The 72,089-nt window shown below is 44.6% G+C and overlaps 2 protein-coding genes across 2 annotated transcripts; both read right to left on the reverse strand.

Moving 5' to 3' along the window:
• Window positions 1-40,249: 40,249 nt before the first annotated feature.
• rnmt (RNA (guanine-7-) methyltransferase) lies at window positions 40,250-47,376 on the reverse strand. The gene is made up of 9 exons (XM_034196594.1): window positions 47,229-47,376; window positions 46,127-46,252; window positions 45,925-46,040; window positions 41,513-41,694; window positions 41,258-41,422; window positions 41,059-41,176; window positions 40,883-40,978; window positions 40,527-40,560; window positions 40,250-40,404 (listed from the first exon to the last, which is right to left on the reverse strand). Exons 1-9 carry the CDS (start codon window positions 47,266-47,268, stop codon window positions 40,367-40,369), a joined length of 915 nt encoding a protein of 304 aa, XP_034052485.1. The 5' UTR covers window positions 47,269-47,376; the 3' UTR covers window positions 40,250-40,366.
• Window positions 47,377-50,929: 3,553 nt separating this feature from the next.
• LOC117532973 (zinc finger MYM-type protein 5-like) lies at window positions 50,930-52,883 on the reverse strand. The gene is made up of 3 exons (XM_034196595.1): window positions 52,669-52,883; window positions 51,900-52,565; window positions 50,930-50,949 (listed from the first exon to the last, which is right to left on the reverse strand). Exons 1-3 carry the CDS (start codon window positions 52,862-52,864, stop codon window positions 50,930-50,932), a joined length of 882 nt encoding a protein of 293 aa, XP_034052486.1. The 5' UTR covers window positions 52,865-52,883.
• Window positions 52,884-72,089: the final 19,206 nt, after the last annotated feature.

A 72,089-nucleotide genomic window follows, 5' to 3' on the forward strand; every position in this document is an offset into this window, starting at 1 on the left:
ACTCACTTCCAAAGCTACCATCGTCTGTTTTCTACCAGCTTTCTGCAGCGTCAGCCACATCTGTAAAACCCAGGAAGCGTGGCCGAGGTGGGGCTCCCACTCCTCAGCCAGGAAAAGCATCAGATAAATGTGTAAAACCCAGGAAGCGTGGCCGAGGTTCTTTCTCTTCCAGAACGACAGAAGAAGAACTCGGGTGGAACAACAGAGAGGAGAATGACCAAACACCAGAGCCACTGCATTTCACGCCAGCCAGGGTCCCAGGCCCAACGCTCGACCCCACTGTAGCATGGTCTCCCCTCTCCATTTTCAGACTTTTTTTTAGCGCTTCCGTGGTTCATACAATCATTACCAACACGAACGCCAACGCCCTGAAAAGACTGCAGGCTGGAAAGAAGCATGTTTGGAAAATGCTGACTGTGAGGGATTTCTATATTTTCCTGTCCATCATCATTTTCTCAGGCCTCATCGTCGTTCACAACCGATCGGACTACTGGAGGAAGAAATGGCCATATAACTTCCAATTCCCAGGTGATAGGGTTTGGACCGTTTTGAAGCCATCATGTGGTCACTGCACCTGAGCGACCCTGATGAAGACAAGGAAAACGATCGCAAAAGGAACACCGCTGAGTATGACAGACTTTTCAAGATAAAGCCCCTGTACACGGACATCGTTGATGCCTGCAAAGCCCCTTTCCAGCCCTATCAGAACATTTCAATAGATGAGAGGATGGTCGCCTCAAATGCCCGCATCAGCATGAAACAATACATGAAAGATAAACCAACGAAGTGGGGATACAAACTGTTTGTGCTGGCGGATTCCTCCACGGCATACACCTGGAACTTCTTTGTGTACACAGGGAAGAGTGCGTTCCTCTCAGGCCAGGGACTCAGCTACACCTCCGTGACCGACCTCCTGCCCCTCCCTCTGCTTGGTGCGGGCTACACACTCTTTGTGGACAACTTCTACACAAGCCCTGCTCTATTTGGGGATTTGTCCACAAAAAACATTGGCTGTTGTGGGACCATTAGAAAAAATGGAATTGGTTTCCCACAGACGGAGTTGAATGGCCTACCAAAAAGGCTGAAAGGGGAGATCTGCGGTGGATAAGGGAAGGCAAACTCCTGTTCATAAAGTGGATGGACAGCCGTGAAGTGACCATGTGTTCCACAGTGCATGCAGCCTTCAGTGGAAAGACTGTCCAGCGGAAAGTGAAACAGGCTGGTGTGTGGCAGACTAAGACTGTTCCCGTTCCTGACGCTGTGTTAGACTACAACCGAAGCATGGGTGGCGTGGATGTGTCTGACGCTTTGATCGGCTACTACAGCGTTCTCCACAAAACAATGAAGTGGTACAAGACTTTTTTTTTTTCATTTTATGGACATTGCCGTGGTGAACAGCTTCCTTCTCCACAAGGAGAGGAGGAGGGTTGACCCCGGCAGGACAAAGCCACCCACACAGAAAACTTTCAGGGAGTAGCTGGCTGCAGAGATGTTGGAATATGCTGAAAGCTCTGCACCTCCACCCCCCCCCCCCCCCCCACCACTCACATGCGGGCCCATGTTTTATGGGAAAGATTTCCGTATCAGGAAGAACTGCAGGAACTGCCATGATGCTGGCAAAAAGAGAGTGAAGACACCTTCGCACTGCGTGAAGTGCCAGGTCCCTCTGTGCTTGACTCCCAAAAAGAATTGTTACCAGGAGTGGCATGCCAAAATGTTGTAACATTGTAAATGTTAAATAAATCTGCTCCAGTTGGAGTCAAACTTCATTTTGTATGTTTTTATTTTTTATTTTTTTTTTTTTTACATACAACAGTTGTATTTGGATGGAATGAATACCTATAGTGAAAATTCTAAGTAATAAAATGATTTTTACAGTGAAAAAGGTCAAATGGAACTGTTGGTTCCCAAATTACCCAGAGGTGAGTCCGCCCGGACTTTATTTTTCTAAATCTCTTTAAAAAGGTCAAATTTCACTTGTTTTGCATCAATCTTGATACAGGGTACTTATTATATGTTATAGTTTGGATTCCTAAAGCTTTTAGTCTACTAACCCATCATGCAAGGGTGGTTTTCACTATAAGTAAAGGTTTTATTTTAGGTGGACATTAGAATTTACATGTTTTTACTATGTTCCATCTGAATTTACTTTAAAATAAAAATATCTATATTGATTCTGACACTTCTACATCCAACTCACAGATGTAACCTTGCTTTGAGAAAAATAATTATGAATTTACCCCTTTTTAGAAGTGAAGATATATCATTTGTTGTGTTAGTGGCATTTTCGAGCCTGAAACCTGAAAAACAGGCTCAGGGCTTAACTGGTTAAAGAGCAAATTTGATCAGTAGAACAGCTAAACTTTAGGCCGTGTGCACGGCCCGCGGTTACATATATTTTATATAGAAATATTACCTAAGGGGATTGCTTTTTAAATTAACTATTTATTCATCAATGTATCATTTATCTATAATGTGTTATTTATCTGTGTATTATGTATTCTTTATACATATTTCCTATTTAAACATTGTTTATTTTTTACCATCTTATATTTAAACTAGGGCTGTCAGTCGATTAAAATAGTTAATCGCGATTAATCGCAAATTAATCGCACATTTTTTATCTGTTCTAAATGTACCTTAGAGGAATATTTTTCAAGTTTTTAATACTCTTATCAACATATGAGTGGACAAATATGCTTTATGCAAATGTTTATTATCATTTGAACAATGACAAATATTCTCATGAATATTAAACACAACAACCTGGAACCTCTCTCATTCAATAATACAATACAAATGGCGTGTGTGTGTGTGTGTGTGTGTGTGTGTGTGTGTGTGTGTGTGTACTCTGTAGTGTATTGATTTTCTAACCAGCTGTTCTTTGGGGGAAAGATTTGGCGCCCTCTGGAGGGAAACAGAGAGTATTTATTCCACTTCCACATTTAAAGGTCCCTTTAACTGAAAAATGCTCCAATTTGCCTCAAACTCGGTGGGCACCTGCAAGGGGGGCGGGTGCAACGCACACACAAAGTGGGCTACAGTTGCCCACCCGCTGGAACGACTTATGGCCGTTTGAAGTTTTAAAACTCCAATTGCAGTGACAGGGAAGACGGCCGCCAGGCCCAATGTCCACACATTATAGCCGTGGGCCTAAGCTATCACCCAGAGCAGGTCCCGTACAGTTGCCCACCTCGTAGCCCCAGATATGCACATTGTAAACGATACGGATGGTGGTAAATAGGCCCTTATCCTAGTGAATATTTAAAATAAAAAATTCACCAATTTGCTTCAAACTCGCTGTGCACCTTGGAGGGGGCGGAGGCAACGCACACACCAAATGGGGTAAGCATGCCCACCTGTTGGAACGACTTATGGCCATTTCAAGTCTTCAAAGTCGAATTATGAGTTTCTCTCCCCATTCCCCGCATGCTAGGGCCGTCGAGACTATGCTTGTTAGCTTCGGCTCGATTTGTAGATGTGATTTGATATGTAGTATGTCCCCTAAAGTCACTCCAAAGTGGATACATTTGCGATGCTGCATCCCTTTGTGTGTGGGGGTGTGTGTGTGTGTGTGTGTGCTGCAATGCAATTCTCTGACACACATAGAAAACTCTCTCTCCTGTCTGTCTCTCCCCTGTCTGTTCTCACCTGTCTGTGTCTCACCTGTGTGTCTCTCACTTGTCTGTGTCCCACCTGTCTCTCAGGTCATCTGTGTGTGTGTGTGTGTGTGTGTGTGTGTGTGTGTGTGTGTGTGTGTGTGTGTGTGTGTGTGTCAACCTTAACCCAGTGGTTGTTCAGAATGTGCTATTGTACGCAACCATAGCGGAATCTGACACCCTTGTGGTGAGGGAAGGGGAGGAAATTGAAAAAAATTGAAAAAATGTGGTTGGCGCGTCGAAACTTTGAGAGTGTGTTGCTTAACGTCTGTGTAACCCGCTTGCCAAATGTGGGGACCCCGCGACCTTCAACAAGGTCAAAACTGAGGTCAGAGGTCACGTTTTCATACTGTACGGTGCCCTTTACGGCACAAAGGAAGGTCTGACCGCTTTAAGCTTGCTCTCATTAGAACCGGCTCGAAAAGTACATGCAGATTGATGCCTCTGCTGCTCCTAATGTCAAAGGTTACGGATTTAAACGGAACAAAGCCTTCCTTTAAGCTGTTTTCATTCTCACTCTTATGGTGATATGGCACACCACTTTCCCCGCAGGCTAGGCAGTCAAGAGTATTCTAATTAGCTTCGGCTTGATGTGTAGATGTGATTTGATGTGTTGTGTGTCCCCCAACTCCTCTCCAAAGTTGAGATATTCAATAAAATACTCAGGGGTGTTTCCTGAATTGTCGTGCCCAAAGCCAAGCACTAGGCCCTGTGTAAATTAAGACGCTGATTTCGGGCACTTTTGTACACTTTGCCTGGTGCTATAAACTCAAGTCAGGCATCCCTGGAATCGTCTCAAAGAGTAGATGATCCGTGGGGCCTTGTTTTTACTGAAACATGATGTTTCGATGTATATTTCCATTGAAAATGCTAACCGCTAGCAGCTCTTTACCCCAAGGTCTCACCCTAACCATAACCCCAGATACGACATGCGAATCTCCCGGCGCATAGGAAGGTCCGACGGCTTTGAGCGTCGTCTCGTTTGAACCGACTCAGAGAGTACATGTCGTTTGACCCCACTATTTTACCTAATGTCAAAGGTCACGTCTTAAAACAGGACAAAACCTTCCTTTAAGGTGTGTGGTGTGTGTGGTGTGTGTGTGTGTGTGTGTGTGTGTGTGGTGTGTGTGTGTGTGTGTGTGTGTGGTGTGTGTGTGTGTGTGTGTGTGTGTGTGTGTGTGTGTGTGTGTGTGTGTGTGTGTGTATGTGTGTGTGTGTGTGTGTGTGTGTGTGTGTGTGTGTGTGTGTGTGTGTGTGTGTGTGTGTGTGTGTGATGTGTGTGTGTGTGTGTGTGTGTGTGTGTGTGTGTGTGTGTGTGTGTGTGTGTGTGTGTGTGTGTGTGTGTGTGTGTGTGTGTGTGTGTGTGTGTGTGTGTGTGTGTGTGTGTGTGTGTGTGTGTGTGGGTGGGTGGTGTGTGTGTCTAACCCTAAACCCACTAACCCTAACCCTAAACCCCCTAACCTTAACCCTATCCTTAACCCCTAACCCTACCCCTAACCTTAACCCTAAACCCTAACCCTAAACCCCCTAACCTAACCTTAACCCTATCCTTAACCCTAACCCTAAACCCAAGATTTGGCGCCCCTCCCCTGGGCAACAGATAGTATTTTTTCCACGTGTATTACATACATTTAAAGGTCCCTTTAACTGAAAAATGCTCCGAATTGCCTCAAACTCGGTGGGCACCTGCAAGGGGGCTAGTGCAAACGCACACACAAAGTGGGCTACAGTTGCCCACCCGCTGGAACGACTTATGGCCGTTTGAAGTTTTAAAAACTCCAATTGCAGTGACAGGGAAGACGGCCGCCAGGCCCAAATCTCTCACACATTATAGCCGTGGGCCTAAACTATCACCCAGAGCAGGTCCCGTACAGATGCCCACCTCGTAGCCCCAGATATACACATTGTAAACGACACGGCTGGTGGTAATTAGCCCCTTAACCCTAACCCTAACCAGAAGTTAGAGAAGTGTTGATGAAATGGGTGAGAAACGGTAGAATATCAGGAGCGATAGTCTGAAGGAGGTTTGAAGGGATAGGGTCCAGAGGACAGGTGGTAGGGCGGGCAGAGGTAATGAGGGTAACTTTGACTTTTGTCAAATAATGGCTCACAGGAAAGAGATGCTTACTACTTTACAGGCATTGGAAATTGTGACTAATGTTGACAGCGATGCAGATATGTTACCTGTTGATTCTGAGTCAGACGATGAGGATCTCCTGCAGCCAGAACGGGACCCGGACCGTTGTGACTCTGATGACGAAATTCCACCACGGCATAGGCATGTAATCCCTCTGTTTTTATCTATTACTTATTTATTTGGTGTACGATTATTCATATAGTAAATAAAAGCGTCTGCTAAATGAAATGCAACGTAATGTAAATTCACACGCAAAATGGCATGTTTGTTAGGAATTAGAGGGGTTATTTACAAAAATACCAAATAGTGTTTATTGTCCGTTACATTTACTAAAAGTATAGGCCAGTGTTCGTCTATAGTCACTAAATGTATTGCATTCACACACTTAAAATGCCATGTTTACTGCCAAGGAAACAGGAATTACAGGAATTAATCTAATCTCTTTGTTATTCCACATTTGTTTTCATAGTGATGGAGATGAGGATGAAATGACTTCTGGACCCCCACCATTGTCTACTTTCACCCAGCCCACACCTGCCTCACCCTCACATTCCTCAACTTCTGCCTCACCTTTCACTAGAAAGAGATCTGCACCAGTATTGGCCACTCAGCCTGCATCCAAAAAGCACTCACTTCCAAAGCTACCATCGTCTGTTTTCTACCAGCTTTCTGCAGCGTCAGCCACATCTGTAAAACCCAGGAAGCGTGGCCGAGGTGGGGCTCCCACTCCTCAGCCAGGAAAAGCATCAGATAAATGTGTAAAACCCAGGAAGCGTGGCCGAGGTTCTTTCTCTTCCAGAACGACAGAAGAAGAACTCGGGTGGAACAACAGAGAGGAGAATGACCAAACACCAGAGCCACTGCATTTCACGCCAGCCAGGGTCCCAGGCCCAACGCTCGACCCCACTGTAGCATGGTCTCCCCTCTCCATTTTCAGACTTTTTTTTAGCGCTTCCGTGGTTCATACAATCATTACCAACACGAACGCCAACGCCCTGAAAAGACTGCAGGCTGGAAAGAAGCATGTTTGGAAAATGCTGACTGTGAGGGATTTCTATATTTTCCTGTCCATCATCATTTTCTCAGGCCTCATCGTCGTTCACAACCGATCGGACTACTGGAGGAAGAAATGGCCATATAACTTCCAATTCCCAGGTGATAGGGTTTGGACCGTTTTGAAGCCATCATGTGGTCACTGCACCTGAGCGACCCTGATGAAGACAAGGAAAACGATCGCAAAAGGAAACACCGCTGAGTATGACAGACTTTTCAAGATAAAGCCCCTGTACACGGACATCGTTGATGCCTGCAAAGCCCCTTTCCAGCCCTATCAGAACATTTCAATAGATGAGAGGATGGTCGCCTCAAATGCCCGCATCAGCATGAAACAATACATGAAAGATAAACCAACGAAGTGGGGATACAAACTGTTTGTGCTGGCGGATTCCTCCACGGCATACACCTGGAACTTCTTTGTGTACACAGGGAAGAGTGCGTTCCTCTCAGGCCAGGGACTCAGCTACACCTCCGTGACCGACCTCCTGCCCCTCCCTCTGCTTGGTGCGGGCTACACACTCTTTGTGGACAACTTCTACACAAGCCCTGCTCTATTTGGGGATTTGTCCACAAAAAACATTGGCTGTTGTGGGACCATTAGAAAAAATGGAATTGGTTTCCCACAGACGGAGTTGAATGGCCTACCAAAAAAGGCTGAAAGGGGAGATCTGCGGTGGATAAGGGAAGGCAAACTCCTGTTCATAAAGTGGATGGACAGCCGTGAAGTGACCATGTGTTCCACAGTGCATGCAGCCTTCAGTGGAAAGACTGTCCAGCGGAAAGTGAAACAGGCTGGTGTGTGGCAGACTAAGACTGTTCCCGTTCCTGACGCTGTGTTAGACTACAACCGAAGCATGGGTGGCGTGGATGTGTCTGACGCTTTGATCGGCTACTACAGCGTTCTCCACAAAACAATGAAGTGGTACAAGACTTTTTTTTTCCATTTTATGGACATTGCCGTGGTGAACAGCTTCCTTCTCCACAAGGAGAGGAGGAGGGTTGACCCCGGCAGGACAAAGCCACCCACACAGAAAACTTTCAGGGAGTAGCTGGCTGCAGAGATGTTGGAATATGCTGAAAGCTCTGCACCTCCACCCCCCCCCCCCCCCCCCCACCACTCACATGCGGGCCCATGTTTTATGGGAAAGATTTCCGTATCAGGAAGAACTGCAGGAACTGCCATGATGCTGGCAAAAAGAGAGTGAAGACACCTTCGCACTGCGTGAAGTGCCAGGTCCCTCTGTGCTTGACTCCCAAAAAGAATTGTTACCAGGAGTGGCATGCCAAAATGTTGTAACATTGTAAATGTTAAATAAATCTGCTCCAGTTGGAGTCAAACTTCATTTTGTATGTTTTTATTTTTTATTTTTTATTTTTTTTACATACAACAGTTGTATTTGGATGGAATGAATACCTATAGTGAAAATTCTAAGTAATAAAATGATTTTTACAGTGAAAAAGGTCAAATGGAACTGTTGGTTCCCAAATTACCCAGAGGTGAGTCCGCCCGGACTTTATTTTTCTAAATCTCTCTAAAAAGGTCAAATTTCACTTGTTTTGCATCAATCTTGATACAGGGTACTTATTATATGTTATAGTTTGGATTCCTAAAGCTTTTAGTCTACTAACCCATCATGCAAGGGTGGTTTTCACTATAAGTAAAGGTTTTATTTTAGGTGGACATTAGAATGTACATGTTTTTACTATGTTCCATCTGAATTTACTTTAAAATAAAAATATCTATATTGATTCTGACACTTCTACATCCAACTCACAGATGTAACCTTGCTTTGAGAAAAATAATTATGAATTTACCCCTTTTTAGAAGTGAAGATATATCATTTGTTGTGTTAGTGGCATTTTCGAGCCTGAAACCTGAAAAACAGGCTCAGGGCTTAACTGGTTAAAGAGCAAATTTGATCAGTAGAACAGCTAAACTTTAGGCCGTGTGCACGGCCGCGGTTACATATATTTTATATAGAAATATTACCTAAGGGGATTGCTTTTTAAATTAACTATTTATTCATCAATGTATCATTTATCTATAATGTGTTATTTATCTGTGTATTATGTATTCTTTATACATATTTCCTATTTAAACATTGTTTATTTTTTACCATCTTATATTTAAACTAGGGCTGTCAGTCGATTAAAATAGTTAATCGCGATTAATCGCAAATTAATCGCACATTTTTTATCTGTTCTAAATGTACCTTAGAGGAATATTTTTCAAGTTTTTAATACTCTTATCAACATATGAGTGGACAAATATGCTTTTATGCTAATGTTTATTATCATTTGAACAATGACAAATATTCTCATGAATATTAAACACAACAACCTGGAACCTCTCTCATTCAATAATACAATACAAATGGCGTTGTGTGTGTGTGTGTGTGTGTGTGTGTGTGTGTGTGTGTGTGTGTGTGTGTGTGTGTGTGTGTGTGTGTGTGTGTGTGTGTGTGTGTGTGTGTGTGTGTGTGTGTGTGTGTGTTGTGTGTGTGTGTGTGTGTGTGTGTGTGTGTGTGTGTGTGTGTGTACTCTGTAGTGTATTGATTTTCTAACCAGCTGTTCTTTGGGGGAAAGATTTGGCGCCCTCTGGAGGGAAACAGAGAGTATTTATTCCACTTCCACATTTAAAGGTCCCTTTAACTGAAAAATGCTCCAATTTGCCTCAAACTCGGTGGGCACCTGCAAGGGGGCGGGTGCAACGCACACACAAAGTGGGCTACAGTTGCCCACCCGCTGGAACGACTTATGGCCGTTTGAAGTTTTAAAACTCCAATTGCAGTGACAGGGAAGACGGCCGCCAGGCCCAAATGTCTCACACATTATAGCCGTGGGCCTAAGCTATCACCCAGAGCAGGTCCCGTACAGTTGCCCACCTCGTAGCCCCAGATATGCACATTGTAAACGATACGGATGGTGGTAAATAGGCCCTTATCCTAGTGAATATTTAAAATAAAAAATTCACCAATTTGCTTCAAACTCGCTGTGCACCTTGGAGGGGGCGGAGGCAACGCACACACCAAATGGGGTAAGCATGCCCACCTGTTGGAACGACTTATGGCCATTTCAAGTCTTCAAAGTCGAATTATGAGTTTCTTTCCCCATTCCCCGCATGCTAGGCCGTCGAGACTATGCTTGTTAGCTTCGGCTCGATTTGTAGATGTGATTTGATATGTAGTATGTCCCCTAAAGTCACTCCAAAGTGGATACATTTGCGATGCTGCATCCCTTTGTGTGTGGGGGTGTGTGTGTGTGTGTGTGTGTGCTGCAATGCAATTCTCTGACACACATAGAAAACTCTCTCTCCTGTCTGTCTCTCCCCTGTCTGTTCTCACCTGTCTGTGTCTCACCTGTGTGTCTCTCACTTGTCTGTGTCCCACCTGTCTCTCAGGTCATCGCTGTGTGTGTGTGTGTGTGTGTGTGTGTGTGTGGTGTGTGTGTGTGTGTGTGTGTGTGTGTGTGTGTGTGTGTGTGTGTGTGTGTGTGTGTGTGTGTGTGTGTGTGTGTGTGTGTGTGTGTGTGTGGTGTGTGTGTGTGTGTGTGTGTGTGTGGTGTGTGTGTGTGTGTGTGTGTGTGTGTGTGTGTGTGTGTGTGTGTGTGTGGTGTGTGTGTGTGTGTGTGTGTGTGTGTGTGTGTGTCTGTCTCAACCTTAACCCAGTGGTTGTTCAGAATGTGCTATTGTACGCAACCATAGCGGAATCTGACACCCTTGTGGTGAGGGAAGGGGAGGAAATTGAAAAAAATTGAAAAAATGTGGTTGGCGCGTCGAAACTTTGAGAGTGTGTTGCTTAACGTCTGTGTAACCCGCTTGCCAAATGTGGGGACCCCGCGACCTTCAACAAGGTCAAAACTGAGGTCAGAGGTCACGTTTTCATACTGTACGGTGCCCTTTACGGCACAAAGGAAGGTCTGACCGCTTTAAGCTTGCTCTCATTAGAACCGGCTCGAAAAGTACATGCAGATTGATGCCTCTGCTGCTCCTAATGTCAAAGGTTACGGATTTAAACGGAACAAAGCCTTCCTTTAAGCTGTTTTCATTCTCACTCTTATGGTGATATGGCACACCACTTTCCCCGCAGGCTAGGCAGTCAAGAGTATTCTAATTAGCTTCGGCTTGATGTGTAGATGTGATTTGATGTGTTGTGTGTCCCCCAACTCCTCTCCAAAGTTGAGATATTCAATAAAATACTCAGGGGTGTTTCCTGAATTGTCGTGCCCAAAGCCAAGCACTAGGCCCTGTGTAAATTAAGACGCTGATTTCGGGCACTTTTGTACACTTTGCCTGGTGCTATAAACTCAAGTCAGGCATCCCTGGAATCGTCTCAAAGAGTAGATGATCCGTGGGGCCTTGTTTTTACTGAAACATGATGTTTCGATGTATATTTCCATTGAAAATGCTAACCGCTAGCAGCTCTTTACCCCAAGGTCTCACCCTAACCATAACCCCAGATACGACATGCGAATCTCCCGGCGCATAGGAAGGTCCGACGGCTTTGAGCGTGGTCTCGTTTGAACCGACTCAGAGAGTACATGTCGTTTGACCCCACTATTTTACCTAATGTCAAAGGTCACGTCTTAAAACAGGACAAAACCTTCCTTTAAGGTGTGTGTGTGTATGTGTGTGTGTGTGTGGGGGGGGGGTGGTGTGTGTGTGTGTGTGTGTGTGTGGTGTGTGTGTGTGTGTGTGTGTGTGTGTGTGTGTGTGTGTGTGTGTGTGTGTGTGTGTGTGTGTGTGTGTGTGTGTGTGTGTGTGTGTGTGTGTGTGTGTGTGTGTGTGTGTGTGTGTGGGATGGGGGGTGTGTGTGGGGTGTGTGTGTGTGGGGGTGGGGGGTGGTGTGTGTGTGTGTGTGTGTGTGTGTGTGTGTGTGTGTGTGTGTGTGTGTGTGTGTGTGTGTGTGTGTGTGTGTGTGTGTGTGTGTGTGTGTGTGTGTGTGTGTGTGTGTGTGTGTGTGTGTGTGTGTGTGTGTGGTGTGTGTGTGTGTGTGTGTGTGTGTGTGTGTGTGTGTCTAACCCTAAACCCACTAACCCCTAACCCACTAACCCTAACCTTAACCCCTAACCCTATCCTTAACCCTAACCCTAAACCCAAGATTTGGCGCCCTCTCCTGGGCAACAGATAGTATTTTTTCCACGTGTATTACATACATTTAAAGGTCCCTTTAACTGAAAAATGCTCCGAATTGCCTCAAACTCGGTGGGCACCTGCAAGGGGGCTAGTGCAACGCACACACAAAGTGGGCTACAGTTGCCCACCCGCTGGAACGACTTATGGCCGTTTGAAGTTTTAAAACTCCAATTGCAGTGACAGGGAAGACGGCCGCCAGGCCCAAATCTCTCACACATTATAGCCGTGGGCCTAAACTATCACCCAGAGCAGGTCCCGTACAGATGCCCACCTCGTAGCCCCAGATATACACATTGTAAACGACACGGCTGGTGGTAATTAGCCCCTTAACCCTAACCCTAACCAGAAGTTAGAGAAGTGTTGATGAAATGGGTGAGAAACGGTTAGAATATCAGGAGCGATAGTCTGAAGGAGGTTTGAAGGGATAGGGTCCAGAGGACAGGTGGTAGGGCGGGCAGAGGTAATGAGGGTAACTTTGACTTTTGTCAAATAATGGCTCACAGGAAAGAGATGCTTACTACTTTACAGGCATTGGAAATTGTGACTAATGTTGACAGCGATGCAGATATGTTACCTGTTGATTCTGAGTCAGACGATGAGGATCTCCTGCAGCCAGAACGGGACCCGGACCGTTGTGACTCTGATGACGAAATTCCACCACGGCATAGGCATGTAATCCCTCTGTTTTTATCTATTACTTATTTATTTGGTGTACGATTATTCATATAGTAAATAAAAGCGTCTGCTAAATGAAATGCAACGTAATGTAAATTCACACGCAAAATGGCATGTTTGTTAGGAATTAGAGGGGTTATTTACAAAAATACCAAATAGTGTTTATTGTCCGTTACATTTACTAAAAGTATAGGCCAGTGTTCGTCTATAGTCACTAAATGTATTGCATTCACACACTTAAAATGCCATGTTTACTGCCAAGGAAACAGGAATTACAGGAATTAATCTAATCTCTTTGTTATTCCACATTTGTTTTCATAGTGATGGAGATGAGGATGAAATGACTTCTGGACCCCCACCATTGTCTACTTTCACCCAGCCCACACCTGCCTCACCCTCACATTCCTCAACTTCTGCCTCACCTTTCACTAGAAAGAGATCTGCACCAGTATTGGCCACTCAGCCTGCATCCAAAAAGCACTCACTTCCAAAGCTACCATCGTCTGTTTTCTACCAGCTTTCTGCAGCGTCAGCCACATCTGTAAAACCCAGGAAGCGTGGCCGAGGTGGGGCTCCCACTCCTCAGCCAGGAAAAGCATCAGATAAATGTGTAAAACCCAGGAAGCGTGGCCGAGGTTCTTTCTCTTCCAGAACGACAGAAGAAGAACTCGGGTGGAACAACAGAGAGGAGAATGACCAAACACCAGAGCCACTGCATTTCACGCCAGCCAGGGTCCCAGGCCCAACGCTCGACCCCACTGTAGCATGGTCTCCCCTCTCCATTTTCAGACTTTTTTTTAGCGCTTCCGTGGTTCATACAATCATTACCAACACGAACGCCAACGCCCTGAAAAGACTGCAGGCTGGAAAGAAGCATGTTTGGAAAATGCTGACTGTGAGGGATTTCTATATTTTCCTGTCCATCATCATTTTCTCAGGCCTCATCGTCGTTCACAACCGATCGGACTACTGGAGGAAGAAATGGCCATATAACTTCCAATTCCCAGGTGATAGGGTTTGGACCGTTTTGAAGCCATCATGTGGTCACTGCACCTGAGCGACCCTGATGAAGACAAGGAAAACGATCGCAAAAGGAACACCGCTGAGTATGACAGACTTTTCAAGATAAAGCCCCTGTACACGGACATCGTTGATGCCTGCAAAGCCCCTTTCCAGCCCTATCAGAACATTTCAATAGATGAGAGGATGGTCGCCTCAAATGCCCGCATCAGCATGAAACAATACATGAAAGATAAACCAACGAAGTGGGGATACAAACTGTTTGTGCTGGCGGATTCCTCCACGGCATACACCTGGAACTTCTTTGTGTACACAGGGAAGAGTGCGTTCCTCTCAGGCCAGGGACTCAGCTACACCTCCGTGACCGACCTCCTGCCCCTCCCTCTGCTTGGTGCGGGCTACACACTCTTTGTGGACAACTTCTACACAAGCCCTGCTCTATTTGGGGATTTGTCCACAAAAAACATTGGCTGTTGTGGGACCATTAGAAAAAATGGAATTGGTTTCCCACAGACGGAGTTGAATGGCCTACCAAAAAAGGCTGAAAGGGGAGATCTGCGGTGGATAAGGGAAGGCAAACTCCTGTTCATAAAGTGGATGGACAGCCGTGAAGTGACCATGTGTTCCACAGTGCATGCAGCCTTCAGTGGAAAGACTGTCCAGCGGAAAGTGAAACAGGCTGGTGTGTGGCAGACTAAGACTGTTCCCGTTCCTGACGCTGTGTTAGACTACAACCGAAGCATGGGTGGCGTGGATGTGTCTGACGCTTTGATCGGCTACTACAGCGTTCTCCACAAAACAATGAAGTGGTACAAGACTTTTTTTTTCCATTTTATGGACATTGCCGTGGTGAACAGCTTCCTTCTCCACAAGGAGAGGAGGAGGGTTGACCCCGGCAGGACAAAGCCACCCACACAGAAAACTTTCAGGGAGTAGCTGGCTGCAGAGATGTTGGAATATGCTGAAAGCTCTGCACCTCCACCCCCCCCCCCCCCCCCCCCCCACCACTCACATGCGGGCCCATGTTTTATGGGAAAGATTTCCGTATCAGGAAGAACTGCAGGAACTGCCATGATGCTGGCAAAAAGAGAGTGAAGACACCTTCGCACTGCGTGAAGTGCCAGGTCCCTCTGTGCTTGACTCCCAAAAAGAATTGTTACCAGGAGTGGCATGCCAAAATGTTGTAACATTGTAAATGTTAAATAAATCTGCTCCAGTTGGAGTCAAACTTCATTTTGTATGTTTTTATTTTTTTATTTTTTTTATTTTTTACAACAGTTGTATTTGGATGGAATGAATACCTATAGTGAAAATTCTAAGTAATAAAATGATTTTTACAGTGAAAAAGGTCAAATGGAACTGTTGGTTCCCAAATTACCCAGAGGTGAGTCCGCCCGGACTTTATTTTTCTAAATCTCTCTAAAAAGGTCAAATTTCACTTGTTTTGCATCAATCTTGATACAGGGTACTTATTATATGTTATAGTTTGGATTCCTAAAGCTTTTAGTCTACTAACCCATCATGCAAGGGTGGTTTTCACTATAAGTAAAGGTTTTATTTTAGGTGGACATTAGAATTTACATGTTTTTACTATGTTCCATCTGAATTTACTTTAAAATAAAAATATCTATATTGATTCTGACACTTCTACATCCAACTCACAGATGTAACCTTGCTTTGAGAAAAATAATTATGAATTTACCCCTTTTTAGAAGTGAAGATATATCATTTGTTGTGTTAGTGGCATTTTCGAGCCTGAAACCTGAAAAACAGGCTCAGGGCTTAACTGGTTAAAGAGCAAATTTGATCAGTAGAACAGCTAAACTTTAGGCCGTGTGCACGGCCGCGGTTACATATATTTTATATAGAAATATTACCTAAGGGGATTGCTTTTTAAATTAACTATTTATTCATCAATGTATCATTTATCTATAATGTGTTATTTATCTGTGTATTATGTATTCTTTATACATATTTCCTATTTAAACATTGTTTATTTTTTACCATCTTATATTTAAACTAGGGCTGTCAGTCGATTAAAATAGTTAATCGCGATTAATCGCAAATTAATCGCACATTTTTTATCTGTTCTAAATGTACCTTAGAGGAATATTTTTCAAGTTTGTAATACTCTTATCAACATATGAGTGGACAAATATGCTTTATGCTAATGTTTATTATCATTTGAACAATGACAAATATTCTCATGAATATTAAACACAACAACCTGGAACCTCTCTCATTCAATAATACAATACAAATGGCGTGTGTGTGTGTGTGTGTGTGTGTGTGTGTGTGTGTGTGTGTGTGTGTGTGTGTGTGTGTGTGTGTGTGTGTGTGTGTGTGTGTGTGTGTGTGTGTGTGTGTGTGTGTGTGTGTGTGTGTGTGTGTGTGTGTGTGTGTGTGTGTGTGTGTGTGTGTGTGTGTGTGTGTGTGTGTGTGTGTGTGTGTGTGTGTGTGTGTGTGTGTGTGTGTGTGTGTGTGTGTGTGTGTGTGTGTGTGTGTGTGTGTGTGTGTGTGTGTGTGATGGATCGTTGAAGCTATGTGCAACTCAAGGCATATGCTCGAACGGGAGCTGCCTGGATGCTGCACTCATGTTGCGCACTATCCGTGCTGAGTGTGCTGACTTTTCGTACAATGTCCCGCTGTCTGGCTTCCTGCATAAAGTCAAGTGCTCGGCGCAGTTGTGGCGAAATGTCGCTCCTCTGTTTTCATTGAAACAGCTCCTTATATCCGTTAGCGCAGCTAGCTAGCACCAGATGCTAACAACAACAATGCACGTAAGGTCTCTCTCTCGCTCGCTCGGGCCACACATACACACACCCTCCTGGTCCTCCAGATGGCCAGTCGGTGCCTGCCGGTGAGCGTGGAAGTGTGGTCTGCCACAAGCGGGCGGCAGGAGCGGGGCTGTCAGCATCAGCTTGTAGATGGTATTTTAAACTCGATGCGCTCTGAAACTACGGGGCGGCCGAGGAAGAAAAATACACATGCGTTAATCGCGTTAAAATAATTAGTGGCGTTAATTTGTTTTTTGCGTTAACGCGTTATTAACGCGTTAACTTGACAGCTCTAATTTAAACATTATTTATTTTGTATGTATTACTTTCCATTTTATTACACCCTGAAATAACCCTTTAATAAAGTATTTCTAAACATCATTCGAGGCGTGTCCCATGTATCGCCTGCACCCCCTCTCTAGACCTCGATCTGGGTTTTAAACACTTTTAGGGACACTTGGTGGACTTTACTTAAAGATGTTTTCCCTCCCTGTGTGCCTACTTTATATTTTACATTTTACATATTTGTTTTATATTTTACATATTTTAACATTTGGATTGATGTGATTTTTATTACCAGCACTTATTCTACTAAGCACTTTTATTTATTTATTTATCTTTTTTTTCCACACTAATTTTACCTTCATGCCGATTTTAAACAAAGTCAACCTCTGTACTTTTAGCCAGATGTTTTTTACCCACTTACCGGGTCTTTTACCAGATGTTGTGATACGCCAACACACTCTCACTCCATAATCGTCCAGGAGCGACGTTTGGTGAGGGTCCCGAGGCGTGCAGTTGTGACGCTCCTAGGCTCCTTCAGCTTCATAAAGGGACGCAAATAGCTTTCAACTGATTGCAATGTATTCCCATCTGCGGCGGGATTTGACGCTCATGGAAGCACGGCATTAGTTTGTGTCGGCAGCTCTTAAAGGCATTCCCATTGGATAACGGAGAATTGTACACCCGGAAGTAAGTATTCCCCTTACTGTCGATTGATTTTACAGTGATATCTGCACTACTCATCGACTAAAAAACACCAGATTATCCTTGTTAATTACACAACATTGATTGGTTTAAATTGTGTGCAATGTTTTTGTATTTTTCCCCTTCGATTCGGAGAAACAAATATTTTTTCGGAGTAAAGGATGGCAGAAGACACTACACTACCCAGAATCCCCAGCTATCGTTTAGGACTACACCATGTGCTCTGTTTGACAAACCCCGTGGTCAGTCCTCAAGCTCTGTGATTGGTTGACCTCCAACTGCATTCCATATGAAAAAAAACGTTTCGTAAAAGATAAATCATTCTTTATTCAGCAGTGCTTGCTTTACTCTTTGAAAGTCATCACATGAATGCATTGTAATAAATGGTTTGGCTGCATTAAATATTACACATCTGTCGTAGTTCTTTATTTATCTACAGAGATCGGGCTCAGAATAGACCGGAAACTATTCTTTTACCGTTCAGTTTGAATTTCACAATAAAGTTAGTGGTAATATTTTGTTTTGATATTATTGTTTTTTATTAACTACTAGACCGCTGGGTCATGTTAAGACCATCTTTTCTGTGTTGCTGTGCGTTTTTTCCATCGCTTTTGTGTTACAAATATCAAAACAATAACTAAATATATCCGTCGTAAACTAAACCGGAAACAGCAGTATATTTTATTTTGTTAACACTGTAAACTTGACAGCTTTTTAACCCGCACCTCCTACTGGTTAAAGCACGTTATTACACGTTTAGAGTAATGCAATGCAGGTAGATTGTGTTGCTTTTTAATGACTGTTTAAAATGCCTTTTTCTTAATGTCTATTATTATTATTAACTACTTGTTACTTGTTGCTAGGGACGCTGCTATCGATATTATTTCTGTTATGTTGTGTAACTGTTTAATGGTGTTATCTTTATTGCTACCCCCTTCCCCGTCAATGTGTAATGTTGGTCCACAGCGCAAACGTATTAGTTTAACAAAATCTGCATCTAAAATTGTGACATAGATACGTTATTTTCCCCTGTGCAATTCTCCATTTACTCAATAACACATAATTATCCTTGTGTTTATTTATTTGTTTGATTAATAAACACAAGTTGGAGTCCGTCAGGACCGAGGGTCGGAGCAGCTCATTTGCTTTACAGAATATTACACCGGGAAGTAAGTATTCTCTCCGCTTCACTTGACAAACCCCGTGATAGTCCTCAAGCTCTGTGATTGGAGAGTGTGCTCCGAGGGTTACGCCGAGCGTCAAACAGCACTTGAAATGGGATGGAACCACGGCAGACTGTCCAAAACTGGATTTGAACGGGTCCACCGTGTCCCCCCTCCCCCACCCCGTCCCCAGAACTACACATGCTGGCTATTCTGTTTCGCAACATGTTCTCTATCTATGGCACGTCTCTACTGGGAGTTGTAGTTTTAAAAGACGTTTTCGTATTTCCCATAATAAGAAGTTGCCAGTATTAAACTGTGTACATCCCTGGAGGTTTAGGGGATAGAAAACACTCACATTTAAAACATATAATTAATAAATGGGTGAAAATTGCTTGTGCCCATAATGGGCAGCATTAATATATACCCACACGACAGCTAAGGTCAGAAGAGCTTTATTTAACAGCTGGTCTTATGTCTGTGACCCCTCCTGTTGTTCATTGATGAGCCTGAAACATGCACTTGTCAAGGTTCGGAGGCACATTTAGCAAATATGGCAGTAGCCATCGATCAGCTTAAGATAAGATATACTTTATTGATCCCAAGTTGGAACATTTGCATTACATCAGCATGTGTAACAGTTGTAAATATGCAGTGGTGTTTATTTACATCATTTAGTATAATCACACAAATTCTGTTGTTTTATATTTAACAACTCTGTGTTTATTTATTGATTGTTCAATACCTGACAAGGCCGGAGATGAAATATCTACATACATCTTATAAGAGTATAATACATATGTATAATATCAGTTCAAATAAGTGCTTCAACATAGTTAACATTGCTGGAGGTATGCACACATATTGATAGATGTCTTGTAATGCGCTATTGAGGAACCTGCGACCCAAGTTTTTCATTCAATGCATAACTACACCGTTTGTGAATATGATATGTCAATAAACCTTAGAAAATCTTGAAATCTTGAAAGGGATGTGCAAAATAGTCATTATATACGGTCTTTATTTAACTATTAGTAGAGAATAACGAGTAATGAATATACTTTATAGGTGTGACAGTCGCAGATTGATCTCAGTGTTTCTTATAAACTGTAGGGGCAGGGGAAAACGTTAAGGCATGTAGTTTAGATTCAAATGAAATGAAAATCTATGATGCATGTGTATTATCCTCGCAACTACAGTCGTTAAATGTCCACTTGTATGTAAGGTTTGAGGGTGTGGTTCTGCAAGCCTATTTTGCATATTCACTTGTCGCGGCGCGCCCAGAGGCTTTTTAGTGGGCACGTCAACAGGATGCCAGGGGTGGTTCTCACGGGAGGAGGAAGCCTGTGTGTGGTGAATGCGGGTATTCAGCGGGATAGTTACGTTTTCTCAGCATGTATATATGTTAAAATGCAATGGGGAAGTAACTGAAAGTAACCGTATGTGGATATTGCATCGACCGACCTGGAAGCACATCTCCTTGGAGAGGACGACCTCGTGTTTCCTTTTTTTGTGGAATATAGCCTGAAAAGGCCTACAAACATTTCTGTTTTTGCCGCCGACGGGCGCAGGATCAACAGCCTTTTTTTTTGTCAATGAACAATAGCCTGGATTAGGCAGTAAAGACACTTGTTGTGTATCGCAGAGCGGACTGTTTAATTTTGTTTGTGTTGTTTGGCTGGAAAACTGTCAATATAATGGATCCATGCATGAAATCTGTCTCTGTTTATTTTGTTTAAGGAGCAGATTATCCGTTTATTATTTCTGTTTACCTTTATAATATTATTTCATTCAAGAACCCCTTGTACGTTTAATTAACACAACTATTTTAGATAGTTGATCGTTACAGATGGTGGCCAGTATGGGGAATGAAATGTGATTTAAAAATCTGATATTATTTAAAGAGAACATTTTTGGAGATTTTGAAACTGCCAATTGGGATATTTTTGTTTACTGAGACACTAAGCCTATGTGTTGAATTGTATTGATTGGATGAGAAAAGAAAAACGTGTTCTGTACTTGTGTAAAATAACCATAGTCAGGCAATGGCTTCTGAAGAAAATGTACAACAGAATATGGAAGCACAATTAGAAGAGAATGAGTCTGAAGAAGGTAGTATAGTACAGGGGACCAGTGGGCAACACCATGAAAACAGAGGTGATGCATGGATTACAAGAAGAAAATCTATTACTGATATTACCTCTTTGATCGGTTCTCTTTATATATCTGATGCAGAGCAGGAGGAAAGTATAGGAGATTGGGATAGTACATCTTACCATGCATATCCTGCTATTGCATCTTTCTCCACAGACTTGGGAACAGTTATAGAGAGAGTCCCTTGAGGCTGATTTTAGAGATTCAGTTAATAGTGCGCTAAACCGAGAAGATAGCATCAGAGGCCTCGTGAATAAGAATGTTGAAGCACTGGAGCATCATGTGATGTCAACTTTGAAAAACTTTGAAGAGAAACTGGTGGACTGTTTACAAAGGCGTGATGAAAAATGGAAGGCAGAAATCCAAAGGCTGAAGCACGCCAGCCTCCCTGCTGTCCATAGGCCCTTTGTCAGTGCTGGTGCTAGTTTTCAGACGTCTTATGGTCGCACCACTCCAGCTCAAACACCTCTCATTAGTGCCTCTCACACCCATGCTCCTTCTCTTGGTACTGACACTCAGGTGTCGGGTCCTCATATTAGTTATCCGACTCCTACTCATTCAGTTCCCTCTGCTGGGGTTTCTGTCGGCCGAGCAGAGATTGCCAGAAGAGAACTTGATACTATTGATGCTGCGCCACACGGCAGGACATCATTCACTGAACTACTTCCGCTGGGACAACCACCAGGAGTCATTGACAATATAAACCCCATCACACCTGTAGGAGCAGTATACCGCCATCCAAGCAGTACGCCGGTGGTGTATTCAAAGCCTGTCGTTCATATGGAGTTCCCCTCTTCTGGTGGTTCCTGGGAGGTTGGAGAGGTTTTGAACTTTGTGGATCGCGGTGAAACATTCTTTGAAGTTAGGCCATTAACAGATGCCGAGCTAATAGGGGCTTTATCTGGGGTTCTTAAGGGGCCAGCGCATAGTTGGTGGTGTGTAGCAAAAAGCACAGTACACAACTGGCCAGAATTCAAAGAAGCTTTTCATGCAGCTTTCCTACCTCCCGATTACCTCATGGAAGTGGAGGAGAAGTTGAGGGATATGGTGCAGTTACCCGAACAGTGTTTGAGGGATTTTGCCTATGATTACCGAGCCCTTTGTCTACGATGTATTTAAAATAAACGTAAATACAGTAGGATTGTTATTCACGTCGGTGGTAATGATGTTCGTATACGCCGATCAGAATGCACCAAAGTTAATGTGGAGTCGGTGTGTAGTTATGCTAAAACAATGTCGGACACCGTAATCTTCTCTGGTCCCCTCCCCAATCTGATCAATGATGACATGTATAGCCGCATGTCATCATTTCAGCGCTGGTTGTCTTGGTGGTGCCCAGCAAACAATGTGGGCTTCGTAAATAATTGGACAGCCTTCTGGGGAAAACCTGGTCTGATTAAGAGAAACGGCATTCATCCTACTTTGGAAGGTGCAAATCTCATTTCGGCAAACATTTCAGGGCTTTGTGGACTTAATCCATGACAAACTGGAGTTGAGACCAGGAGGCGGAGTCGCAGTCTTACACGCTTCTCTGCGCTCTCTCCTAGGCAGTCATCCATAGGAATCCCGAACCCAATAAAATACCCAATATTAGCGGTGTGTGTGTCTGCCCAAGGACAAGTTAAGGTAAAACCTAATAGAGGTGTCATACATAATAACCTAATAAAAGTAAATATAACAACTACTACAGTGCAACAAAACAGGAAGATTAAATGTGGTTTCTTAAACATAAGATCTCTAGCATCTAAAGCAGTATTGGTAAATGATTTAATATCAGATTATAATATTGATATATGCTGTCTCACTGAAACTTGGTTGAGACATGAAGAATATGTCAGCATAAATGAGGCCACTCCACCCAGCCATATCAATACTCATATTGCCCGAGGCACGGGCCGAGGAGGTGGAGTTGCAGCAATCTTTGACTCAAGTTTACTTGTCAATACTAAACCAAAATTAAATTATACCTCCTTTGAAAGTCTCGTTTTTAGTCTTACGCATCCGACCTGGAAAACTTTGCAGCCAATCTTATTTGTTACAGTGTACCGTGCACCAGGTCCTTATTCAGACTTCTTATCTGAATTCTCTGAGTTTTTATCAACTTTGGTTCTTAAAACAGATAAAGTCATTATCGTAGGTGACTTTAATATTCATGTTGACGATGATAAAAATAGCCTTACTGTTGCATTTAACTCTATATTAGATTCTGTTGGTTTTTGTCAGAGTGTAAATAAACCAACCCACTGCTATAATCACACTCTCGACCTTGTTCTGACTTATGGTATTGAAATTGAGCAACTATTAGTCGAACCGCATAATCCTGCTTTATCCGACCATTTCTTAGTAACTTTTAAAGTACTGTTACGAGACTACAAAGCATTAGTCAAAAGCTCCTGCAGCAGAAACCTATCTGTTAGTGCTATAGCCACATTTAAGGAAGATATTCCACCAATACTTAACTCGATAGCATGTCTGCATGTAAGGGAGGAAACTTATACAAAATGTACACCACCCCAAATTGATCATGTTGTTGATAGTGCTACAGATGCGCTGCGAATAAAATTAGACTCTGTTGCTCCTTTGAAAAAGAAGAAAATAAAACAACATAGATTAGCTCCATGGCATAATGCCGAAACCCGCAAAATAAAGCAAAAGTCGAGACAACTTGAAAGGATATGGCGTTCCACTAAACTTGAAGAATCTCGTTTAATTTGGCATATTACTCTCAATGAATATAAGAAAGCACTGCGTAAAGCGAGAGCAGCCTACTACTCTTCATTAATAGATGAGAATAAGAATAATGCAAGATTTCTTTTCAGCACTGTAGCCAGGCTGACAGAGAGCCACAGCTCGATTGAGCCTTCTATTCCCATAGCACTCAGTAGTAATGATTTTATGTGCTTTTTTAACGATAACATTGTTACTCTTAGAAACAAAATTAATGACCTCTTGCCTTTGACCAGTATAGTGTTATCAACAGCTCCCGGAAACCTAAGTTCTAATATTACACTAGATAGTAGACTAGAATGCTTTTCAGCCATAAACCTTGAACAATTCAATTCAATGATTCTCTCTTCTAAACCATCAACGTGTATGTTAGACCCAATTCCAACTAAGCTGTTGAAGGAAGTTTTTCCATTAATTAGCACTTATTTATTAAATATTATGAATATGTCTTTATTATCAGGCTATGTTCCACAATCATTCAAAGTAGCAGTGATAAAACCGCTTCTTAAAAAGCACAACCTCGATCCAGAGGTTTTAGCCAACTATAGACCTATTTCCAATCTTCCGTTCCTCTCAAAGATTCTTGAGAAAGCGGTCGCAAAACTGTTGTGTGATTACTTAAAAAACAATGATTTATTTGAAGATTTTCAGTCTGGCTTTAGAACACATCATAGCACAGAGACAGCTCTGGTTAAAGTCACAAATGACATTCTAATAGCCTCTGACAAGGGACTTGTCTCTATTCTTGTTTTGCTCGATCTCAGTGCTGCATTTGATACTATCGACCATGATATCTTATTGCAAAGACTAGAGCACTTAGTTGGCATACAGGGAACTGCTTTAGACTGGTTTAGGTCCTATCTATCTGAACGCTCTCAGTTTGTACGTGTCAATGATGAATCTTCCATGCAAACCAAAGTTAGCCATGGAGTGCCACAGGGCTCATTGCTCGGACCTATTTTGTTCACATTATATATGCTTCCGTTAGGCAATATTATAAGGAATCATTCTGTACATTTTCATTGTTATGCGGATGATACTCAACTATATTTATCAATCAAGCCTGATGAAATTAATCATCTAAATAAAATTCAAGACTGCCTTAAGGACTTAAAAACGTGGATGACCTTAAACTTTTTGATGTTAAACACGACCAAAACTGAAGTTATTGTACTTGGCCCGAAGAATCTACGAAACAAATTATCTAAAGATATACTAACTATGGATGGCATTAATTTGGCCTCCAGTGAGACTGTAAGGAATCTTGGTGTTATATTTGATCAGGATTTATCCTTTAACGCCCACATAAAATCAATTTCAAGGACCGCCTACTTCCATCTACGTAACATTGCAAAAATCAGGCATATCTTGCCTCAAAACGATGCAGAGAAACTAGTCCATGCATTTGTTACTTCAAGGCTGGATTATTGTAACTCTTTATTATCAGGGAGTACCAAGAAGTCAGTCAAGTCGCTTCAGCTGATTCAAAATGCTGCAGCTCGTGTACTAACCAGAGTTAGGAAAAGGGACCACATTACTCCTGTTCTGGCTGCCTTACACTGGCTCCCTATAGAACACAGGATAACATTTAAAATTATTCTTCTCGCCTACAAAGCCCTTAATGGGCAGGCGCCATCTTACCTTAAATAACTCATTACACCCTACTGTCCTACTAGGGCATTGCGTTCCAAGAATGCAGGGTTGTTGGTTGTTCCTAGAGTCTCTAAAAGTACAATGGGAGCCAGAGCCTTTTCTTATCAAGCTCCACATTTGTGGAATCAGCTTCCAGTTTGTGTTCGGGCGGCAGACACCCTATCCGTTTTTAAGAGTGCGCTTAAGACCTTCCTTTTTGATAAAGCTTATAGTTAGGGCTGATTAGATTCAGCCCCTAGTTTTGCTGATATAGGCTTAGTTTTGTCGGGGGACATCTTACTTCTTCCTTCTCTCTGTCTATACCTGTGTACTCTCATGTTCCGATTAACCCAGCTTCCCCAAATGTCTTTCTTTTTGGTGTCTATATACGCCGGGATCCGGAGTCATGGATGATCCTGCGCTCCTCGGTCCTGGATCGCGAGCCCTGGATCTTGAGTCGTGGCTGTGGTCCTGGATCATAGGTCCTGGATGGATATCCTCGTGGATTCATCTTCCTATTATACACACATGCATTTCCAAACATTTGGACTACCTATGTTGCAAATGTATTATCTTTTCAATTTACACACGGCATCTATTGCACGTCTGTCCGTCCTGGGAGAGGGATCCCTCCTCTGTTGCTCTCCCTGAGGTTTCTCCCATTTTTCCCTTTAAACTGGGTTTTCTTCGGAAGTTTTTCCTTGTACGATGTGAGGGTCTAAGGACAGAGGGTGTCGTATTGTCATACTGATATTTTGTACAAACTGTAAAGTCCACTGAGACAAATGTAACATTTGTGATATTGGGCTATATAAATAAACATTGATTGATTGATTGATTGATGGAAACCCGATATCACCGAGGCGGAGTTGGTGAGGAAAATACTCAACAACTGTAATCCCAGAATAGCTGGTTGCCTTCGGGGCACTGTCAGAACCGTGGACTAACTGGTGTCAATAGGCACATTAGTGGAAAAAGATTGCACAGCTGCAAAAGAATATTGGGGAAAAGTGGATCAACAAAAAGCAAAAGAGAAATTGAACAAAAGGCCCCAGGAAAAGTGGAGCGCTAAGAAACCTGCTGATGTAGTGACCATAGTGCAGCGAGGAAAGAGAAATCCAGTAAGTCTCCTACATGTCCCCGTAGAGGTGAGAGGAATGCAGTGTAAAGCTGTTTTTGACACTGCATGTACATACTCCCTCATGCGGCACAGCCAATGGCTGGATGTAGTCCGGAAAGGGGAGCAACTGAAGCCCAGTGAGAACCAAAGCTTTGCTTTGGCTTACGGGAAGACATGCCATGGAGCCTTAGGAAAGGTACAGCTACTCTACGGCTGGCATGACATGATGTGGTCGCTAGAAACATACATCATCGATGACAACAACCTGGCATTCCCCATCATTCTAGGCTTGGACTTCCTTACCAAGACCTCAACCATTATCAACCTGGGAGACCGAACATATGGAGTAAAGGGGCCAAGGTATTACGTGTTCTATTCATTCCTTTCTCAACCTGCTGAGATCCCGGCAGCTCACCCCAGTGTTAGTCTCATAATAGCACTTCAATCATGAGAGACGTGATGTATGAAATACATGTTTAATACCGGACACGTGGTATAGAAAATTATGATTGACAGATTACAACAATGAATCAACTGATGTTTGGAGATTAGGCCCCGGTTTGTAGGATATCATTCAGGAGGGGAAAACCGCTCCGATGAACCCCCCGGGGTCTAGACACTGGTGGTGGTGATAATGGTTCGGTCTGGTTTGGAGGAAGAAGGATTAGCTTGGCCCTGAATTAGGAGACAGGAGGCGAAGGGGTGGAGGCGGGTTGTGCGTTGACACCTGAAATGACAACTGACAGAGAGGGAAGAGCAGATTTAAAGGGTTTAGCAGGTGCAATGATTGCTAGCTGGGGAGTACCGCCCCTGATTACTTAATGGGAGAAGAGCTTGCAGTGACGTGTAACACCAGGGGGTATGGTCTTCCTTCTTGAACTTGCGCTAAGCTTCATTTCTGCTATCCAAGTCATTTCCTATTCAAGAAGAGACTGCCCCAGATTTTTCAGCTCATCCACCAGAGGTTAGAGAAATCTTGAAGGCTTTGCCAAAGGTGTGTTCAGGCAGTTTAGGGAAAACTAAGGTAGAAGAGCACAAGATATTTACTACAGACAAGGTTCCAGTGCGCTGCAAAGCATACAGGGTATCACCCCACAAGCGTCAGATCATAATAGACCAGGTAGAGCAGATGCTTAGGGATGGCATTATTGAACCATCACAGTCAGCCTGGGCATCCCCAGTGGTCTTGGTGCCAAAACCTGACATGTCCCCAAGATTTTGTGTTGACTTTCGACCTCTAAATGCTAAGACTCTGCAAGATGCCTATCCTATGCCACTTATTCATGAGTTGTTGGAGTCATTGCATGGAGCCTCATTCTTCAGTACCCTTGACCTAAAATCAGGCTACTGGCAAGTGGCAATGTCAGAGGAAAGCAAGGCCAAGACAGCAGTAATCACACCGATAGGCCTCTACCAGTTCAAGTGCATGCCATTTGGGCTGAAGAACGCCGGTGCATCTTTCCAGCGATTGATGGAAAAGGTCCTGGGGGAACTGAGGGAAAAAATCTGCTTTGTGTATATCGATGATGTAATCATCTTTTCACCCTCACAAGAACAGCACCTCAACGATTTAAACGCTGTGATGAAGAGACTTCATGAGGCCAATTTGACACTCAATCTGAAGAAATGCCATTTCTTCCAGCAAGAGTTAAAGTTCCTTGGCCATATAGTGTCTAAGAAAGGGGTGCAGGTGGATCCAGAGAAAACACTGGCAGTGAAAGAATATCCTACTCCCACAAATATCAAGTCACTGCAACGATTTCTGGGACTTGTGGGTTGGTACCACAAATTCATTTCCCACTTTGCAGGTATGGCAGCTCCCTTGCATCGCCTGACAAGGAAAGCGGTGGAGTGGATATGGAGCAAAGAATGCCAGCAAAGCTTTGAACACTTGAAACAGGCTATGGTCAGCGCTCCCATCCTAACACAACCTAACCACTCAATTCCTTTTGAGGTGCACACAGACACTAGTGATGCCGGTTTGGGTGCAGTCTTAGTCCAAGCTACTGAGGAAGGGGAGCAGGTGATAGCTTATGCTTCACGGGGATTGAGAGGAGCCGAGTGTAACTACTCCACATCAGAAAAGGAATGTCTAGCTGTTGTATGGGCTGTTGAAAAGTGGCAACATTTTCTTGAGGGAAAATAATTCACGGTATACACAGACCATGCTGCTCTGACTTGGGCCTTCAACTGTCCGAAGACCTCTTCCCGGCTGACTAGGTGGATCTTACGACTCCAGCAATTTCAATTTAGGGTCCAATACAGAAAAGGCCTGCACAACATAGTGCCTGATGCTCTGTCCAGAGCAATTGCACATCCATCCGCAACTGCGTATGTTGTCTCAAACACCTCTCACTGTGCTTCTGACTTACCAACCACCCTATCAGACATACGAGAGGCCCAGGAAAGGGACCCTGAAATCAGTGACATGGCAAAACAGTCTGCTGCCATTTGTAAGCCAGATAGGATAGGGTACACTGTGTTACAGGGTATTCTGTATCAGCGGTCGCCTGTGAGAGTAGGGGGAGACAAATATCAGCTAGTGGTTCCCAAGAGTCTAGTAATATCTTTTCTGGAGTACTTCCACAACCATCCCCTGAGTGGACATCTGGGCAGACTTAAGACTCTTCTTAAGATCCTTGAGGTGGCTTGGTGGCAGTCTGTTAGGAAGGATGTGTGGGCCCATGTAAAGTGTTGCAACACCTGCCAGGCCTACAAAGCAGATAATCAAAAACCAGCGGGGTTCATGCAGCCTACCCCGGTGGAGGAGCCCTGGGAAAAGCTGGGGATTGATCTTATGGGACCTTTTCCCCGCAGTAAAAAAGGCAATTGCTTTCTCCTCGTGGTTGTGGATTATTTCACAAAGTGGGTTGAGATGTTTCCCCTAAAAGACAGCAAAACTCACAAAATTGTCGCCGTCTTGAAAGATGAGATCTTCACCCATTTCGGTGTCCCACGTGAGTTGGTTTCTGATCGGGGAGCGCAGTTCACTGGCCATGAAATGGCCAACCTAGGCAAATCCTGGGGAGTCACACAAAAGTTCACCACCAGCTATCATCCTCAAGCCAATCTCACGGAACGGTACAACCGGACCATCAAAACGATGATTGCTTCTTATGTGGGGACACAACATAAGAACTGGGATCAGTGGATCAGGGAATTTCGTTTTGCCGTCAATGCTGCCTATCATGAGACAACGGGGCAAACACCTGCAGTCCTGGCACTCGGAAGATCCCTGAAAGGCCCACTGGAGAGGTTGATCAGCCCTCCACCTCCACCTCATCAACCTACATATACACTACTGGAAAGACAACAAAAGATGGTGGAACAAGTAAAAAAGAGAGTTGGAGTATGCCAAGCCAGACAAGCCAAGTATTATAATACCCACAGGAGAGGTGCACAACTCCTGCTGGGAGACCTGGTCTGGGTCCGCACTCACCCACTCTCTAAAGCAGGGGTGGGGAACCTTTTTCCTCTCAAGGGCCATTTCAATTTTTCAACATCCTCTGAGGGCCGTATAAATTATTGACCTCTGCTTAAAAATACTAAAATCACAGCCCATTCATTTGGCCTTTCTTTCATGCTGTGTAAAGAAAAAGCAAGCTCTTAATCCCAATATTTTACCATGACTCGCGAGTGCACGATTGTGGCATGACCACCAAAACAGAAAGATATGGACACAAGATGTGTGCAATTTAGTTTCCTATCCATGTGAATATGATTTAAGTGATTTTTTTTTTTAAATGTTGAAGTTAAAAGCATCAATCTGGTGCACTTTGAGATCAACATTAAGAGATCTATGAATACATCTCTCAACACACATATGAAACAGAACTGTAAGCAGATTTTCTTTTTCTTTATGGATATTTTACAAATCACTCTCCTTTCAAACTGTATTCTTGTTTATTAATAACGACTTTTTTTTACTGTCATATAGTATTTTATACCTGTTTACTTTATTCTCTTGTTTTTTTTATAACTATAATGATCATATAAAGATGTGCCTACCTCACTGGTTGGAGAAAAAGCTTCTTATATTCGTTAGCATAGCTAGCTAACCAGATGCTAATAACAAAGAAGTTATTGACTGTATGATCAGTGTGACAGATGAACAGATCGCCACTGGGCTTTTAACTAAAGACACAGCCACGCAAAAACTGCGGCATGTGTACGGCTCCTTATGGGTACTGACATTTGTGACGTCCCGGCCCGGAGCGACGTCCTGGTGCTCTCCGGCAGCTCTAAACCCCTGTCGGACGAGACATATACCACGTGATGACAGGTTAGTCTCGTGTTGTGTTCAAGGACCCTGACCTTGGCCAGGAAAAACAGGCACTCGCTTGTTTAATTATTTTGCGGTCTAGATTTCTTAATTTTTTTCTTTTTTGCGTGAGTTACCTCGAAGGGCCGTATTGAATTGTCTCGCGGGCCGTATACGGCCCGGGGGCCGGAGATTCCCTTCCCCTGCTCTAAAGCATCAGAGAACTTCTCAGCAAAGCTTGCGCCTAAATGGTCGGGTCCAGCTACAGTGGTGAGAAAATTAGGCCCTATCAATTACCAGATAAAGTGGAACGGCCAAAACAAGAAAATGGACACTATCAATGTGGTCAACCTAAAGCCCTACTTCGGGGTGCAGCCCCTCATAATCTCCAGTCGCAGATTGATCTCAGTGTTTCTTATAAACCGTAGGGGCAGGGGAAAGGGTTAGGCTATTCTGTTTCGCAATATGTTCTCTATCTATGGCACGTCTCTACTGGAAGTTGTAGTTTTAAAAGACGTTTTCGTATTTCCCATAATAAGAAGTTGCCAGTATTAAACTGTGTACATCCCTGGAGGTTTAGGGGATAGGAAACACTCAAATTTAAAACATATAATTAATAAATGGGTGAAAATTGCTTGTGCCCATAATGGGCAGCATTAATATATACCCACATGACAGCTAAGGTCAGAAGAGCTTTATTTAACAGCTGGTCTTATGTCTGTGACCCCTCCTGTTGTTCATTGATAAGCCTGAAACATGCACTTGTCAAGGTTCAGAGGCACATTTTGCAAATATGGCAGTAGCCATCGATCAGCTTAAGATAAGATATACTTTATCCAAGTTGGAACATTTGCATTACATCAGCATGTGTAACAGTTGTAAATATGCAGTGGTGTTTATTTACATCATTTAGTATAATCACACAAATTCTGTTGTTTTATATTTAACAACTCTGTGTTTATTTATTGATTGTTCAATACCTGACAAGGCCGGAGATGAAATATCTACATACATCTTATAAGAGTATAATACATATGTATATTATCAGTTAAAATAAGTGCTTCAACATAGTTAACATTGCTGGAGGTATGCACAAATATTGATAGATGTCTTGTAATGCGCTATTGAGGAACCTGCGACCCAAGTTTTTCATTCAATGCATAACTACACCGTTTGTGAATATGATATGTCAATAAACCTTAGAAAATCTTGAAATCTTGAAAGGAATGTGCAAAATAGTCATTATATACGGTCTTTATTTAACTATTAGTAGAGAATAACGAGTAATGAATATGCTTTATAGGTGTGACAGTCGCAGATTGATCTCAGTGTTTCTTATAAACTGTAGGGGCAGGAGAAAACGTTAAGGCATGTAGTTTAGATTCAAATGAAATGAAAATCTATGATGCATGTGTATTATCCTCGCAATTACAGTCCTTAAATGTCCACTTTTATGTAAGGTTTGAGGGTGTGGTTCTGCAAGCCTAATTTGCATATTCACTTGTCGCGGCGCGCCCAGAGGCTTTTTAGTGGGCGCGTCAACAGGATGCCAGGGGTGGTTCTCACGGGAGGAGGAAGCCTGTGTGTGGTGAATGCGGGTATTCAGCGGGATAGTTACGTTTTCTCAGCATGTATATATGTTAAAATGCAATGGGGAAGTAACTGAAAGTAACCGTATGTGGATATTGCATCTACCGACCTGGAAGCACGTCTCCTTGGAGAGGACGCGCACAGAGAGAGAGATTCTCTCCGACACAGGCTGAGATCGCTCCTTTGTGCCACGCTGGACCTTGTGTTTCCTTTTTTTGTGGAATATAGCCTGAAAAGACCTACAAACATTTCTGTTTTTGCCGCCGACAGGCGCAGGAGCAACAGCCTTTTTTTTGTCAATGAACAATAGCCTGGATTAGGCAGTAAAGACACTTGTTGTGTATCGCAGAGCGGACTGTTTAATTTTGTTTGTGTTGTTTGGCTGGAAAACTGTCAATATAATGGATCCATGCATGAAATCTGTCTCTGTTTATTTTGTTTAAGGAGCAGATTATCCGTTTATTAGGGCCCGAGCACGGAGCGCTAGGACCCAACGGCGTCCTAGCACGAAGTGTGAGGAAACCTATTGTTATTGGTGGTATTATTATTTTTTTTTTCTGCTGGCGTTTCCTGTTTTTGAGGCCTTTAGGACGCTGAAAAAGTTGTATAATTTTGCACAGATTCCAGAATCGGTGAAAACTACAATATTCTGGACTCAATTTGTTCAAATTGTTCAACATGCTCTCTAGCGCCACCTATGGCCATTTCCGTTTTTGGAAAGATGTACAAAGTCGCACCGTAACTCCAAATGACCTGAAATGTTTTACACTTACTCGGGTGGACCTGCTCTACATATAATGTTGTTGAACCCCTAAGCTCCGCCTACTTTATTTTTTTTTAATTAGCATAATTTTAAAAACAGTTAAATATTCACTTACATTTTGAATTTTGGTTTTTCAACACCAAACTAAGTATACAGTATCACCGGAGGGTCAGACACATTATCGTAGGAAATGAGCATGTTCAGTCGATAAATGTAGCCGTCATTACTCTAAACGTGTTCGCAAAAAGGCGGGGCTTAGATAGAAATGCTCATAACTCATCAACAATGTACCAAAAAAACACACATTTTGGTGGTAAGGTTCAGTCTGTATTGGGGAATAAGCACAAAAAGTAATTTCCATTTTGGACTATAGGGGGCACCAAAAACATGACAAATGTATAACTCATGAACTGATGGACGAAATATATATATATTTTTTAGACATACTCTGGGGATGAGTATGGACTTATATTTAAAGTTTCACAACGAATGACAAATGTGGGCGTGGCCTGTACTTTTTTTTTTATGACGATGTGCTAAAATGTGTTTCGGTACGCAAAACTTGGGACACGCGTCACAGCCCACGACCTTTTCAAGAATGTAAAAAAAAATCGTAATTTTTCAAAAAAACTGCTCACTAGCGCCCCCTATTGTGTGGTAGTCACATATAGTTTATCAGAACATCACGAATTTGGCACAGACATTCCTCATGGAATTGCGGACATATTTTTAAATATAATCCATTAGCCCCGCCCCCCAGGAAGTCGGCCATTTTGAAATATTTGCGTTTTTCAGCCATTTTAAGCACATTCTTGCGAACTCCTCCTAGGGGAATGATCGGAAAAATTCCAATCCAGGACACGTTCAGCCCCTATCCAATATGAAACTTAATTGAGGAGCACATCTTTTTTAAATTACTCGTGGAGGTCGTAAGCTAACAGCGAATACACCATTTTTGACGATTTACATGGCGCAAATTGCTCCAAACTGCTCGCATATAGTTTTTCCGATATTCATGAAACGCTGTATACATATTGCTATTATGATTGCACATATATTTCAAATGGCCTTCCATTAGCCCCGCCCCCCAGAAAGTCGGCCATTTTGAAATATGTGCGTTTTTCAGTCATTTTACGCACGTTCTTGCGAACTCCTCTTAGGGGAATGATCAGAACAATTCCAATGCAGGACAGGTTTAGCCCCTATCCAATATGATACTTAATTGAGGAGCACATTTTTGAAAAATTACTCGTGGAGGTCGTAAGCTAACAGCGAATACACCATTTTTAAATTACTCGTGGAGGTCGTAAGCTAACAGCGAATACACCATTTTTGACCATTTACATGGCGCAAATTGCTCCAAACTGCTCGCATATAGTTTTTCTGATATTCACGAAATGCTGTATACACATTACTATTATGATTGCACACATATTTCAAATTGCCTTCCATTAGCCCCGCCCCCCAGGAAGTCGGCCATTTAGAAAAATGTGCGTTTTTCATGCATTTTAAGCACATTCTTGCAAACTCCTCCTAGGGGAATGATCTGAAAAATTCCAATCCAGGACAACTTCAGCGCATATCCAATGTCATGCTACATTGAGAAGGAATAGTCCTTCGCTCAAACGGGGAGCTCGTAGGCTAACGGAGAATGTACCATTTTTGACCAATGATATGTCAGATAAGCTACTGAGACCTGCCTGTCTGCCTGGCACATCAACTCTCACTCACACACACACACACAGACACACACACACACACACACACACACACACACACACACACACACCTACTGTTAGTCCAACAACGCCCTTTGCAGGCGGCATATTCATTACAAAAGACACCTATACACTCCCTAACCCTAATCCTAACCCTAACCCTAACCCTACTGTTTATTTGTAGATATCTCCTAAAGCCTACAAATAAAATGTGAAATGTAGGCCTGTTACATTTGTTATTGAGCGATATATATTATACACACTGTTCTGCTTTCTGCACTGACCTCAGCAGCTGTTCTCACTGTAAACATCGCGTCACAATGAAAACAGTTGTGTTGAGAAAAAAAAAAGCCTAACATCCAGGGGACATGTGATTAGTGAGTAAACAAACGGTAAAGGGCAGAAAGTCTGATGCACATTTGACCATCTCAAATAACTTATAATCACAACGGGAACAGTTTGCAGAGCTGTGCTTCGTTGACAGAAGTCCAGCCATGCGTCACACCTCGTTTAAACATCACTGTTGGCTGAAATCGTCTCAGGAGAATACTTCAGTGTACCCTCGGTTATAGCTCCTCTAGAGACACTCCTCTCTCCTCTAAATCAGAGTATCCTCGGTTACGGCTCCTCCATACAGCCTCCTCGATAATCGATCCTCGACGAGCCTTTAGAGAAATTTGTTTTCCTTCGACATCCGTTTCCGGGTCGCTGCCGGAGGACCTGGGAGTCTGGGACGCGAAAATTCTAGAAATGAGAAACGGCTCATTTCCCAGGACTCGCGCGCGTCTGCTTGACGCCGGGACGACCGGCTGCCCTCCCCGACAGGCGCACGGACGCGAGAGCCCGCTCATCACTGCGCGCACAAGTGCGACCGCAGTTTTAATTATTTCTGTTTACCTTTATAATATTATTTCATTCAAGAACCCCTTATGCGTTTAATTAACACAACTATTTTAGATAGTTGATCGTTACATAGGGATCCTATTAATATCTAATAATAAAAATAATGAAATTCAATAACATGCTTTAACCACTAGGTGTTCCTTTCTATCAGCTGTGCACCTTTATGGTGTAAATACAGCCTATCTACCAATTGGATCAAATATAAAAGTCTGCCGAATTAGTGTTGATACTGCAAGGAGACGTATTGTGTGAAAAGAAATGTAATATGTTGTTTAATTGCTGATATATTTATGATCCACGTCACGTTTTCAGTTCCTCATGTTTGTCTAGAAGTCTTCTCATCAGGGCTCTATAAATACAGAACTACGGCAGATCTGTAATATTTAATGCAGCCGAACCGTGTATTACAATGCCGTTATGTGATGACTTTCAAAGAGAAAAGCAAGCACACTCGGAATAAAGTATTTATTTATTTTTTTAAATGTTTTCGGTCTGTTTTCGTTATTTGTTAATGACGATGTGCTGTGAGATGTGAGACTGGAATTGCACAGGGGAAAATAACGTATCTTTAGATGCGGATTTTGTTAAACTAATACGTTTGCGCTGTGGACCAACACTATACATTGACGGGGAAGGGGGTAGCAATAAAGATAACACCATTAAACAGTTACACAACATAACAGAAATAATATCGATAGCAGCGTCCCTAGCAACCACCTTGGGAACAATGAAAACGTTCTATGGACGCAATTTCCTGAAGTAATCTTCGTAATAACGAGCAAACTAAAGATCATGTACATCCACTGCACACATCATCTGAAATAACAACTCATATTTTTCGCATCAAATGACATCAAAACGCATTTTAATGGCCAAACTAACTTTAAAATAGGCATTTTCCACCGAGAATAAAACGAAGTTCGGCCATGTTTTTCTTTTCTGCAGGGAGAAATGTGAAGATCACGTGACGTCAAACAGAGCACATGGTGTAGTCCAAACGATAGCTGGGGATTCTGGGTAGTGTAGTGTCTTCTGCCATCCTTTACTCCGAAAAAATATTTGTTTCTCCGAATCGAAGGGAAAAATACAAAAGCATTGCACACAATTTAAACCAATCAATGTTGTGTAATTAACAAGGATAATCTGGTGTGTTTTAGTCGATGAGTAGTGCAGATATCACTGTAAAATCAATCGACAGTAAGGGGAATACTTACTTCCGGGTGTACAATTCTCCGTTATCCAATGAGAATGGACGCTCACATTGCCTTTAAGAGCTGCCGACACAAACGAATGCCGTGCTTCCATGAGCGTCAAATCCCGCCGCAGATGGGAATACATTGCAATCAGTTGAAAGCTATTTGCGTCCCTTTATGAAGCTGAAGGAGCCTAGGAGCGTCACAACTGCATGCCACAGGGACCCTGACCAAACGTCGCTCCTGGACGATTATGGAGTGAGAGTGTGTTGGATACGCAGCCTCGGAGACCCCCTCAGGGGGGCAGGAGTACAGGTTTTAACCCCGCCGCACATTACATTACATTGTATTTAGCTGACGCTTTTATCCAAAGCGACTTACAATAAGTGCGTTCGACCAGGAAGACACAACCTTGAAGAAAACAGAATCATAAAGAACATCAGGTTTCATAGAGCCAAACATTTCAAGTTCTACTCAACTGGCTTTAGATAAGACAGTCCTTTATTAGTATATACGTTCTTTGTTAGTAATTCTATCGCTCGAAGTGGAGTCGAAAGAGATGAGTTTTCAGTCTGGAAGGTGTGTAAGCTTTCTGCTGTCCTGATGTCAATGGGGAGCTCATTCCACCATTTTGGAGCCAGGATAGCAAACCCACGTGTTTCTGCTGATGGGAACTTGGGTACCCTTCGCAGCGAGGGCGCAGCGAGCCGTTTGGCTGATGCAGAGCGGAATGCACGTGCTGGGGTGTACGGTTTAACCATGTCCTGGATGTAGGAAGGGCCAGATCCATTCGCAGCATGGTACGCAAGTACCAGAGTCTTGAAGTGGATTCTAGCAGTTACTGGAAGCCAGTGAAGGGAGCGGAAGAGCGGCGTGGTGTGGGAACATTTAGGAAGGTTGAAGACCCGGCGAGCCGCTGCATTCTGGATGAGCTGCAGAGGTCGGATGGCACATGCAGGTAGACCAGCCAGGAGGGAGTTGCAGTAGTCTAGGCGTGAGATGACGAGAGCCTGGACCAGAACCTGCGTGGCTTTCTGGGTCAGCTGGGGACGTATCCTCCTGATGTTGTAAAGCGTGTATCTGCAGCAGCGGGTTGTAGCAGCGATGTTTGCAGTGAAGGACAGGTTGTTATCTAGGGTCACACCCAGATTCCTTGCAGTCTGAGTCGGGGAAACAACAGAGGTGCCGATGTTGATTGTTAGGTCAAGAGTGGGACAATCTTTTCCCGGAAGGAAAAGCAGTTCAGTCTAGTCAAGGTTGAGCTTGAGGTGGTGAGCAGACATCCACTGAGAGATGTCAGCTAGACAAGCAGAGATGCGTGCGACGACCTGGGTCTCTGAGCGGGGAAAGGACAGAATTAATTGGGTGTCGTCAGCGTAGCAGTGGTATGAAAAACCATGTGGGCTAATGACTGATCCGAGCGAGTTTGTGTACAAGGAGAAGAGGAGGGGACCAAGAACAGAGCCCTGAGGGACCCCTGTAGTTAATTGACTAGGGTCGGACTCTGACCCTCTCCAAGTTACCCTGTAGGTACGGTCTTTGAGGTATGAGGTGAGGAGGGAAAGTGCAGAGCCTGAAACTCCAAGTTCTTGGAGAGTGTGAAGGAGGATCTGATGATTCACCATGTTGAATGCAGCAGACAGATCCAACAGGATGATGACAGAGGAGATGGAAGCTGCTTTAGCAGTGTGCAGTTCCTCAGTGACAGCAAGGAGGGCAGTTTCTGTGGAGTGACCTGCCTTGAAACCAGACTGGTGCGGATCCAGAAGGTTGTTCTGATGGAGATAACAGGAGAGTTGTTTAAAGACAGCACGTTCAAGTGTTTTAGACAGGAACGGGAGTAGAGAGACAGGCCTGTAGTTTATAACATCAGACGGGTTGAAAGTGGGTTTCTTTAGGAGAGGGTTTACTCTTGCCTCCTTGAGACTGTTTGGAAAGTGACCAGAAGTTAGAGAAGTGTTGATGAAATGGGAGAGAAACGGTAGAATATCAGGAGCGATAGTCTGAAGGAGGTTTGAAGGGATAGGGTCCAGAGGACAGGTGGTAGGGCGGGCAGAGGTAATGAGGGTAAGAACCTCACTTGGAGAGAGAGGGGAAAAGGAGGTTAGTGTGTGGGTGGAAGGAGGGTCTGGTGACCCAGCGGTGAGTAAAGGTGAGTCAGAAAAAGAAGAGTGAATATCATCAACCTTTTTTTCAAAGTGGTTAACAAAGTCGCTTGACAGAAGTGAGGAGGGGGGAGGGGCTTTGGGAGGGTCCAAGAGGGTGGAGAAGATGGAAAATAGTTTTTTGGGATTGGAATAGGAAGATTGGATCTTATCTTGAAAGAAAGTGCTTTTTGCCTGAGAGATCGAAGCAGAGAAAGAGGAGAGGAGAGCCTGATAGGTTAGGAGGTCGTCACAGTGTTTGGATTTCCTCCGTTTCCGCTCTGCTGCCCTAAGGATGGTTCTATTAGCACGCAGTGCGTCATTTAGCCAGGGAGCAGGAGGGGACTGACGAGCCTGCCGAGATGTGAGAGGACAGAGAGACTCCAGAGAGGATGAGAGAGTAGAGAGGAGAGTTTCTGCAGCAGAGTTTGGAGGCAGGAGTTGGAAAGGGTCAGAGAAAGGGAGGGCTGAGAGCACCGACGAGGCAAAGGTAGAGGGGGAGAGGGAACGAAGGTTACGGCGGACAGGTGCAGGATGAGAAGAGATTAGTTCGTTATGTTTGGAAAGGGGTAGAGAGAATGAAATGAAGAAGACAGCCCTAAAATGAATATATAATAAAATATCTAATTTTGACTCCATGGGACTGCCCTTAACCTCTTGTGCTTAATACTACATTTGGGACCATGCTAAGTCTCATCACTCTGGATTCAATTACATCATCTAAAACTTCCTAATGGGTCAAAGTTCCTATGGCGGGATGATCGAAATGTTCTAATGTTTAGAATCTTCTGGAATGATACTTGTGCAAGTTCCCACACTTCGGAGGGTAAAGTGTGCGGGAAAACAGAAGCAGAGGCTTCTCGGTGCTTTGAAACAATATATCAGGTATGTGTGTGTGTGTGTGTGTGTCAGTATTGTATCCTGGTCGTATTGACTGGAACATCTTACCAACAACGTAACTGTTTAGGTGCATTTTAGCAAAAGTCGCAAAACAAAGATTTTTTCTTTATTCTCCATGTTATTTACAGAAAATAAGCGAAGGCCATGGATGTGGATGTATATTTATATATATATATATACACACAAACAAAATAATGTAATAAGTGAGTTGAGGTCTCTGCAGCCTTCATGGGAGTGTTAGTGTGTGACTGCTGCAATACTCTGACACATGTACAAGTCCTGCCTTTAAAATGTCACTCAAGTAAAAGTACAAAAGTATAAGCATCAATATAAAAAGTAATTTCCAACCCTAACACCCGGATGTCCCCCTGCCATCACGTGTCCAAACCAGATGGAGGACAGAAGGTGTCTGGCCGTCGCAGGACATTACGAGGGTCAAGAAACATTTTCAGTGGACTCTTCATTTTTACAGAGCTGTAGGAGGGCCTTCTGATTTCATATTCATTCATATTATTGATGATAGCAACAATAAGCACTGACTTTACATATAGTTTTTATTCATTCTGAAATGAGACCCAACACAGTTAATAGTTTATCAAAAAGATGACGGGAAAAGAAAAAAGTGAAACACTGTACAGAGACGAGGTTCAGCTTCAGGACATCTTCTGGAAGACGAACACCAGGTAGATACCTGCAGGGAGGGGGGGGGGGGGGGGGGGGGGGGGTGTTAACATGCAGCCGTTTATACATCACATTCAACACAGACATCTTTCAAAACACAGGTTTGACTTTAATTGGGAATAATGAACTCACTGGTTGCCTCCCACTCAGATCTGCTCAGAGTTCCCTGAAAACAAACAGACAGAGTCAGACAGAGTCGGACACACACACACACACACACACACACACCACACACACACACACAAACACACACACACACACACACACACACACACCACACACACACACACACACACACACACACACACACACCACACACACACACACACACACACACACACACACACACACACACACACACACACACACACACACACACACACACACACACACACACACACACACACACACACACACACACACACACACACACACACAATTTTGGGGCCTGTTCTACAGAGTGGGACCCGGTTCTAAAGCCGACCCACCAGTGGACGTCCGGAGCTGCCGCAGTGCTCTTTAGCATGGCAGTACTCTCCTCTGCTGTCTGTGGCCTGGCGACCTCCTTCCTCACAGGGAAACGGCTGGAAGTACAACAGGTGTATTTTAACGGATCACTGTATGTGTTTCTTTAGAGCAGTTATTCATCCAGAGTTTAATTTACCTCCAGAGCCGCCATCTTCATCATCAGGCTGAGGTGCTGCTCCTTCTTCACCTTCTCCTCGAAGAACTCAGAGAACCTCTGCTTCAGAACCAGACGCATGTTGTAGCGCTTCGCCATGCTGACACAAACACAGAGATGCAGTTTGATCAGCCTCTAACTATGATTCAGACGGAGCCTGAATATTTAGAAAAGCTCTCACTGTTCAAATAGAGGGAAGTAGACCAGCGACTCAGGAACGTTCACCACGTCCTCCAGGCTGAAGTGATACTGACATCCAAACAGAGGGTAAGAACCTTTGGACTGGAAGGACACCTTAAAGACTTCGTTACCAAACGCCAGAGAGTCGGACGCCTCCAGACGTTTCCTGTGGAGCAGAAACAGAGATGGTGTTAAGTGTCGGTGTATGATCAGGTTCCTCCATCATCAGTCTGTGGACTTCAGCGCTGTTTCTTACACCAGCTCAAAGGCATCTGGCGTTGTTCCGATGAAGAAGCCTCCGGGCTTCAGGCGCTCGCAGGCGTTCCTCAGCATCATGTCGGCCTTCTGCTCGCTCTCAAACGAGTAATGGTACACAAACTGACAGCTGCAGATGTCAAACATCAGCGCTGGGTCGTCCAGCTTCTCCGACAGAACCTCCTGTAGCAACAAGTCACAGAGTAAGGGTAATTTCCACTTTATGGACACAGCCGACCATCATAACTAACACATCCTGCAGTCTGACTACCATAGGTGCTGTGGTTCTACACAGGTGAGCTCATCTAGGTGCTACGGTTCTACCATGGTGAACTCATCTAGGTGCTGCGGTTCTACCTTGGTGAGCTGATCTAGGTGCTGTGGTTCTACACAGGTGAGCTCATCTAGGTGCTGTGGTTCTACCATGGTGAGCTCATCTAGGTGCTACGGTTCTACCATGGTGAGCTCATCTAGGTGCTGCGGTTCTACCTTGGTGAGCTCATCTAGGTGCTGTGGATCTACACAGGTGAGCTCATCTAGGTGCTACGGTTCTACCATGGTGAGCTCATCTAGGTGCTGCGGTTCTACCTTGGTGAGCTCATCTAGGTGCTGTGGTTCTACACAGGTGAGCTCATCTAGGTGCTACAGTTCTACCTTGGTGAGCTGATCTAGGTGCTGCGGTTCTACCTGGGTGAACCTTGGTGAGCTCATCTAGGTGCTGCGGTTCTACCCTGGTGAGCTCATCTAGGTGCTGCGGTTCTACCTTGGTGAGCTCATCTAGGTGCTGCGGTTCTACCCTGGTGAGCTCATCTAGGTGCTGCGGTTCTACCTTGGTGAGCTGATCTAGGTGCTAGGGTTCTACCTTGGTGAGCTGATCTAGGTGCTGTGGTTCTACACAGGTGAGCTCATCTAGGTGCTACGGTTCTACCTTGGTGAGCTGATCTAGGTGCTGCGGTTCTACCCTGGTGAGCTGATCTAGGTGCTGCGGTTCTACCTGGGTGAACCTTGGTGAGCTCATCTAGGTGCTGCGGTTCTACCCTGGTGAGCTCATCTCGGTGCTGCGGTTCTACCTTGGTGAGCTGATCTAGGTGCTGCGGTTCTACCTTGGTGAGCTGATCTAGGTGCTGCGGTTCTACCCTGGTGAGCTCATCTAGGCGCTACGGTTCTACCTTGGTGAGCTGATCTAGGTGCTGCGGTTCTACCTTGGTGAGCTGATCTAGGTGCTGCGGTTTTACCCTGGTGAGCTAATCTAGGTGCTGCGGTTCTACCTTGGTGAGCTGATCTAGGTGCTGCGGTTCTACTCTGGTGAGCTCATCTAGGTGCTGCGGTTCTACCTTGGTGAGTTGATCTAGGTGCTGCGGTTCTACCCTGGTGAGCTCATCTAGGTGCTGCGGTTCTACCTTGGTGAGCTGATCTAGGTGCTGCGGTTCTACCTTGGTGAGCTCATCTAGGTGCTGCGGTTCTACCCTGGTGAGCTGATCTAGGTGCTGCGGTTCTACCCTGGTGAGCTGATCTAGGTGCTGCGGTTCTACCCTGGTGAGCTCATCTAGGTGCTGCGGTTCTACTCTGGTGAGCTCATCTAGGTGCTGCGGTTCTACCTTGGTGAGTTGATCTAGGTGCTGCGGTTCTACCCTGGTGAGCTCATCTAGGTGCTGCGGTTCTACCTTGGTGAGCTGATCTAGGTGCTGCGGTTCTACCTTGGTGAGCTGATCTAGGTGCTGCGGTTCTACCTTGGTGAGCTCATCTAGGTGCTGCGGTTCTACCCTGGTGAGCTGATCTAGGTGCTACGGTTCTACCTTGGTGAGTTGATCTAGGTGCTGCAGTTCTATCCTGGTGAGCTCATCTAGGTGCTGCGGTTCTACTCTGGTGAGCTCATCTAGGTGCTGCGGTTCTACCTTGGTGAGTTGATCTAGGTGCTGCGGTTCTACCCTGGTGAGCTGATCTAGGTGCTGCGGTTCTACCTTGGTGAGCTGATCTAGGTGCTGCGGTTCTACCTTGGTGAGCTGATCTAGGTGCTGCGGTTCTACCCTGGTGAGCTGATCTAGGTGCTGCGGTTCTACCTTGGTGAGCTGATCTAGGTGCTGCGGTTCTACCTTGGTGAGCTGATCTAGGTGCTACGGTTCTACCTTGGTGAGCTGATCTAGGTGCTGCGGTTCTATCTGGGTGAACCTTGGTGAGCTCATCTAGGTGCTGCGGTTCTACCCTGGTGAGCTCATCTAGGTGCTGCGGTTCTACTTTGGTGAGCTGATCTAGGTGCTGCGGTTCTACCTTGGTGAGCTGATCTAGGTGCTGCGGTTCTACCCTGGTGAGCTCATCTAGGTGCTACGGTTCTACCTTGGTGAGCTGATCTAGGTGCTGCGGTTCTACCCTGGTGAGCTCATCTAGGTGCTGCGGTTCTACTCTGGTGAGCTCATCTAGGTGCTGCGGTTCTACTCTGGTGAGCTCATCTAGGTGCTGCGGTTCTACCTTGGTGAGTTGATCTAGGTGCTGCGGTTCTACCCTGGTGAGCTCATCTAGGTGCTGCGGTTCTACCTTGGTGAGCTGATCTAGGTGCTGCGGTTCTACCTTGGTGAGCTGATCTAGGTGCTGCGGTTCTACCTTGGTGAGCTCATCTAGGTGCTGCGGTTCTACCTTGGTGAGCTGATCTAGGTGCTGCGGTTCTACCTTGGTGAGCTGATCTAGGTGCTGCGGTTCTACCCTGGTGAGCTGATCTAGGTGCTGCGGTTCTACCTTGGTGAGCTGATCTAGGTGCTGCAGTTCTACCTTGGTGAGCTGATCTAGGTGCTACGGTTGTACCTTGGTGAGCTGATCTAGATGCTGCGGTTCTACCCTGGTGAGCTGATCTAGGTGCTGCGGTTCTACCTTGGTGAGCTGATCTAGGTGCTACGGTTCTACCTTGGTGAGCTGATCTAGGTGCTGCGGTTCTACCCTGGTGAGCTGATCTAGGTGCTGCGGTTCTACCCTGGTGAGCTCATCTAGGTGCTGCGGTTCTACCTTGGTGAGCTGATCTAGGTGCTGCGGTTCTACCTTGGTGAGCTGATCTAGGTGCTGCGGTTCTACCCTGGTGAGCTGATCTAGGTGCTGCGGTTCTACCTGGGTGAGCTGATCTAGGTGCTACGGTTCTACCTTGGTGAGCTGATCTAGGTGCTGCGGTTCTACCCTGGTGAGCTGATCTAGGTGCTGCGGTTCTACCCTGGTGAGCTCATCTAGGTGCTGCGGTTCTACCTTGGTGAGCTGATCTAGGTGCTGCGGTTCTACCTTGGTGAGCTGATCTAGGTGCTGCGGTTCTACCCTGGTGAGCTGATCTAGGTGCTGCGGTTCTACCTTGGTGAGTTGATCTAGGTGCTGCGGTTCTACCCTGGTGAGCTGATCTAGGTGCTGCGGTTCTACCCTGGTGAGCTGATCTAGGTGCTGCGGTTCTACCCTGGTGAGCTGATCTAGGTGCTGCGGTTCTACCTTGGTGAGTTGATCTAGGTGCTGCGGTTCTACCCTGGTGAGCTCATCTAGGTGCTGCGGTTCTACTCTGGTGAGCTCATCTAGGTGCTGCGGTTCTACCTTGGTGAGTTGATCTAGGTGCTGCGGTTCTACCCTGGTGAGCTGATCTAGGTGCTGCGGTTCTACCTTGGTGAGCTGATCTAGGTGCTGCGGTTCTACCTTGGTGAGCTGATCTAGGTGCTGCGGTTCTACCTTGGTGAGCTCATCTAGGTGCTGCGGTTCTACCTTGGTGAGCTGATCTAGGTGCTGCGGTTCTACCTTGGTGAGTTGATCTAGGTGCTGCGGTTCTACCTTGGTGAGTTGATCTAGGTGCTGCGGTTCTACCCTGGTGAGCTCATCTAGGTGCTGCGGTTCTACCTTGGTGAGCTGATCTAGGTGCTGCGGTTCTACCTTGGTGAGCTGATCTAGGTGCTGCGGTTCTACCTTGGTGAGTTGATCTAGGTGCTGCGGTTCTACCCTGGTGAGCTGATCTAGGTGCTGCGGTTCTACCTTGGTGAGCTGATCTAGGTGCTGCGGTTCTACCTTGGTGAGCTGATCTAGGTGCTGCGGTTCTACCCTGGTGAGCTGATCTAGGTGCTGCGGTTCTACCCTGGTGAGCTGATCTAGGTGCTGCGGTTCTACCTTGGTGAGCTGATCTAGGTGCTGCGGTTCTACCTTGGTGAGCTGATCTAGGTGCTGTGGTTCTACCCTGGTGAGCTGATCTAGGTGCTGCGGTTCTACCTTGGTGAGCTGATCTAGGTGCTGCGGTTCTACCTTGGTGAGCTGATCTAGGTGCTGCGGTTCTACCTTGGTGAGCTGATCTAGGTGCTGCGGTTCTACCCTGGTGAGCTGATCTAGGTGCTGCGGTTCTACCTTGGTGAGCTGATCTAGGTGCTGCGGTTCTACCCTGGTGAGCTGATCTAGGTGCTGCGGTTCTACCTTGGTGCAGTCTGCACTGATGAACTGCGCGCTGTAGACCTTCTCGTTAGCGTAGCTCTTCTTCTTCATGTCTTCATAGCGACTCTCGCACTGATCCACAGAGACGGCTGCGATATCTGAGGATCAACATTATCAAATAATTGATGAAGACAGAGGGTCAGAAGGGGAAGAGCAGCCAATCAGAATGCAGCGGGACAGTTACCTGCACAGACCAGGTGATTGATTCCTCCTCTCCTCCACTTCAGCAGATCACCACCTTTCCCACAGCCAAGATCCAACACACTCACCTGCTGAGAGCCCGCCCCCCGCACCTGCTCCAGAACCTCACCTGTCAATCAAGCACACAGCCAATCAGCCGACTCACTGTGGTGGTCTGATTTTAACCTCATTATTCATGAAGTGTAAACTGCAAGAACTCTCTAGTGGCACGTTTCCACTGCAGCGGGTAGCTCGCTTTAAGCGTGCCGAGCCGTGCGGGGCCCGTTTTTGGTTGCGTTTCCACTTGGCCTAGTTTTGGCCCAGGGCTACTTTTTCAACTTTTTTCTGGCCCGACTAAATGGTGGTTCTAGGGCCAGGAACAACCAGGCTGAGTCGGGCTGAGTATGCTAAACTAGAGAGAGAATCGCTGGCAAGGGGGCTACAACTACATCAAGATGAACATATTTGACCGTGATTTAATTGTAATCCACGTTTCAAAATGATGCCGAAGTAACAACATACTGATACCGGTTAGTAAAAACCATGAATTAATGCTTTGAGTCTGCAGACAGACGGCAGAGAAACACCTTTTAAAATGCGGGTTTTCTAAATGTAGCTTGGCTAAGCTAACGTTATATATGCTCCGACCGTCCACACTCACAACAACGGCCTATACAGACATAAATAAAGCAGCGACTGTATTCTCCATGACACAGGCAGTCTGTGGTTTGTACTTGTTTAACTTCTGTCTAGTTTCTGAACAGATATGAGGAGCTGTGAGCTCTGAGGGCTAACAGCTAACGGCTGTGTTGTTTTTTGGGGCGCTCATTGAAGATGACGTCACGGCTCCGCCTACACTGCGTTACTATAGTAACTGCCCCAGTTCCTCAACTGTAATGGAAACGCAGCATTAAAGTGAGCCGGGCCTAATAAGGCCTAACCAAACCGAGCGAGGCCGAGCGAGGCCTGCAGTGGAAACACGCCATAGTATTGTCTACTGATTAACTGATCATTTAATTGAGCTTATTTATTATGAATCAATTAATCAAATAAATAGATTAAAGGTGTGTTAATTGATGGTTTGATTAGTATTTTAATTGAGTTACCAATCAGGATGCTCTTCAGCCAGTTGTTAAAATTCCTCATGAAGAAAATCCTGCTTCGACTCCGAGCCGCGAGACCGACTTCCTGCAAGCTGTTGTAGTGACGAGCCACTTTCACACTGTGATCAATCACCTGAGGAGAGAGAACTGATCAATCACCTGAGGAGAGAGAACTGATCAATCACCTGAGGAGAGAGAACTGATCAATCACCTGAGGAGAGAGAACTGATCAATCACCTGAGGAGAGAGAACTGATCAATCACCTGAGGAGAGAGAACTGATCAATCACCTGAGGAGAGAGAACTGATCAATCACCTGAGGAGAGAGAACTGATCAATCACCTGAGGAGAGAGAACTGATCAATCACCTGAGGAGAGAGAACTGATCAATCACCTGAGGAGAGAGAACTGATCAATCACCTGAGGAGAGAGAACTGATCAATCACCTGAGGAGAGAGAACTGATCAATCACCTGAGGAGAGAGAACTGATCAATCACCTGATGAATAAAGAGTTTGTATCTACCAGCTTCTCATTGGATGATGTTTCTTCGTCTTCCTGTTTCCTCTTCAGCCCCGCTCTCTCTCGCCCCGCTCTCTCTCGCCCCGCTCTCTCTCGCCCCTGTCTCTCTCGCCCCTCTCTCTCTCCCCCCTCTCTCTCTCGCACCTCTGTCTCTCGTACCTCTGTCTCTCCCCCCTCTCTCTCTCGCACCTCTGTCTCTCGTACCTCTGTCTCTCCCCCCTCTCTCTCTCCCCCCTCATTCTCTCGCACCTCTGTCTCTCCCCCCTCTCTCTCTCGCACCTCATTCTCTCCCCCCTCTCTCTCTCGCACCTCTCTCTCTCGTCCCTCTCCCCCCCTCTCTCTCTCGCACCTCTCTCTCTCGTCCCTCTCGTCCCTCTTTTTCGCCCCCCTCTCTCTCTCGCACCTCTTTCTCGCCCCCCTCTCTCTCTCGCACCTCTTTTTCGCCCCACTCTCTCTCTCGCCCCTCTCGCTCTCCCCCCTCTCTCTCTCGCCCCCCTCTCTCTCCTCCCTCTCTGGCCAGGTGTGGGTCCATGTTTCACTGAAACACAGAAACAGGAAGTGTCAGATTGGGAAAAAGAAGGTGAGTGTGATCTGTATACAGGTGAGAGCCATCCAGTGACGGCCCGTCCACACGGCGGCGTGCGTTGAAGCTTCAACGTTTCTGCCCATTCACTTTGAATGGGGTGACGTCACGCTTCGCCGAACTGCATTGTGGGAGCAAAGCGTAGCTTTTCTCGCGGTGCTCGCTGCAAAAGTAGAGCAATGTTCAACTTTTGAAGCTTCGACGGAAGCGTCAGCCAATCGAATCAATTCAATATATAGTTTATTTAATAATAAATGAATATGTGAATCATAACAGTGATTGACAGCTGATAGGAATAATATGATTGTTAATAGTTTCATATTCATTCAGACAAACATCGATGAGACAGTTAATTAATGTACTTATTGCAGCAGTCTGCATAGATTGGTACTCCTGCTGGTCTAAGAGTGAAACAAACTCATTCAGTTATTGTTCAGTTAAAATTCATTCAATTATATCTGCCACCTTATATATTTATATGTAAGGCTTTACTGATGTGCCACAATAATGTCACCTAAGATAAGATAAGACTTTATTTATCCAGAAGGAACTTGTTGTGCCAGAGTAACAAAATACAATAAACACAGCAGCAAAACTGTACATGTACTGTAATGTTGTTGAGTTAAAATATTAATATTGTGGCTTTCCAAGTTAACATTGTTGATATGACTGCGATTAAATCAGCATATGCTTCTGCCAGGGGACACCATCCCTCAAAATATCCTGCCACCCTCTGGCCACTCTATGAATATTTGTCTAGATCCGCCCCTGCGGGTAACTCAAACATATCCAGGTTATGTTGAACCGGCTTCGTAGTACAGGCCTCTGCTCTCAACAGCAGAGGAAACTCACACACAGCCTCCACTAAATAAGATAAACCTAAAACTAAGCTAAGCTAATCGCTGTGGAGACATGCAGCGCTGCTGTTAGCAGTTAGCAGCTAACAGGCTAACAACAGTTAGCAGCTAACGGGCCAACAACAACAGCAGTTTAGTGCTACGCTGGTTTTTAATGAGAACCGGAGCCTGTCTCTGACGGAGCACCCGCAGATACAGGCTCAGATACCGGGGGGGATATTATATAATATAAGATTTACAGTTAAAAACAATAGACTCACCAGCTCTGCAGACAGGGCGCGTGCACTCTGAGCAGCTTCCGGGGCCTACGTCATATCTCCGCGACAGAGCTTCAGCTTTTTCTTCTTCTAAGGCCCATTCCCAAACCGCCCCCTACACCCTACCCCTCCGTTTGCGCGTTCACGCGGAGGGTCCGCCATATTGAGGGCTGTTCCAAAGCAACGAGTGTGGAGCGGGAGTGGGCTATCAAGCCCTCAAACACCGAGTCTGCAGCGGAGCTGATTTGAGACCAAGGGGCAAACTCTGGGGAATAGCCGGTGTTATCAGTGGCGTTGCGCAATATTTCGGGGCTCCCCCGCAGGTCGGACCATGGGGCCCCGCCCCCTCCCCTAAATCAATAATAGAGTGACATGGGATAGACATCGCGGCCACTTTTTTAAATGTTTATTTTTTCAGGCATCTTTTGTAAACAGTAGGCCTATAGGTCAGTAGGAACTTTCTGTATAGATACATCTGATTTAAACAGTAAGGTCAGTAGGAACTGTATAATAATATACATCTGATTGAAACATAATTGACAAATACAAACAAGTGGCTGTGTATTTTTTGTAACATGAAGGTATATTGTAGAACGTTATAGCCTATCATCATTGGAGTTCACACAACGGAACGGTTCACATAACATTCTGTATAAAAGAAAAGTAGCCTACAAAAAACAAGCAAATAAAACACATCCTATATAGGCTACAAAGAGGATGCAATCAGGAGCTGCTTTGTAGGCCTATTATTTTATACGAGCACGTCTCCTGGCATTCTTCTGCGCAAAGTCCTGTATAACAGTCTTTAAATCTATACTGCGCGCGCGTCGGCTCTCAATACTAAGGACTGCTAACCCAGACAGTCTCTCTTGCGACATTGTGCTCCTCAAATATGTCTTTATTAATTTAAGTTTTGAGAAAGATCTCTCAGCACTGGCAACAGTCACGGGTATAGTTAAAAACAATTTCAGTGCTGTGGCAACATCGGGATACTTGGCAAAATGGACTGATTTTCAATGAGCAGGGTTTGTGCAAGGTCTTTGATTGTTCCACGCTCAATTTTCTTTATAGTAGGCCTAAGAGCATTACGGAGGGACAGGATCTGGAAAGGAAACTCGGCTGACAGGTCGTCTTTATACTGGCCTGATAAAGCACTTGCGGACTCAGACAGATCCTTGTCTGTTGCGTGCAAAAGTTCGCGGGGAAGCAGAAAAGAAAATCGCTGTGCAACTTCGCTCATTCCAACAAATCGATTTTTAAGTTGGGCAACGACAATATCGATATTTGCGTAAAATACCGCCACTCTAAAATGCTCCCCTGGGTCTTGGAGCCGCTGGTCCTCGCAAAGCTCTGAAAAGTGCCTCTTTGTGCGCCTTGCGCGTCTGTCTTTGAAGAGACTGTGGACACCCCATGAGGATGCCAGGTCTTGCGCGTGCGCTTTTAAGCCATCAAACTCTCCTCGGAGTTGGGCAAGTGTATCGGTTGCGTTACCAAGCATTGCTGTCGCCTGTAAGAGGTCCACGTCTTTGCGCTGGAGAGCTTGGGACACAATGTTGACTGTTTCAAGGACCTTGCCCTGTATTACAGTCATTACAACAAACTCAAAGCTCTCCATGGCTTTTTTCAAGCCAGTCGCCTCGGCACGTTCCTCGCTTTTTTTGGAGAGCAAGTCTATCTTAGTTAGCGCTTGCATAATGTCAGCATAATGGAACCGCAATGATTGGACGGCGTCTTGTCTTGATGCCCATCGTGTCGGGCATAGTCTCTTCAGTGTAGGCTGGCCAGCCTTGGGCACTGAGAGGTGTGTTTCCAAAAGCTCCCATCGTTTGATGCTTCCACTAAAGAATACATATAGCCTTTCAACAGTGTCGTAGAAGTCTTTTATCTCAGGTATATTTTGGCATGCGTCATTGAGTACAAGGTTTAAATTGTGCGCAGCACAATGAATGTACACTGCGTTGGGCTCTTTATCCCTTATGCGTTTTTGTACACCGGAGTAGACGCCACTCATATTGCTAGCCCCGTCATATCCTTGTCCGCGGCACTTCCCAAGTAGTATCCCCTTTCTCTCCATCGATTCGAGAATTTCTCTCTCTAGACCTGCAGCAGTTTGGTCTGTGACTGCATGGAAGCCCAAAAAACGTTCGTTTATTTTCACCTCTGTAGGGTTTCCATTTTCATCATTTGCTATAGTAACATATCTGAACACTTGACTCAGTTGGTCTACTTTTGAAATGTCCTGGGTAGTATCCATTATAATCGAATAGAATTCTGCATTCTGTATGTCTGTAATGATTGTGTCCTGCACTTTTTTCGATAGCAATGAAATTATTTCGTTTTGAGTTTGAGGACTTAGGTAGTGCACCTTCTTTTTGCTTTCAATAAGCCTTTGCAGAACTGGATCATAACGCGCCATAAGTTCTATGGTAGATAAGAAATTACCATTATCTATATCACCTATTTTCTCTCTGTGACCCCGGAAAGCAGAGTTGCGAGAGGCCAGTGTTAGCGTAACATCAGTTATTCTGGTTAGGACCTCGGTCCAAAACCCCACCTCTCTCTTAAACTCAGATGATATTTGCGCGTCAATGGTCAGATTATTTTTCCACGTATCATACACGACACATGCTGCCAAATGAGAGCGAGAGAATTCGTGTTCCTTAATCTTTTTAGAGAGACCCTGCCAATCATTTATTCCTATTCTCCACGCTTGGTGGAGGTGATGGGCAGACGGTCTGTCACCGAACAGCCAGCACTGCTCACAGTACACCCGGTCCATAGATGGCGAGTAACATAGCCACTTTCGTGGAATTCTACATCCAATTTTGGATGTTTTGTTATAGAACTCTTTTGAAAAGCACCTTCCCTTCCCATCCCTTTTGAATGGCCCTTCAGGCTTGCATGGCCCGTTATTCAGAATGTACCGTTTAACATCATCGTCTTCTAAATCTACAGGGAATTTCCCCCTATCAGTAGGGTATTCAGTCACAGAGTTGTCGCTGGCCAACGTGTTCCTGGGGTGGGTGGGAACTGCTGTCACTGTCGGGGCACGGCTAGCTGGCTGGGCAACCTTGGCTATGTCTGAACTGGCCTCGGAGGGGGCACAGCTGACTTCTTGCTGACCTGCAAAAAGGAACGGATTATATTGCAATTCCAATGTAACCTGTAGCATACTGACTCGTACTGTTTATGGCGATTGGCGAATAAAACGTTCTATTATTCTAACCTGTCTCGAAGCGTGAGGCACGACTAGCTGGCTCGGCTGTAACGGGGCTGCTGGGGTCTGTGGGGGCACGGCTAGCTGGCTGGGCAGCCTTGTCTATGCCTATGTCTGAACTGGCCTCGGAGGGGGCACAGCTGACTTCTTGCTGACCTGCAAAAATGAACGGATTAGATTCCAATTCCAATGTAACCTGTAGCATACTGGTTATGGCGAATAAAACTTTATATTATTCTAATGTCTAACCTGTCTCGAAGCGTGAGGCACGACTAGCTGGCTCGGCTGTAACGGGGCTGCTGGGCTGTCTGCCTGGACTCGGAGCTGACGGCCGGGGGCCGGGGGGGGGTTGCTAGCGGTCTATCTGCAGTAACGTTAGAGTCTACGTCTACCTTTGCTGCCTGCCGGAACAATGACGTTATTTTAGGTAGTTTTGCCCTCTCCTGTTCGGCTTTCGCTCTCATTTTGCTTTTCTGAGCACCGCTTGGGTAGTAGCGCTTCATTTTTCATGTTTACCGGCAACGCAACTAATGAACGTTATTTATATGAGCAATGCTTCCCGCTTTGTTTTGAACGCTGCCCAGCCTGCCAATGAACATTAGTTATCAGCCGGCTAGCCCTATCGCAGATGAGCAAATAATTATAATGATACACTGTTGTACTACTACAGGCAGCGTACACATGACGTAGCAACATAGCAGGGAGGGGGGGGCCCCGCCCTCTGCACCCTGTTCCCGCGTTACGAAATCTAAGAGGATAGCCGACAGTGGGGGCGGGGCCCCCTAAGCTCCGGGGCTCCCCCGCACCGCGGGGGGTGCGGGGGCCTCCGCTACGCCACTGGGTGTTATGCCGTGGATTGAAGCCCTGCCGTGGATTGAAGCCCTGTTCGCGGGGACGCGCAAAGGTGACGTCATCGCCTGTATTGAGCGTTCGCCGTTTTCTAAGCTTTTTTCTCTCTTTTGAATGATATATCAGATTAAACAGCAAACGGCTGAATAAATAATGTGCATACAATTGCGAGGAGGCTTGTTTTAAGGACACGTTTCTCAGATCTGTCACAATCTTCGTATTGGAATACACTTACGTTTTTGAGTGCAGTCCCACTCTGTTATATTCCTCCTTCCTACAGAACAGACAATGACGGGATAATATGTGATTTGTCAATAGTCATATTTCTTAAAAACTTCTCTGTTGTTTAAGTGTCTGATAACCACGAATAGTAAGCAATGATATAACAGTAATGATATCACATGATCATGTCAGACACTGTGTTATTTTCAATCAAGCCTAAAAGATAATGTGTTCAAACCGGCTTCACTCACTTGAATTGCTCCTTTGAATATCATTTTTATATATTCCTACTCAACACATGTTTGTATTGTAATGCCACTCCTATTTTTTTTTATTGTATTTTAAGGTGACATTGAATGCTTTGAAAGGTGCCCTAAAATAAAGTGTATTATTGATCTTATATCTGTGCCTCTATTACATTACATTTCATTTTCTATCACACTATTAATGTTCCTTATTTTAGACTAGGTTAATCCTGGTGTCAATAGGGAAGATCTGCACTGTTCTCTACATAACATGTTCAGATCAGGTGTTGGTGCTGCCGGATTTGGAACCCCCCCATATCTTTCTCCAGGATAGTCACAGACTCACCAAAATCACACTGGTGCTTGCTGTTCCCCTCTAGTTTGTGCTCACAAAAGCATTTTACTCTGGGTCCTGTAGGTGAACAACTAAAGAGGGGCTTCAAAATCCGGCAGTGCAGTTGTTAGAGCTGCCGGATTTTGAAGCGCCTCCTGTAATTTTGGCTAGGATAGATAAATGCTTTTGTGAGCATAAACTAGAGGGGAACAGGCAACACCAGTGTGCCGGATTTTGAAGCCCCTCTTTAGTTTTTCACCTGCAGGGCCCAGAGTGAAATGCTTTTGTGATCACAACCTAGAGGGGAACAGCAAACAACAGTATGATTTTGGTGAAGTTGTGACTATCCTGGAGAAAGATATGGGGGGGGTTCCAAATCCGGCAGCACCAACACCAGTGTGCCGGATTTTGAAGCCCCTCTTTAGTTTTTCACCTGCAGGGCCCAGAGTGAAATGCTTTTGTGATCACAACCTAGAGGGGAACAGCAAGCACCAGTGTGATTTTGGTGAGTCTGTGACTATCCTGGAGAAAGATATGGGGGGGGTTCCAAATCCGGCAGCACCAACACCTGATCTGAACATGTTATGTAGAGAACAGTGCAGATCTTCCCTATTGACACCAGGATTAACCTAGTCTAAAATAAGGAACATTAATAGTGTGATAGAAAATGAAATGTAATGTAATAGAGGCACAGATATAAGATCAATAATACACTTTATTTTAGGGCACCTTTCAAAGCATTCAATGTCACCTTAAAATACAATTAAAAAAAAATAGGAGTGGCATTACAATACAAACATGTGTTGAGTAGGAATATATACAAATGATATTCAAAGGAGCAATTCAAGTGAGTGAAGCCGGTTTGAACACATTATCTTTTAGGCTTGATTGAAAAGAACACAGTGTCTGACATGATCATGTGATATCATTACTGTTATATCATTGCTTACTATTCGTGGTAAGTCGTCTATTGCCGGCATGGACATTCTTCCCATTGGGATAACATTGTCGTGGGCAGTATATCCAGGAGGAGGGACCGACTCAACTTTTTACCGTCGCTCGGCAGGCTATTTGAGTACTTACACAGCATATGAGTGTGTAGTCATGTATCGGACAATAGATGGCGCTCTTCTCACCAGTGTGTACTTATACTGCATGGGGGGGTGGCCCAAAGGCAATATGATGGCCCACTTTCCACATATTACACAGTAACACATGTATTCACTTGCTGTGTACTTGTACGTATGGGGGGGGGTGTCCGTCAACCCAATATGGCGCCCACTTACCATATATTACACAGTAACACATGTATTCACTTGCTGTGTACTTAAACTTGGGGGGGGGGGGGTGTCCGTCAACCCAATATGGCGCCCACTTACCATATATTACACAGTAACAGATGTATTCACTTGGTGTGTACTTGTACTTGGGGGGGGGGGGTGTCCGTCAACCAAATATGGCGCCCACTTACCATATATTACACAGTAACACATGTATTCACTTGCTGTGTACTTATACTTGGGGGGGGGGGGTGTCCGTCAACCCAATATGGCGCCCACTTACCATATATTACACAGTAACACATGTATTCACTTGCTGTGTACTTGTACTTGGGGGGGGGGGGTGTCCGTCAACCCAATATGGCGCCCACTTACCATATATTACACAGTAACACATGTATTCACTTGCTGTGTACTTATACTTGGGGGGGGGGGGTGTCCATCAACCCAATATGGCGCCCACTTACCATATATTACACAGTAACACATGTATTCACTTGCTGTGTACTTGTACTTGGGGGGGGGGGGTGTCCGTCAACCCAATATGGCGCCCACTTACCATATATTACACAGTAACACATGTATTCACTTGCTGTGTACTTGTACTTGGGGGGGGGGGGTGTCCGTCAACCCAATATGGCGCCCACTTACCATATATTATACAGTAACACATGTATTCACTTACTGTGTACTTGTAACCAATATGGGTCTGACACCCTTGTGGTGGGGAGGGGCAGAAAATGAAAAAAATTGAAAAAATGTAGTTGGCGTTCTGAAACTTTGAGAGTGTGTTGCTTAACGTCTGTGGAACCCGCTTGCAAAATATGGGGACCCTGCGACCTTCGACAAGGTCAAAACGGAGGTCAGAGGTCACATTCGCAATGCCGACAGTACCCTTGACGGCACAAAGGAAGGTCCGACCGCTTTGAGCTTGCTCTCATTAGAACCGGCTCGAAAAGTACATGCAGATTGATGCCTCTGCTGCTCCTAATGTCAAAAGTTACGGCTTAAAATGTAACAAAGCTCCAAAGGTCAAAGGTCACCTGTGCATGCTATACCCTACTGTTTTTGCCACTTAGGAAGGTCCGACTGCTTTGAGCTTGATGTCATTTTAACCGTCTCGGAGAGCAGATGCAGATTCATGCCTCTGGTGCAACAAAATGTGAAAGGTTATGGCTTAAAATGTAACAAAACCTTCCGTTAAGGCCTTTTGAGATGCTGTAGTGCTGCATGAGTGTTTAAAGTACTTTGAAAAGGGCTAAAGAGATAATTTCTTCACAGGGGGCCTCTAAATAGGGCTCAGATCTGGAATCTGAAATATGGGAAACCTAACCCACACAGAACTTTTTTTTTGATAAAATGACAAACTTTCTCACACAATGCAGTTTAGCATCTGACACCCTTGTGGTGGAGGAGGGGAGGAAAATGAAAACAATTGAAAAAATGTAGTTGGCGTTCTGAAACTTTCAGAGTGTGTTGCTTAACGTCTGTGGAACCCGCTTGCAAAATATGGGGACCCTGCGACCTTCAACAAGGTCAAAACTGTGGTCAGAGGTCACATTTTCATGCTTCACGGTGCCCTTTACGGCACAAAGGAAGGTCCGACCGCTTTGAGCTTGCTCTCATTAGAACCGGCTCGAAAAGTACATGCAGATTGATGCCTCTGCTGCTCCTAATGTCAAAAGTTACGGCTTAAAATGTAACAAAGCTCCAAAGGTCAAAGGTCACCTGTGCATGCTATAACCTACTGTTTTTGCCACTTAGGAAGGTCCGACTGCTTTGAGCTTGATGTCATTTTAACCGTCTCGGAGAGCAGATGCAGATTCATGCCTCTGGTGCAACAAAATGTGAAAGGTTATGGCTTAAAATGTAACAAAACCTTCCGTTAAGGCCTTTTGAGATGCTGTAGTGCTGCATGAGTGTTTAAAGTACTTTGAAAAGGGCTAAAGAGATACTTTTTTGACAGGGGGACTCTAAATAGGGCCTAGATCAGGAATCTGAAATATGGGAAACCTAACCCACACAGAACTTTTTTTTTGATAAAATGACAAACTTTCTCACACAATGCAGTTTCGCATCTGACACCCTTGTGGTGGAGGTGGGGAGGAAAATGAAAAAAATTGAAAAAATGTAGTTGGCGTTCTGAAACTTTCAGAGTGTGTTGCTTAACGTCTGTGGAACCCGCTTGCAAAATATGGGGACCCTGCGACCTTCAACAAGGTCAAAACTGTGGTCAGAGGTCACATTTTCATGCTTCACGGTGCCCTTTACGGCACAAAGGAAGGTTCGACCGCTTTGAGCTTGCTCTCATTAGAACCGGCTCGAAAAGTACATGCAGATTGATGCCTCTGCTGCTCCTAATGTCAAAAGTTACGGCTTAAAATGTAACAAAGCTCCAAAGGTCAAAGGTCACCTGTGCATGCTATACCCTACTGTTTTTGCCACTTAGGAAGGTCCGACTGCTTTGAGCTTGATGTCATTTTAACCGTCTCGGAGAGCAGATGCAGATTCATGCCTCTGGTGCAACAAAATGTGAAAGGTTATGGCTTAAAATGTAACAAAACCTTCCGTTAAGGCCTTTTGAGAAGCTGAGTGTTTGAAGTACTTTGAAAAGGGCTAAAGAGATAATTTTTTCACAGGGGGCCTCTAAATAGGGCATAGATCAATAACCTGAAATATGGGCACCTTCACCCACCCAGAACTTTTTTTCAATAAAATGTCAAACTTTCACACATAATGCTGTTTGGAGCTAAGAATCTGACACCCTTGTGGTGGGGGAGGGGCAGAAAATGAAAAAAATTGAAAAAATGTAGTTGGCGTTCTGAAACTTTCAGAGTGTGTTGCTTAACGTCTGTGGAACCCCCTTGCAAAATATGGGGACCCTGCAACCTTCGACAAGGTCAAAACGGAGGTCAGAGGTCACATTCGCAATGCCGACAGTACCCTTGATGGCACAAAGGAAGGTCCGACCGCTTTGAGCTTGCTCTCATTAGAACCGGCTCGAAAAGTACATGCAGATTGATGCCTCTGCTGCTCCTAAGGTCAAAGGTTACGGCTTGAAATGTAACAAAGATCCAAAGGTCAAAGGTCACCTGTGCATGCTATAGCCTACTGTTTTTGCCACTTAGGAAGGTCCGACTGCTTTGAGCTTGATGTCATTTTAACCGTCTCGGAGAGCAGATGCAGATTCATGCCTCTGGTGCAACAAAATGTGAAAGGTTATGGCTTAAAATGTAACAAAACCTTCCGTTAAGGCCTTTTGAGATGCTGTAGTGCTGCATGAGTGTTTAAAGTACTTTGAAAAGGGCTAAAGAGATACTTTTTTGACAGGGGGACTCTAAATAGGGCCTAGATCAGGAATCTGAAATATGGGAAACCTAACCCACACAGAACTTTTTTTTGATAAAATGACAAACTTTCTCACACAATGCAGTTTAGCATCTGAGAGGCTTGTGGTGGGGGAGGGGCAGAAAATGAAAAAAATTGAAAAAATGTAGTTGGCGTTCTGAAACTTTCAGAGTGTGTTGCTTAACGTCTGTGGAACCCCCTTGCAAAATATGGGGACCCTGCGACCTTCAACAAGGTCAAAACGGAGGTCAGAGGTCACATTTTCATGCTTCACGGTGCCCTTTACGGCACAAAGGAAGGTCCGACCGCTTTGAGCTTGCTCTCATTAGAACCGGCTTGAAAAGTACATGCAGATTGATGCCTCTGCTGCTCCTAATGTCAAACGTTACGGCTTAAAATGTAACAAAACCTTCCGTTAAGGTCTTTTGAGATGCTGTAGTGCTGCATGAGTGTTTAAAGTACTTTGAAAAGGGCTAAAGAGATAATTTTTTGACAGGGGGACTCTAAATAGGGCCTAGATCAGGAATCTGAAATATGGGAAACCTGACCCACAGAACTTTTTTTTGATAAAATGACAAACTTTCTCACACAATGCAGTTTAGCATCTGACAGGCTTGTGGTGGGGGAGGGGCAGAAAATGAAAAAAATTGAAAAAATGTAGTTGGCGTTCTGAAACTTTCAGAGTGTGTTGCTTAACGTCTGTGGAACCCCCTTGCAAAATATGGGGACCCTGCGACCTTCGACAAGGTCAAAACGGAGGTCAGAGGTCACATTTTCATGCTTCACGGTGCCCTTTACGGCACAAAGGAAGGTCCGACCGCTTTGAGCTTGCTCTCATTAGAACCGGCTTGAAAAGTACATGCAGATTGATGCCTCTGCTGCTCCTAATGTCAAACGTTACGGCTTAAAATGTAACAAAACCTTCCGTTAAGGTCTTTTGAGATGCTGAGTGTTTGAAGTACTTTGAAAAGGGCTAAAGAGATAATTTTTTGACAGGGGGCCTCTAAATAGGGCATATATCAATAATCTGAAATATGGGAACCTTCACCCACCCAGAACTTTTTTTCAATAAAATGTCAAACTTTCTCACATAATGCTGTCTGGAGCTAAGAATCTGACAGGCTTGTGGTGGCAGAGGGGAAGAAAATGAAAAAAATTCAAAAAATGTGCTTGGCACTCTGAGCCTTTGAGAGTATGTTGTTGCACTTGTGTGGAACCCGCTTGCAAAATGTGACCGTGTACAGTACTAAGAGCCATTTCATTTTATTCCCCTCCCCCACCACGAGCCTGTCAGATTCTAAGCAGTGCAGTTGCACTGATATAAGGGTTGCTCATTGATCGCGAGTTCGAATCCATGCTGTGGCATGCATGCAACATTTTTTACATTTAGTCAAGAGAGAATTATATGTGGAAAGTTGTCTTCTCAGACATATTTGAAGTTGATTATTGTATAGTTATAGTTGTTTTTCACACGCTGGGAGTACTTCCATTCGCTACGTCTTGGTCTGTAGATGTACATACTGAGAAATATATCTCTATATATTAGACGTTTTTCTCAGTAGTCTCTTAGCGGCCCTGTGTCGCACTGAGATAAGCGTTGGACTTTGCTGCGGGAGACCCGGGTACGATACCCGCCTAAGCAGTTTTAATGAAAATGCGAAAATTATTTAAAATTAGTTAGGGAGAAAGGATCTTTACTTATAGGTTTATTTATTTTGGAATTATTAAATATAAAACAATTGTGTTGAATTAAGAGAGGGAAAATGGGTTACATTATATGTCAGGGTGAACAGTGAATGTGTGAAATCCTAGTATTATGCTAACCACTAGCAGCAAAGCTAGCATCACAGCTACTGCTCCGTTCTGCCTCACTTCATTGAGGAATATCTCCCCGCCCCATGTGCACTCTGGCCCCGGTACATGTGTTGCCTGTAAATGCTAACCGCTAGCAGCAAAGCTAACATCACAGCTACTGCTCCGTTTGGGGATACTTTGCACACGTTTTTCACACGCTAGAAGTCTGGGAATACTTCCGTTAGCTTCGTCTTGATCTGTAGATGTCTATCGGTGCATCGTTTGTCCATTTTGATGGTGTAAAAGACTACTGTCTGCGCGAAATCGGAAACCGGAAATATTTTTGGAAAAAAAACGGCTGCCTCACTTCATTGAGGAATATCTCCCCGCCCCATGTGCACTCTGGCCCCGGTACATGTGTTGCCTGTAAATGCTAACCGCTAGCAGCAAAGCTAACATCACAGCTACTGCTCCGTTTGGGGATACTTTGCACACGTTTTTCACACGCTAGAAGTCTGGGAATACTTCCGTTAGCTTCGTCTTGATCTGTAGATGTCTATCGGTGCATCGTTTGTCCATTTTGATGGTGTAAAAGACTACTGTCTGCGCGAAATCGGAAACCGGAAATATTTTTGGAAAAAAAAACGGCTGCCTCACTTCATTGAGGAATATCTCCCCGCCCCATGTGCACTCTGGCCCCGGTACATGTGTTGCCTGTAAATGCTAACCGCTAGCAGCAAAGCTAACATCACAGCTACTGCTCCGTTTGGGGATACTTTGCACACGTTTTTCACACGCTAGAAGTCTGGGAGTACTTCCGTTAGCTTCGTCTTGATCTGTAGATGTCTATCGGTGCATCGTTTGTCCATTTTGATGGTGTAAAAGACTACTGTCTGCGCGAAATCGGAAACCGGAAATATTTTTGGAAAAAAAACGGCTGCCTCACTTCATTGAGGAATATCTCCCCGCTTCATGTGCACTCTGGCCCCGGTACATGTGTTGCCTGTAAATGCTAACCGCTAGCAGCAAAGCTAACATCACAGCTACTGCTCCGTTTGGGGATACTTTGCACACGTTTTTCACACGCTAGAAGTCCGGGAGTACTTCCGTTCACTTCGTCTTGATCTGTAGATGTCTATCGGTGCATCGTTTGTCCATTTTGATGGTGTAAAAGACTACTGTCTGCGCGAAATCGGAAACCGGAAATATTTTTGGAAAAAAAAACGGCTGCCTCACTTCATTGAGGAATATCTCCCCGCTTCATGTGCACTCTGGCCCCGGTACATGTGTTGCCTGTAAATGCTAACCGCTAGCAGCAAAGCTAGCATCACATCTACTGCTCCGTTTGGGGATACTTTGCACACGTTTTTCACACGCTAGGAGTCTCGGAGTAGGTCCATTGACTTCGTCTTCATCTGTAGATGTGATTTGATGTGTTTGTTTGTCAATTTTGATCGCCAAAACAATAGAGAAATGTCTTTTTACTTTATAGTGGAGTCTATATATAATGCTTTTGTTCAATAAGCTTTAGCGCCACTTGTGGTGCAATGGAATGAGAGTCGGCCCCTGCTGCGGGAGATCCGGGTTCGACTCCCGCCCTTGGCATCAGATCCCGACCTCCCTCAATTCGTTTGTATATGTGACCCAAGTCAATACAGGTCAATACGGGTGCATATTTAATAGTTATAAAATATATTATTATTTTGTAATTATTAATAATATTGAGAGTGGGCTTCCATATTGATCTGTGCACACCCCTACATGGCAGGGAGATATGCTGGGTTAGGGTTATCTTGATAATCTCATAATATGTGACCCAAGTCAATATGGGTGCATATTTAATAGTTATAGAAACTATTATTATTTTATTATTATTACAATATGACTGTTGCATGTCAGGGTGAGATGCTGGAGCTGCTGCGTCCGTGTTTTGGGGGTCTTGGAGCGGCCCAAAAGAGGTGCTTTTCGCGCTCTGTCTCCTTGCAGTGTGATATAACCTGTTTGCTCATGACATGGAGAGATGCTGGGGCTGCTGCGTCCGTGTTTTGGGGGTCTTGGAGCGGCCCAAAAGAGGTGCTTTTCGCGCTCTGTCTCCTTGCAGTGTGATATAACCTGTTTGCTCATGACATGGAGAGATGCTGGGGCTGCTGCGTCCGTGTTTTGGGGGTCTTGGAGCGGCCCAAAAGAGGTGCTTTTCGCGCTCTGTCTCCTTGCAGTGTGATATAACCTGTTTGCTCATGACATGGAGAGATGCTGGGGCTGCTGCGTCCGTGTTTTGGGGGTCTTGGAGCGGCCCAAAATAGGTGCTTTTCGCACTCTGTCTCCTTGCAGTGTGATATAGTCTGTTTGCTCATGACAGGGAGAGATGCTGGGGCTGCTGCGTCCGTGTTTTGGGGGTCTTGGAGCGGCCCAAAAGAGGTGCTTTTCGCGCTCTGTCTCCTTGCAGTGTGATATAGTCTGTTTGCTCATGACAGGGTGAGATGCTGGAGCTGCTGCGTCCGTGTTTCGGGGGTCTTGGAGCGGCCCAAAATAGGTGCTTTTCGCGCTCTGTCTCCTTGCAGTGTGATATAACCTGTTTGCTCATGACATGGAGAGATGCTGGGGCTGCTGCGTCCGTGTTTTGGGGGTCTTGGAGCGGCCCAAAAGAGGTGCTTTTCGCGCTCTGTCTCCTTGCAGTGTGATATAACCTGTTTGCTCATGACATGGAGAGATGCTGGGGGCTGCTGCGTCCGTGTTTTGGGGGTCTTGGAGCGGCCCAAAAGAGGTGCTTTTCGCGCTCTGTCTCCTTGCAGTGTGATATAACCTGTTTGCTCATGACATGGAGAGATGCTGGGGCTGCTGCGTCCGTCTTTTGGGGTCTTATATTTATATCATCTGTGACTCCTCCTCTAAAATGGTGGCTAACCACATGCTGTTAAAGTCAAACCAAAAGTGTAATAGCATAGTCATTATTTGTTAACTACTAATCAATAACCCAAGTGGAAATATGCTCCGTTTCGGATACTTCACACTTTCGCAAACATTTACACACGATAGGTGTCTGAAAGTATATCCATTCGCTTCGTCTTGGTCTGTAGATGTGATTTGATGTGTCGTTTGTACATTTTGATGGCGGAAATATTGGGTTAGGGTTATATTGGGGTTCAGCACCACGGAGAGCGCCTCCCCTGAGATGTGGGATCTACAAGTGGGCTTCCATATTAGGATGGGGCAGGGGTTCAGCACGACGGAGAGCGCCTCCCCTGAGATGTGGGATCTACAAGTGGGCACCTACATCTACACACCCCCCCCCCCATAAGTACAAGTACACAGCAAGTGAATACTTGTGTTACTGTGTAATATGCGGAAAGTGGGACCCATATTGGTTACAAGTACACAGCAGTGGGCGCCATATTGGGTTGACGGACACCCCCCCCCAAGTACAAGTACACAGCAAGTGAATACATGTGTTACTGTGTAATATATGGTAAGTGGGCGCCATATTGGCTTGACGGACACCCCCCCCCAAGTACAAGTACACAGCAAGTGAATACATGTGTTACTGTGTAATATATGGTAAGTGGGCGCCATATTGGGTTGACGGACACCCCCCCCAAGTACAAGTACACAGCAAGTGAATACATGTGTTACTGTGTAATATATGGTAAGTGGGCGCCATATTGGGTTGACGGACACCCCCCCCCCAAGTACAAGTACACAGCAAGCGAATACATGTGTTACTGTGTAATATATGGTAAGTGGGCGCCATATTGGGTTGACGGACACCCCCCCCAAGTACAAGTACACAGCAAGTGAATACATGTGTTACTGTGTAATATATGGTAAGTGGGCGCCATATTGGCTTGACGGACACCCCCCCCCAAGTACAAGTACACAGCAAGTGAATACATGTGTTACTGTGTAATATATGGTAAGTGGGCGCCATATTGGGTTGACGGACACCCCCCCCCAAGTACAAGTACACAGCAAGTGAATACATGTGTTACTGTGTAATATATGGTAAGTGGGTGCCATATTGGGTTGACGGACACCCCCCCCCAAGTACAAGTACACAGCAAGTGAATACATGTGTTACTGTGTAATATATGGTAAGTGGGCGCCATATTGGCTTGACGGACACCCCCCCCCAAGTACAAGTACACAGCAAGTGAATACATGTGTTACTGTGTAATATATGGTAAGTGGGCGCCATATTGGGTTGACGGACACCCCCCCCCCAAGTACAAGTACACAGCAAGTGAATACATGTGTTACTGTGTAATATATGGTAAGTGGGCGCCATATTGGGTTGACGGACACCCCCCCCCCCAAGTACAAGTACACAGCAAGCGAATACATGTGTTACTGTGTAATATATGGTAAGTGGGCGCCATATTGGGTTGACGGACACCCCCCCCCAAGTACAAGTACACAGCAAGTGAATACATGTGTTACTGTGTAATATATGGTAAGTGGGCGCCATATTGGCTTGACGGACACCCCCCCCCAAGTACAAGTACACAGCAAGTGAATACATGTGTTACTGTGTAATATATGGTAAGTGGGCGCCATATTGGGTTGACGGACACCCCCCCCCAAGTACAAGTACACAGCAAGTGAATACATGTGTTACTGTGTAATATATGGTAAGTGGGCGCCATATTGGGTTGACGGACACCCCCCCCCCCAAGTACAAGTACACAGCAAGCGAATACATGTGTTACTGTGTAATATATGGTAAGTGGGCGCCATATTGGGTTGACGGACACCCCCCCCCCAAGTACAAGTACACAGCAAGCGAATACATGTGTTACTGTGTAATATATGGTAAGTGGGCGCCATATTGGGTTGACGGACACCCCCCCCCCAAGTACAAGTACACAGCAAGCGAATACATGTGTTACTGTGTAATATATGGTAAGTGGGCCCCATATTGGGTTGACGGACACCCCCCCCCCCAAGTACAAGTACACAGCAAGCGAATACATGTGTTACTGTGTAATATATGGTAAGTGGGCGCCATATTGGGTTGACGGACACCCCCCCCCCCCCAAGTACAAGTACACAGCAAGCGAATACATGTGTTACTGTGTAATGTATGGTAAGTGGGCGCCATATTGGGTTGACGGACACCCCCCCCCCCCCAAGTACAAGTACACGGCAGGCGAATACTAGCGTCGCTGCGTAATACGCGGAAAGAGGGCTCCCGTACGGGCTCCGCGGACGCCCCCGCCACCTCCACCTGGTGGCCGGAGACGGGACGGCGTCCGGGAGCCCCCTAACGGGTTAAACCCCGCCGGTCGCCGGGGGGGGTCGTCGCCGGGGCGGGCCGCGGCGACGGCCGGAGGCCCGGGGACCGTCCCGGGACCGCCCGGGGGTCCGGCCATTTTACGAAGGTCGCGGGGGGGCGGAGCCGGGCCGGTTTGCGAACGGGCCGTCCGCCGGCAGCGTTTTATGCTGTCGGCGGGCTCCGGCCCTCCGAGCAGTACTGCTAGCATTGGTTATCAGACACTTAAACAACAGAGAAGGTTTTAAGAAATAGGACTATTGACAAATCACATATTATCCCGTCATTGTCTGTTCTGTCCATCCATCCATCCACGACCACGGATAAGCGGGAGAAGATGGATGGATGGATGTCTGTTCTGTAGGAAGGAGGAATATAACAGAGTGGGACTGCACTCAAAAACGGAAGTTTATTCCAATACGAAGATTGTGACAGATCTGAGAAACGTGTCCTTAAAACGAGCCTCCTCGCAATTGTATGCACATTATTTATTCAGCCGTTTGCTGTTTAATCTGATATATCATTCAAAAGGGTGAAAAAAGCTTAGAAAACGGCGAACGCTCAATACAGGCGACGACGTCACCTTTGCGCGTCCCCGCGAACAGGGCTTCAATCTACGGCAAGGCTTCAATCTACGGCATAACACCGGGACGCCAATACGGAAGTGCCACACACTGCAGTCCATATATTGGCTGATAGCAAGCCCCCAGGAAGTGCGCCGGAGTCTGATGAGAATATTCGTGCTGGTCAAACGGCGGTACTACACTTCCTTTAGGTTGCTGGGCCTGGAAACACTTTTTCCCATTGACTTACATGGGGAAAGAGTGGTCTGTAAATCGTTGGATAATTTTTTGTAAACTAAATAAACTGCCCAATATGAACGTTTGTATAGCCCTTATTAAAAACATTCGTTCCTCAAGTTGTAAAAATGTGCTAATAACGTTATTCTGAGAGTTATTTCCCTCTGCATTATGAACGCGCATCTAACACACGCGCGGCACGTTCATGTCACGTGTTCAGCACTACATGAGTTTCTCTTTACCCATGGATGCACAATAACAACGGACCATATCGCCTTACTGCCACGGTTCTGTAATAATGGATATATTGCACATGTTTGCTGTAATTCATCATTTGTAAAATATTATACTACATGGGCTGTATGATGTCAATCTTGTAGCGTAAATGTTGTATTAAATAAAGTTAATATTACCGATGTTAGATTAACGTTCCTGTAGCTTCTTATTGATGAAGGTACGTTTTAACTGTTTGTTTTTTCGTTCTAATTGAAAAAAAAAAAAAAAGCAGAAACGGGTCGTTTTTTTGTTTTTCAATTTTGCCCCAAAACGAAAAAACGGAAATTCAGCTCGTTTTTTCGTTTTTCTGTTCTTACTGTTAAAACAAGTATACCACTCAATGTTTCGTTTCCATAAGTGGGTGTGTCTCCAGCGCCTCCTTCCTTCTGATTGGCTAGTGTGCCCTATGCTTGCGCTGTACTCTTCAAAATAAAGGTTCTACGTATTTGCCTTTAGACTGCGTTACAAATATACGTATATTATTGTATTCATACATACAAGTACAGAAGACAGTCTGTCCGTATGTCTGTCTTTCTATGTATATGTCTGTCTCGATGTCTTTCTATCTCGATGTCTGTCTGTCTTTCTGTAACTATATTTTAGAGTTTAAAGCGTAGCCACTTTTACTCCACTACATATATTTAAAACCTTTAGTAACTTTACAGATGTGGATGAATGATGTGAAATGTAATCAACACTTAAATCAGACTTTAGTTCCACCTGGAGTAAATCCACCAGCTGCCCTGCAGTATACAAAGTCATTCAAACTAGCTCCACCTTTACCAGCTTTGAGAACACTTTCATGATCAATCATTATAAAACAAATCATATATATTATTCTGAACGGACCAATCTGCACAACGACTACTTTTACTGTCGCTACTTTCACTATATTTTGATGAGAATACTTTTCTACTTTCACTATATTTTGATGAGAATACTTTTCTACTTTCACTTGAGGAACATTTTGAATGTAGGACTTTTACTGTAACAGAGTATTCCTACACTCTGGTACTTCTACTTTTACTCAAGAACAATATCTGAGTACTTCTACTTTTACTCAAGTACAAGATCTGAGTACTTCTACTTTTACTCAAGTATAAGACCTGAGTACTTCTACTTTCACTCAAGTACAAGATCTGAGTACTTCTACTTTTACTCAAGTACAAGATCTGAGTACTTCTACTTTTACTCAAGTACAAGATCTGAGTACTTTTACTTGTACTCAAGTACAAGATCTGAGTGCTTCTACTTTTACTCAAGTACAAGATCTGAGTACTTCTACTTTGACTCAAGTACAAGATCTGATTACTTCTACTTTTACTCAAGTACAAGATCTGAGTACTTCTACTTTTACTCAAGTACAAGATCTGAGTACTTCTACTTTGACTCAAGTACAAGATCTGATTACTTCTACTTTTACTCAAGTACAAGATCTGAGTACTTCTACTTTGACTCAAGTACAAGATCTGAGTACTTCTACTTTTACTCAAGTACAAGATCTGAGTACTTCTACTTTTACTCAAGTACAAGATCTGAGTACTTCTACTTTTACTCAAGTACAAGATCTGAGTGCTTCTACTTTTACTCAAGTACAAGATCTGAGTACTTCTACTTTGACTCAAGTACAAGATCTGATTACTTCTACTTTTACTCAAGTACAAGATCTGAGTACTTCTACTTTTACTCAAGTACAAGATCTGAGTGCTTCTACTTTTACTCAAGTACAAGATCTGAGTACTTCTACTTTGACTCAAGTACAAGATCTGATTACTTCTACTTTTACTCAAGATCTGAGTACTTCTAATTTTACTCAAGTACAAGATCTGAGTACTTCTACTTTGACTCAAGTACAAGATCTGATTACTTCTACTTTTACTCAAGTACAAGATCTGAGTACTTCTACTTTTACTCAAGTACAAGATCTGAGTACTTCTACTTTTACTCAAGTACAAGATCTGAGTACTTCTACTTTTACTCCAGTACAAGATCTGAGTACTTCTACTTTTACTCAAGTACAAGATCTGAGTACTTCTACTTTTACTCAAGTACAAGATCTGATTACTTCGACAACCTCTGATTAATGGATGATTTCCAAATGTTCTGTTGGTGCGTGGATGATCAAATAATAGTGTTTGATTGTATTGCCTTACGTATGCAGCTATTTGCCTGTGTTTAGAAACATAATTAAACATACCATGGACACACATTCAAACAATTTTCCATTTATTAAACATTGCAGATGAACAATTAACAAGTCATACAGCTAAAGAAAACTACAACAATAATGTTCTGTATGATGATATCATGGAACCTGGAATTTGAACACACAGCACTTAACAATAAACAATAAACTTAACAATAAACGACTGAACTGCTGTCCACTTTAGGGTAGGGCCCTTAAAGCATCCAGTGCTGCAGACAGTCCAGCAACCTGCGTATACACTGGCTCCTGATCCCTGCACTTGCCTTTACACATATCTTCTTACAATGCCTATGAGATCCTTTATCCCGTTTTGGAATGGTGCTGGCTCGTTATGAATGGCACGCTCAAAGAGTTCAGCAATGTCCGCATAGTTCCTTGCAAATTCTTGTTCAGCTGCTGTCTGGTGCTCCACAGTGGCAAATGGGTTTCTCCCAAACAGCGACACTCATGTCAGAGAGGACCCCACTTCCTGATGATAGCAGTCTGCAGCATCTGTAGCTTCAGGCAAAAGATCTGCAGGCAGTCTCTTTGGGCACCCACCATGAGCAAGTTGATCTGGGATACCCTTACCTTAAAAAAAACACAAATAAGTAGCCATTGTTAGTGTAATGTTACATATCATGCATATCAATGAACCTCACACAGCGTGTAATCATAGCCTGCCCTTACAACAAAGTGTACTTGTGCTATTAGTACACTTCTTACAAACTTTAAAAAGTATGTTTTTAATTTGACTGTTTATGTACTTACCAGATATATATGTTTCATTCAATAAGAGCAATCTATAAACTAGATAGTAGATATGTCTTTACTCAGACAATTATTGAAATATTGTAATATATACATGCCACATTTAAACATTTCCATCAACCTAGTGTAAAAAAGGGGATACAGAGAGAAACAAATGTAGGATATAAGTACAACTTATAAAAATGCATAAAGAAGGTCATTTGTTATGGGGCATAAGTAACATTCTGAAAACTGCTATACAAACCTTGGATTCTGTGTGCATTACAGGACTGCACCATCCGGTCAAGTCCAATGTTGGCTACCTGACAGGTAAGAGTGGACACACAATATCGTGTGATGTTGTCTTCGAGGTTTAGTTCCTCCTGGTCAACAAGGTGGTTGAGTGCGCCTTTCAGAGGGTAGTTTACCCTGTTGTTTACCTCTGGCCACATCCTTTCTATAATATGATTCTGTCATTTAAAGTAAACAAAAATGAGAAGAGTCAAATGTAGAGAGCACATTGTAATTTCCCATTGTTCATTTCCCAATTTCCGGCTTTGTATTTTATCCATTCCTGTTGTATCCAGTTCAAAAGTACTGTGTATCTCTCCTATGTCATAGGAAAAAGCTAGCAGTCACCTAGAGAAGTTTAGTGAACGCCATGGGTCTATTGACAGCTTTATCAGCTAGCAGTCCCCTAGAGAAGTTTAGTGAACGCCATGGGTCTATTGACAGCTTTATCAGCTAGCAGTCCCCTAGAGAAGTTTAGTGAACGCCATGGGTCTATTGACGCTTTATCAGCTAGCAGTCCCCTAGAGAAGTTTAGTGAACGCCATGGGTCTATTGACAGCTTTATCAGCTAGCAGTCCCCTAGAGAAGTTTAGTGAACGCCATGGGTCTATTGACGCTTTATCAGCTAGCAGTCCCCTAGAGAAGTTTAGTGAACGCCATGGGTCTATTGACAGCTTTATCAGCTAGCAGTCCCCTAGAGAAGTTTAGTGAACGCCATGGGTCTATTGACAGCTTTATCAGCTAGCAGTCCCCTAGAGAAGTTTAGTGAACGCCATGGGTCTATTGACAGCTTTATCAGCTAGCAGTCCCCTAGAGAAGTTTAGTGAACGCCATGGGTCTATTGACAGCTTTATCAGCTAGCAGTCCCCTAGAGAAGTTTAGTGAACGCCATGGGTCTATTGACAGCTTTATCAGCTAGCAGTCCCCTAGAGAAGTTTAGTGAACGCCATGGGTCTATTGACAGCTTTATCAGCTAGCAGTCCCCTAGAGAAGTTTAGTGAACGCCATGGGTCTATTGACAGCTTTATCAGCTAGCAGTCCCCTAGAGAAGTTTAGTGAACGCCATGGGTCTATTGACAGCTTTATCAGCTAGCAGTCCCCTAGAGAAGTTTAGTGAACGCCATGGGTCTATTGACAGCTTTATCAGCTAGCAGTCCCTTAGAGAAGTTTAGTGAACGCCATGGGTCTATTGACAGCTTTATCAGCTAGCAGTCCCCTAGAGAAGTTTAGTGAACGCCATGGGTCTATTGACAGCTTTATCAGCTAGCAGTCCCCTAGAGAAGTTTAGTGAACGCCATGGGTCTATTGACAGCTTTATCAGCTAGCAGTCCCTTAGAGAAGTTTAGTAAACGCCATGGGTCTATTGACAGCTTTATCAGCTAGCAGTCCCCTAGAGAAGTTTAGTAAACGCCATGGGTCTATTGACAGCTTTATCAGCTAGCAGTTGGGTGAATAATGGAATGAGATCAGAAATCTTTTATTTGTCTCGCCACAGGGTAATTTACATGATTACAGCAGATAAAGTGAGGAATAAAAGACAAAAATGGCTATGTGGGGATTGTCCACAGTATTGAGTATGTACGTCGCTTTGGATAAAAGTGTCTAACAAGGGACATGTAATGTAATGTATGAACACGTTGATTGCAATTCAGATAAAAAAACAACTCGCCTGTGTTGACTTTGTTTGCATGTATGGCTGTCTGCCTGTGTTATTCCGGTAGTCTGCCAATTTCTCCTGCATGAAAAGAGTCAAGTAGAATTATTTTCCATGGTCTACTCGGATTTGGTCC

This window comes from Gymnodraco acuticeps, unplaced genomic scaffold (assembly GCF_902827175.1).
Source record: "Gymnodraco acuticeps unplaced genomic scaffold, fGymAcu1.1, whole genome shotgun sequence".
In the NCBI taxonomy this organism is placed as follows: Eukaryota; Metazoa; Chordata; class Actinopteri; order Perciformes; family Bathydraconidae; genus Gymnodraco; species Gymnodraco acuticeps.

Coding starts and splice junctions, on each gene's coding strand:
- rnmt (XM_034196594.1), bottom strand. CDS start 47,268: ATGAGGAATTTTAACAACTGGCTGAAGAGCATCCTGATTG. Junction 41,423..41,512: donor CCAGATGCCTTTGAGCTGGT/GTAAGAAACAGC, acceptor TCTGCTCCACAG/GAAACGTCTGGAGGCGTCCG. Junction 40,979..41,058: donor TGAAGATGGCGGCTCTGGAG/GTAAATTAAACT, acceptor TTGTACTTCCAG/CCGTTTCCCTGTGAGGAAGG.
- LOC117532973 (XM_034196595.1), bottom strand. CDS start 52,864: ATGCTACAGGTTACATTGGAATTGGAATCTAATCCGTTCATTTTTGCA. Junction 52,566..52,668: donor TGCCTCACGCTTCGAGACAG/GTTAGAATAATA, acceptor TCCTTTTTGCAG/GTCAGCAAGAAGTCAGCTGT. Junction 50,950..51,899: donor GGGTCACAGAGAGAAAATAG/GTGATATAGATA, acceptor GACCTCTTACAG/GCGACAGCAATGCTTGGTAA.